This window comes from Polyodon spathula, chromosome 14 (genome assembly GCF_017654505.1).
Source record: "Polyodon spathula isolate WHYD16114869_AA chromosome 14, ASM1765450v1, whole genome shotgun sequence".
NCBI classification, from domain to species: domain Eukaryota; kingdom Metazoa; phylum Chordata; class Actinopteri; order Acipenseriformes; family Polyodontidae; genus Polyodon; species Polyodon spathula.
The window spans coordinates 6,287,232-6,357,363 of NC_054547.1; the positions used below are offsets into that span (position 1 = coordinate 6,287,232).

General features: G+C 40.0%; 6 protein-coding genes and 1 pseudogene across 7 annotated transcripts in view; 5 read left to right on the plus strand and 2 right to left on the minus strand.

Moving 5' to 3' along the window:
- Positions 1–9,245: 9,245 nt before the first annotated feature.
- On the plus strand, positions 9,246–14,279 carry LOC121327075 (annotated as a pseudogene).
- Positions 14,280–15,839: 1,560 nt separating this feature from the next.
- On the plus strand, positions 15,840–24,498 carry rad54l (RAD54 like). The gene is made up of 19 exons (XM_041269905.1): positions 15,840–16,334; positions 16,635–16,762; positions 16,887–16,967; positions 17,289–17,408; positions 17,692–17,752; positions 17,919–18,054; positions 18,294–18,363; positions 18,536–18,824; positions 18,969–19,093; positions 19,375–19,525; positions 19,902–20,028; positions 20,127–20,201; positions 20,476–20,606; positions 20,795–20,905; positions 22,173–22,296; positions 22,472–22,550; positions 22,684–22,863; positions 23,219–23,382; positions 23,746–24,498. The coding sequence occupies exons 2-19, from the start codon at positions 16,760–16,762 to the stop codon at positions 23,945–23,947; spliced, it is 2,229 nt and encodes a 742-aa protein (XP_041125839.1). The 5' UTR covers positions 15,840–16,334; positions 16,635–16,759; the 3' UTR covers positions 23,948–24,498.
- A 229-nt stretch (positions 24,499–24,727) lies between these two features.
- Positions 24,728–30,738, minus strand: lrrc41 (leucine rich repeat containing 41). Of its 2 annotated transcripts, none has more exons than XM_041270599.1 (10): positions 30,496–30,738; positions 29,612–29,698; positions 29,107–29,177; positions 28,074–28,971; positions 27,626–27,852; positions 26,908–27,007; positions 26,548–26,646; positions 26,233–26,355; positions 25,583–25,658; positions 24,728–25,336 (listed from the first exon to the last, which is right to left on the minus strand). In XM_041270599.1, the coding sequence occupies exons 1-10, from the start codon at positions 30,584–30,586 to the stop codon at positions 25,117–25,119; spliced, it is 1,992 nt and encodes a 663-aa protein (XP_041126533.1). In that variant the 5' UTR covers positions 30,587–30,738; the 3' UTR covers positions 24,728–25,116. The 2 variants fall into 2 exon arrangements, with proteins under 2 accessions (XP_041126533.1, XP_041126532.1); XM_041270598.1 differs by having other exon boundaries at positions 24,730–25,336; positions 26,908–27,063; positions 27,622–27,852; positions 30,496–30,737.
- Positions 30,739–30,813: 75 nt separating this feature from the next.
- On the plus strand, positions 30,814–32,965 carry LOC121326939 (cytochrome b-c1 complex subunit 6, mitochondrial). The gene is made up of 4 exons (XM_041270600.1): positions 30,814–30,948; positions 31,896–31,931; positions 32,386–32,547; positions 32,775–32,965. The coding sequence occupies exons 1-4, from the start codon at positions 30,907–30,909 to the stop codon at positions 32,805–32,807; spliced, it is 273 nt and encodes a 90-aa protein (XP_041126534.1). The 5' UTR covers positions 30,814–30,906; the 3' UTR covers positions 32,808–32,965.
- Positions 32,966–34,614: 1,649 nt separating this feature from the next.
- Positions 34,615–39,051, plus strand: nsun4 (NOP2/Sun RNA methyltransferase 4). The gene is made up of 6 exons (XM_041269689.1): positions 34,615–34,707; positions 35,100–35,542; positions 35,898–36,052; positions 36,155–36,315; positions 37,143–37,267; positions 37,922–39,051. The coding sequence occupies exons 1-6, from the start codon at positions 34,615–34,617 to the stop codon at positions 38,196–38,198; spliced, it is 1,254 nt and encodes a 417-aa protein (XP_041125623.1). The 3' UTR covers positions 38,199–39,051.
- A 2,474-nt stretch (positions 39,052–41,525) lies between these two features.
- LOC121326543 (vitamin D3 hydroxylase-associated protein) lies at positions 41,526–50,016 on the plus strand. The gene is made up of 15 exons (XM_041269880.1): positions 41,526–41,747; positions 43,290–43,403; positions 43,851–43,991; positions 44,479–44,612; positions 44,985–45,191; positions 45,594–45,634; positions 46,103–46,227; positions 46,479–46,604; positions 46,731–46,828; positions 47,253–47,352; positions 48,016–48,059; positions 48,143–48,182; positions 48,433–48,541; positions 48,864–49,009; positions 49,535–50,016. Exons 1-15 carry the CDS (start codon positions 41,538–41,540, stop codon positions 49,658–49,660), a joined length of 1,761 nt encoding a protein of 586 aa, XP_041125814.1. The 5' UTR covers positions 41,526–41,537; the 3' UTR covers positions 49,661–50,016.
- A 13,865-nt stretch (positions 50,017–63,881) lies between these two features.
- Positions 63,882–70,132, minus strand: part of dmbx1b (diencephalon/mesencephalon homeobox 1b) — a 10,960-nt gene continuing 4,709 nt past the window's right edge. The window contains exons 2-5 of the mRNA XM_041271228.1: positions 67,998–68,160; positions 67,166–67,361; positions 66,426–66,840; positions 63,882–65,716 (exon numbers count right to left, since the gene is read on the minus strand). Of these exons, the coding sequence (XP_041127162.1) occupies positions 65,304–65,716; positions 66,426–66,840; positions 67,166–67,361; positions 67,998–68,149 (1,176 nt within the window). The 5' untranslated portion in view covers positions 68,150–68,160 and the 3' untranslated portion in view covers positions 63,882–65,303. The remainder of the gene's footprint in view (positions 65,717–66,425; positions 66,841–67,165; positions 67,362–67,997; positions 68,161–70,132) is intronic.

The window sequence follows — 70,132 nt, forward strand, 5'->3', positions numbered from 1 at the left end:
AGATGTAGTGCCTTTTATCTTGTTTCTGTATTCAGCACCATAGACAGCAGCTTAAAATGGTCTTGCTTTAGTATACAGATAGCTAGTAGAAATGTTCATTTGTGGTGTGAGGCAGCAATTCAGCCTATATGCTACTGTCCACAGGATAGTAACCACTACACATATTTAAGCTGTGATCTCAGGTTCTTGAGCGCTAAGACATTAAGCCACTCCACCACTTAGACTGTTCCAGTCTTTCTTTATTTTCAAGTTAGCTCTCCGCTGTATTTGCATGTCTATTTTCAGCCAAATAGGAGCATAAATAAAAGTTGTTACAATGGTACCAAGGGTCGTTTGCATATTATCTTTCCAGCACTGTGACTGATCTTTGTTATATTGTAATGCCTGGCTGGCGATACTGTCAGGGTTTGATATTACCCTGTGGAGTCTGTAGGAGTAATGCTTTATATTAATAGCAGTTAAATACTTCTTTGTCATTGTTGTCTGAAATAATAAGCATTCTATTGTTGAAATTATTGGGGTATAACAGTTTAATGATATTACTGAAAAAAACATATATAATTGATATTGTATATCCTAATTTGCCAATAATTTCAAATAAAGTAATGCATGTCTTCTCTATTAAAAGTTGGACTATCACAGGCTGGGAACTGTTTGGCCATCAGGGCCATGCAGTCCCTGTTTCCTTGTCACTGGATGCTGGTGTTTTCACTCTGACAAGATAGTTATTATGGTGTTAGAACCTAGAATGCTTCATGTCCCAATATTACATAGCTTCAAATAATTCCATAACACAATCACTGATTTTATATGCACATAACATAGACGATATCTGTATTGCTATGGATTTTATTTCTCAGAAGAATGCTTTTAAAATGTATACGTCACATTCTTATTACAAATAAAGATATCATATTTATTATTAAAGAGCTTCAAATGACATGTATTTTCTCCCTTTTTTATGACTCTTGATGGAATTACTCAGATACCGTCTTTAACTCCATGTTTGATTGTTAAGACACTTTGAACTGCATTTGATCGAATACACATCTCAAGATGGTTGCATTTCAAATATTTAGAATGGAGGAAGATTTATGCTGTGAATTGTTCAGAAAAGAATAGAGAAAGATAATACAAATGACTAAATCCACAATAAAACCAGTCATGTTTAAAACTGGAGAACTAAAGCTTTACATGCAGGGGTGAGAGCTCCAAGGAAATGCATTGTATTCCCTGCTTTGCTGCTTCCTCATCTTGTTTCATATGAAAACTGGTACGTCCTTCAGTTTACATCATCTACTCCTACACTTGAACGTCAATGAATGCAGTTAAAGAGGAGCCGATTCCCCCAGCCTCTCCCGCCAGTCCCAGACCAATTCCATCTGCAGCTTTCTCTTGCCAAAGGAAACAAAACACAGGCCTTATTTTTCATTCTTCTCTGAAGGATTCTCTGCAGTGACTCACACAATATCACAGGATTAATGTATATCTTCAGTCCTCTGGGATGGCAGTGACAGTCAAGTATGACGTAACATTCACTGTAGAGGTTGGCATTGCTATACATTTGTCGGCAATGGCATACGGTACAGAAAGTATACAGTTTCACTCCTAGTCCTACCTGCCTCACAACATTACTGACTGGGCTCAAGAGTAACTATAGAATACAAAACCTCACTGCATTAAAGGTAATAATTTATGTTCCTCACTTTTATTTTATTTGTTTTATTGAAATTCATATCACACACACACACACACACACACACACACACACACACACACACACACACACACACACACACACTTCTCCATCTGTATAAGTTAATGGTGTGTTTGCGTGGCGGCACATTTTAAATTAATTGTATGTTAATTGTAGTTCTGCAATGTGCATGGTGGGGTGATATTATGTTTTGGGTTAGCATTACATTTTGAGACACAGATTATTACTTTTTTTTACATCCAATAACTGAATAATATATGTCTGCCACTAAAAAAAAAAACTCTTTAGTTTTAATAAAACATAACCATTTTTATCAAATCAATTTTTCTTCCTTAAATTCAAAAAATGAAAAGTAAAAAAAAGTAACTGATGGCACTTCTGGGACTAACAAGATGAAATAACGCATTAGTGGTACATGTACGTTAACTATCACCCAAGGCTATTATTGGAGGGCTCTTAGAAATGCAATCTGTTTTGTAGAATTGCAGGTGAAATGAGTGGCTAGAGATTTAAGTGCAGTGTCTGTGGCTCATTATTAAAATACAACCTTGTGTCAGAGACCCCATTTGTCTGATAAGGCCAGCTGCGTGGGCTGAGCTTAAGCAGTTTGTAGCTGGGTAAGTGCTTTTCTTGATCTTGTCTCTTGCTAATTGGAGTCAGTGAAGATACTCAAGCCACTTGTATGTAACCATGATCTGTGGATATGGTTGTCAAAGCCGTTTGGATGAGGACTCGTAAAGTAAATCTGTCGAGTTTATTAAAATCCTGGCGAGTGGGAGATTTGGATTTCATTTGATCTCATTCTCTGATGTTGTCGTTATTCAACTTTTTAATAAGAATGATATTTATTACCTATTTCTAGAACAGGTTATTCTATTTTTGTGCTTACTTGTTTGTATGGTGTGTAGAGGTTTCAGGAGGAGCAAAGGTTATATTAAGCGATGTGTATATTTTATGCTATGTATCAGATTGTATTGCAATATTGATTCATATTGTAGTTTTCTATTAAAATCCAGCAGAGTGCTGAATACAAGCTAACAATGAGCTACTAGAAAGCCAGCTCGGCAGTCACTGTCCTCTCGTGATCCAAAAGCATTTACTATTGTAAAGTGTAGCAGCCTACCCTATATTCCAGCTAATAGTACAATATAAGACAGAAGCATACACAAGCACACATATTATAGTTAGCAACAGGTTGTAAAACATACCAATAAAGATTTTGCTGTGTCTAAAGATCTATACTTTTCATTTGGGCAGTGAGTCATGCTGCTGGTAGAAATAGAGATAGAGAGTCTGCTGGTCTGTGGGGATGAGAAACAATATCTGAGCCCTGAGAAGTGGCAGTATAATGGATGGAGGCCTTGTAATGAAGGTAAATTGGACCTTTCCGCTAACAAACAATATTCCTTTTCCTCTTGTTTCCCTTAATAATGAGTCTTGTTATTGGATATTATACTGCGCTGCCGGCTCCACCACAAGATCTCACAGCTAGACGTACAATTCCTTGCTTTGAATTAGTGTAGAGAGGCTTATAAAAAAAAGAATGATGTGGCAATATTATTCGTGTTTACTTTACCTGAATTTTTAAAAGAATGTGTCATTCTAATATAACTCTGAAATGTAGTGCTGTTCCAGCAAGTTACCTCAAAATGCTGTTAAACAGATTTTCAGTGAAATATACCATTGAGATACCATAGTGTATTGGTTACCACCATTGTAACACCATGTACAACTATAGATATTGAAACTTTATGGTAACTGCCCCAGTATGTATTATTTCTACATACTGTATATTACAAACACTATTTTATTAAAATAATGGCATAGCAGCTAATTTACTGTAGGACCACCTTAGTGCCAAACAAATGGTAGCATTACAAAAAACAAGACTAAAGTAGGACACCGACAAGGACAGATGGCCTCCCCATTTGATTGTTGTCACATCAGAAGGACATTTGAAGGATAATATCTTACACTGTCAATTGCCATCTGCGAGGTACATGTGTCATGCTGACTCTTTATGATCTGCTGTTTGCAGAACAGTAACTGGAAAACACACAGGGTTTGGAAATGACTGTAGCTGCAATCATTGTATCGTCTGCAAGACTGCTGGCTTCATGAGTCAGCTTGTTCCCAGCAGCGATCAAAAATACAACTGTCTGGATTGGGACTCATTTCCTGTGAATGTATCAGAGCTTGTGTTAGATTAAGAATATATAATTGTTGCTTGCACTAGACATTACACAGTGGTTTGAGACAATAAACCACTGCTACATACCAGTCTCATGGTAAATGCCATTGAAATGTCAAAATATAACAACCACTCTGTTTTAACATCTAATAGATTGCACCAGGCGACCCTTTGTATGAGAACCACCGAGGTGTCGCCATTGCCAATAAGATTAATTGGTTGATGTGTGTTTCATTGTGAGCCTGTGTTAGGCATGTTTGAGTGTGGAATTCTGGTTAACTAGTAATCACACCCAATCTATAGCGTACAGTTGATTTTTTTGGATATTTCTTACAATGGTTTAATTTATTATTTTTAGCTATTGCGTTCTCAAAGTGTGTTGAAAAACACTTTAAAACTCTGCCAATATATTCTTATGTTTCATCAAGCTAAAAAATATATAAAAAAAACACCCACAGCATCACGTCAGATGGAAAGACAAATTGTGTTCCTGTACACATAGCTGGATAGAAAACTAGATGGTGAGTTGCCAATATAGATGTGTACTGTCTATGTTGTGTTCACAAAATATATCTAAACCATACTGACCTTCAGGTAAAGGCCTGGAGACTGAAGTGAATCTCCTTGAAAGATTATTTCCACTGTAGTTTGCATTTTTAAATAAGATTTTATTTTTTATTAATGAAAACAGAGAGCTGTTCACTGCGATGGACTGTCAGCTCCAGACAACCAATAAGAGAAAGACAGAGAGCCTGGGAGAGAGGGAGAGAGACGGGGACCCACTGACCATCTTGGCATTCTCCACTGTCTGCCCAGGTTCACTGCTGTATCCCTACCCACAATGGGGTCTGACTGACTTGAGGCTCTACAGCTCTTATGCAATTGCACACCCTTTTCCACTGGCACGTACAAGCCTTGAGGGCAATGAGGGGCTTGGGTTCTGCAGTGGAAAAACAACCAGGTTCCTCCTAAGCCGATGCGGCTCAGTTGTACAGCCCAGTGACAGCTGAGTTAAACCCCTGTGGAACTGAGCAGAAAGCAGAGACAATTAGCAAAGTGTCATATATGACCCCAGTGGTATAGGTGATCGGGAGTCATGTTACAATGGCCTGCTCCTACCGTCGCTTGCTTTAAATCAACCCTCAAGACCCACTTGTTCCCTCTTGCTTTTTTTTTTTACACATCCACAATGTTTTAGAATTATTTTCACATCTTAGCTTTGTATTTAATGCATTATGCATTGTTTCTCACTGTATTTAATGTATTATGCATTGTTTTTCACTGTATTTAATGCATTATGCTTTTTTTATTGTATCTTGTGAAGCGCTTTATGATGGTGGTCCACTATGAAAGGCATTGTATAAAATAAAGATTGATTGATTGACTGATTGATTATCCCCCCGGAAACGATGTCTGGCCATGGGGATACTGCATACTGGAGGTGTTCTTATGAGTCATGGTGAACAACCATTGAATGAGTTCTGGCTGGCAATTGCTTGTATACATATTTTCATTAAATGTTTGTAGATCTGGATTAAAAGTTGACTAAAACCCCCTCTTTTCAGTATATTGAATCTGGCTGCATGCAAAGTAACTAATGCAACACTCTCTCAGGCTTTCCATTGTCACTCCCTCCAGCACGCAAGGGTTCTAAATATAGAATTCTCCAAACCAAACCTGGAGTTGCTGTAATTATGTATGGGGGAAGCTGTCCATCTGCTCTGCTATAGGGCAGTCCCTAATTGTATGTACCTGCGCTCACTGGCTGCTGGAGCATGCCGACCAGTATTAGTGAATGAGGGGGAGATATCAGGTTACTCCTCAGGTTGGTCAGTTATCTCCTAGTAAACTGGCCACCCTCAACCAACGAAACAGTTTGACTTTATGTTAATTAAACATGCTGGGCAGATTGTAATGCACACTAGAAGAGATTCAATTGCCTGTTTAGCTGGGGTAAAAATGTTTTGGAAAATTAAAGGTAATGCAACAAGTGAATGTGAGTCATTTGTGAGTTCACAAATAACTTCTACAACATGCTTAACTGTTGTTGATTAATAGCTGGCCAAAACTGTTTGTGAAAATGTGCGTGGAAAAAAATGTTTTAACGAAAGTACCTTCGTTTTTAAACATGAGTAAATGGGCAAGCATGTCCTATAATTAAAAAGTGTTGCTTGTTTGTTTAACCACACTTTGTGGATGTCTTGCATATTTACCTAACATTTCTTATCTGGAATTTTACAGTTCATCTTGTTTTAACCATGCCCTAACATACACATCTGTGACTTACCATATATTGCAGTCAGCTTTAAGGAAATATGTAGTATTTGATTGACTTCATCACATTTGTTTTTATTATTGTTCCAGGAAATTTCAGATGTTTTTTTTTTTTTTTTAATAAGTGCGAACGTGGGCATCTGGTGAGTGAGATTAACCCCCGCATCTTGTGACACTGGATAGCAGCTTACAAAACACATCACACAGAATGATTTACTAGACAATCGCTTGGGGAAAAAAAAGAGTCCTGGGGCACAACAATTAGACTGTTTATATGCTGTGACTCTGTGCTGTTCACATTTCAAACGCTTCTCTGTGTTTATGATGTGCCCAACATACAGTAGTCACCAGTGCCACTAGAACAGCTCCACAGAAAATAGATGCATCTATTCGCAAAACATTAACTTTTGGCTTTACCCAAAGATCTTCTCTGCCTAATGTAATTTCCCTTTCTCTCTATTTTCATCTATTTCTCTATTGGTCTTTCTTAAAGTTACTTTTATAACAATCTGCAAAAATGTAGCTACCCTTTCCACCCCTTCCCATCTTCCACACAATAGTGCACCTCTACCCCATATTGACCAGTGCTACAGACACATAGCTCTCTCAGGGATGTCCTGTTAGATGGGTTTCAAGTATAACTAATGGGACTCTCCCTGCCCACCCTGCCCCGCCCCGCCCCGCCCCGCCCCGCCCCTGGACTATTGATAACAGTCATAATCAGTTTGTTTGGAAATCTTGAAATTAGAACTTTACTGTACATGTGATAAACTATGATGTGAAGGGGGGGGAAAGATTTAATTTCTAAGATTTTCAATGATCTAAAAGTTACTAGAGTACAGGTGTATGTAAATGTTTTTGATTATATATATATATAATTATATATATATATATATATATATATATATATATATATATATATATATATATATATATATATTATATAAATATGAAAAAATATAGAGTCACTTTCATTTTAGCCTGTTGTTTAGAGGAAGAAAAAAAAACTGTATGTATCAGCAAATCAAAGGCAGTTTTCATAGACTGTGGTGTTAAAAGGGAAATGTGTCCCAGCAGACAAGCCCATTATACAAGAGAAGCAGTGGAAAAGCTGGAGAGATTGTCGGCAATTTGATATTTGCGTCCTAATGATGAACGCCTGCCGCCAGCTCATCAGACCCCGCCATTTACTTTCCTCTCCCACGGTGAAAATCGCAGTTCTCCGATCCATTACCGGCACTAGCTCTGTGCTCTAGTCTACAGCAACGTTTCCCAAGGTGGGGGTCGCGTCGCGGCAAGGTTCTGATGGGTCGCCAAACAATCTAAAAAATATGAAAAAAAAATGTAGTGCACATTGTTAAGATTTTGTTTCACCATACAACTTTTTATGCTTATGTTACAAATAAATATAATTCACATAAAAATCATTAAAACATCAAAAAACTCACTATTACCGTCTTATATTAACTTTGTTTTTTTGTTTTTTTTACATTGGTGACCAGGATAATTCGCGTCCTCATGTGTCATTTGTTGTGAAGTAATGGCTCACGAAAGCAAAGGCATTGAAATCTTGAGACACAGCATCCAGATTGCGTTGGGAAACGACACGCGTTTTTCTAGAAGAAATTTGACCAATTAGCTAAACTGCAAGACGTTCTTTAAAAAATGTCTCAGAGAAGAATGAGATGAATGTATCCTCCCTGGTTACAATGCATGTTGAAAAAAACTGCACAACTGTTTGCAATGCTTGACGTTGAATTGAAAATTAAAACTGTTATTTATTATGTTGCTGCACAATTTTAAATTTATATTGTAACGTGGAGGTAAAGGAAGCAATCCAGACAAGTATTCTAACTCAAATGCACGTTTATTTTACAAGAAGGAGCAGTTAAATACTGTGGCCAGTCGTCAGCCGAGGCAATTGGGGCATGGCTTCACCAATAATTCCCAAAACATTTTGCATATTCTTATTCGTATTATTTAATTGAGAAATATAAACACATTTAAGAATATTAAATGCATTTAAGTCCACATAAGCGCTAGTGATATTTATTTAAAAGTCTCAACTCTCTTTCACTAGTAGCCAAAGCGCAACGCCAGAAAGCAAACAGGTAATGCTTCTTCACTGCCGCGTGACTCGAGTCACAAACCTTGAGTGCCTCACAAATCTGCTTGTTACCATGACAACTCACCAGGCTGAAGCCATGCGCTGCTATGGTAACCACAGCTTGATGAGGCACCTACTGGATTTGGAGCAGTTAAAATTTGTGCGATTTTAATGTGTTCAGTAATGGCTTTAGTTGAATCTGATATTATATGTGACCTAAGGAAAATACGTTTTATAGTAAGAGCCCAAGAAGATAGACATTCAATTGATAAGGAGGGTAGAATAACACCAGCACACAGAGACACAAAACAAACTAGCGTACACTGTACTTATCTTACAACTGATATCCGAATTCTTTAAAAATCTAAACTCGAATTTACATTTGGATGTGATGTATCTAAATACCGGTAACCTTTATCCAAGACCCAGTCCTACTTGCCTTCAGCTCTGAGAAACAACTTTCCATTCAAGTTTTATAATTCACTTGTCTCCTAGTATTCTAGAACTCGTAGCTGTAGGTAATTTAAGTGGTCAAGACTTACTGTTAATGCTCCATAAGTGTGTTTTCTCAGTACGATAAAACATTAACTGGGCACCCTTAATTAAACAATAACACTCAAGCGTTTCTGAATTTTACTGTCAGCAGACAAACAGTTTGGATGTGCCTCCATTCATTAGTGTGCTTTTATAGTCCTGAAATCACACAGAGGTTTTAAATGTTCTTTATATTTTAAACATCTCGTCAACTAAAATCTTGTGAAATTACATCTTTTTGAATCTGTATTTACCTATCCCCCTCTTACTTTTTGTACATCTTTGGCTATACTCTCTCCTGTGAGGAATAGATCATGAATCGCAAGCAGACCGGACACAGGGCAGTTTGATTCATTCATTGTTATGGGGGGGTGGATAAACTGGCACAGGTGAGAATTTCTCCTTATCCATTTAGGCTCAGCATGCTGCCCAGAACAGAGGCCGCTGAGATCCAGTGTTGTGCCACAGTCGAGTGGCTGAACTCTGCCGGCCAGGCCACCAAGCGACAGGCCATCCGCCGCGCTCTCGTGACTCTTGGCCGCAATGAGCTTCGAGAGATGATCTTGTGTGTGCACGATGGTAAAGTGCACCAGAGCTTCCTTCAGCGGGAATTCCAGCTCTTCACCCGGTTTGCTCGGGATGACAGGAGCACCATCAAGCTGGTCCCTAACAACATCCAGGTCCTGATCTCGGACTGCCCCCCAGACCGGCTCAACATCTTCCTCAAGACCCTGTCCATCAAGCACCAGGCCTTTAAGCAGGGTGGGAAGCCCCTGGGGGACCGGGCTAGGATGCTTGCTGGCCTTCCTCGCAGCTTTGAAACAATCAGCCCCTTGCATCTGAAGGATGTTCAGAAAGCAAACGAGCTGCGAGGGAAGGTGAACGCAGACTCCCCAACTAAACCCAAAGGGATGAAGGAGAGAGCTGACAACCGAGCAGGAAGCCTCCAGGTGAAGAGGCAAAAGACAGACTCTTCTGAAAACTGCCCTGTGAGTATGCAAGAACTGCTGGGATTTCCATAAGAAAGGGGGAAAGAGAAAATAAAACATAACACTTTCACATATTTAAATTTACAATTGCTTTAAACTAAAGCTGGTCATGTATAACCACCCACTGCTGCATGAGCATTGCTATTTTGTTTTTAGGAAACATGTGCACCCCAGCTCTGGCTCTTCATTCTTTCATGGTAGGTATTTAAAATGATTAGATTCTTAACATGCAAGATTGTATTCTTCTGATTGCATAAACAGGATGCTGGTAAGTTTCAGGTCAGAAGTCTGTGCGTTTCTGATGTGTCAGTGATTTTATTGCTTCTGCTGTTTTTAGGTGAAGTCACTCCATCCTGCCAAGAAGCTGGCACTGACGTTGCCGGTGGGCAGGAAGTTGTCGACGGAGCAGTCTCTTGTTCTCAGTGCAGTCCTCGGTGGGGGAAAAATGTCTTTTTCACAGGCAGCGCCGGTAAAGATATGTTTTTGTTTTTATACTAATGCATGGTAGACTGAAACACAAAGCAAAGTTTCTCCCTGCCAGTGACCAGTAATTAAATTTAGTTTTTGACTTAATATTGCTTTGACAACTAAATCTAAGGAAAGGCTTCCTTTTATATTGCTCAGGTACTGGGAAGTCTTTTCTATTGAAGAGGATTGTGGGATCCCTGCCCCCCAAAAGCACCTATGCCACAGCCAGCACTGGGGTGGCTGCCTGCCACATTGGCGGCATCACACTCCATGCGTTTGCAGGCAAGCTGGTCATCAGTATGATTCAATTCAAATCTGTGTTTTGCTGATGTTGCACTATAGTAAAGAAATCATGTTTGCTGATTTTGCTCGGGCAACAGTAAAATCAAGCTTTTGGCAAAATATGATTTTATGCTAAGACACATGCATATGAAGTTGTGTATTTAATTTAAATAATTGCTTATGTAACAAGATGCTTGGCTGAAAGAGATTTCCCTCCCGTCTAGGTATCGGCTCAGGCTCGGCGCCCCTGGAGCAGTGTCTGGAGCTGGCTCAGCATCTGGGAGTCCTTTGACGTGTCATTGACGAGGTCTCCATGGTAGAGGGGGAGTTCTTTGACAAGTTGTCAGGTATTTTGTCAGGTAGGGATAATACTGTTACAAACAAATTTAACTGCTTTCTGGAAAAACACATGTTGTATTGCAACTGGTATCCTCAAAATGCTGCATCAAATTTCTTGTAGTTTTAGCTCTTATCACAACTGGCACTGGGATTAATCCCAAACAGAACTAATTTTGTGCAATTGATGGACATGATATAGTAGCAAACTCCTTAACTATTCATGGAACAGGACAAGAATTCTCTTGGCCATGAAGACATGTACTTGTATTACATCTCAAAGGGCTTCCCTAGAAAAAGACACTTGTACCCTACCTTTTGTGAGTAAGGCTTTATGAATTTCTCTGTTCAACAGGTCAATCAGGAGGTCGAGTGAGCCATTTGGAGGGATCCAGCTGATTGTGTGTGGAGATTTCCTGCAGCTTCCTCCAGTCACAAATGGCAATGAGAAGACTAAATTCTGCTTTCAGGTGAGGGACGGGGGAGGAAATGATCCATGCCATTGGTAGCCCAGGAATGCCTGTGATGTAGAACAGAGTATAATAAAGTACTGTAGTATGTTTAAACAGTTATGGCTTCTTCCACCAGTAATTCTCATTTCTTGCATCTTGCTCATTTTGTACAAAAGCACACTTTGCTTGCAAATTCCTTACTTGTTGTAGAGTCAGGGCTAGAAAAGCTCTAGGCTTTCTCACAGGTATTTGGAATGAGTGCTTTAGTTAATTCAGGTTTAAAAGTTGGCCAATCCAAATAGGAACTGCACCAGGTTCAGCTAATTAGCAAAGCACTTTATCTTTTTCTTCCCCTCCTGTTTCAGGCGAGGAGCTGGAGGAAGTGTATCCACGTGAACATGGAGCTGACTGAGGTCCAGAGACAGACAGACAAGACGTTCATCTCTCTCCTGCAAGCAGTGCGGCTGGGCAGGTGTGGCTGGTGGAAATATGTTTTCAGTACTAACTTGATGTAGTTTGTGATATGGGTAGGGGGAGAGCTACTGTTGGGATCTGTTTTATAAACAGGCTTGTTTTATTTTATTTATTTATTATCTTGACATATAAACTGGTAGCTATTGCAGGGTATTAATTTCTGCCACATGGGGGGGGTAGATTCTGTTTGTTTTTTATTAAGACTTTTACCAGCTTGTGATTTCACACTTCTAAAACTGGAGAGGATCGAGCCTATAGAAGAATCAAGGATTATGAAGTGACTTCATGTTTATCTATCCAGTTTGCATTGAATCGGTCATCAATATGGACTATTAGCAACCCCAAGGCCTATCAAAGTTCAATGTATTATGATTGACTGTCACTGGCGTGATGTTGACCTGTACATGCAACAGCTGTACCAGTTTCGTTGAATGGCCCTCCCAGTCACTGCATTTATACCATAAGTCATCCCCCGCCCCCCACCAGAGTCACTGAAGAGGATACAGCACAGCTGATGAGAACAACCTACCACAAAATTGAGAAGGATGGTATCCTAGCAACCAGGCTGTGCATACATAAAGACGATGTGGAACTGACCAATGAGAAAAAGCTCCAGCAGTTGCCAGGTAGGACAACTCTTGCTGTACTTCCTAGCTTTAAGTGTTTTCACGACTAGATAATTCCCAAGCGTTTGGGTATTGGCTGACCTGAGTGTTGGTTGGGGTGCCTGGATGTATATTTTATAAAAATACAGGGACTGACCACCTGAATGGTTCTCTTCAAAATGTCAGGTGAAAGCCGCATATGAGGCCCTGGACAGTGACCTACAGCTGGTGAAGATGATTGATGCCCAGAGTCCCGTGGGGCGGGTGTTGCAGCTGAAGATGGGAGCTCAGGTGAGTCTTCGTTGGGGATGGAGGTGGCAGTGGATAGATGGTGTGTCAAAATTAATGATTTTAATTTATTTAAAAGACAGGATGTGTGTTCTTACATTTTTTTTTTCTTCAAGAAATGATCCAAGGCAACTATGGGGTATTGCAGTTCACAACTATAGTTAAGCATTCTTCAACCTTTTAACTGGAATATCTACACTAGAATGTTAACAAAGTCATTCCCAATGTATTATATTAAACTGATGTATACACATGTAATATGGTGACCAGATCCCAGAGGGTGGCAGTCCAGGTTGTCGGAATGAAATGTGTTTTCTTTCGTAGGTGATCCTAACAAAGAATCTGGATGTGCAGAAGGGCCTGGTGAACGGGGCACGAGGCGTGGTGACCGGGTTTGAGACTGGGAACAAAGGTAGTATGTGTGGATTTTTTCTTTTAAGGATTCACTAATTGCAAAAGTAGAGCAAGAATGATGTTCAACAGATAGGAGCAGGGTAAACAAATTAAAAGGTACTTGGTGGTTGAAGATTAGGAGACCAACATCCATCCAGGTCTCAACAGTTATTAATCCTGGCTGTGGTAAAACCAATTTTACTTTGCAAATCTGTGTCTGCATCTTTTCAAGCCACTGTAATTGTCTTTTATTGACTGGGGAGGGGACAGTACAGATGCAGTAACCACCTTATTTTGTGCAGTAAATGGAAAGTGGGCCTATTTATCTGACCTCTGGACCCTCTCTGCTCTCTCTAGGCTTCCCTCTGGTGCCGTTCCTCTGTGGGGTCACAGAGGTCATGAAGATGCAGCACTGGCTGTTCAAAGCTGGCAGTGGAATCTACCTGAGCCAGCAGCAGTTGCCCCTCAAACTGGCCTGGGCCATCTCTATCCACAAGATCCAGGTAAGGATAGGAGTGAACAAGGGAACAGAGTGCTGGGATTGTGCTATATCCTAGAGATTGTGCTCCCCTAACTTCAAAAACACTTCTATCCCTTATCTGTTCATTGCCATTTTAAAGCTGCTATAGTGTGCATCTGTGGCACTGGCTTGTGCAGATTACATTTAACAATAATAACTGGCTGCTGATTTCAAGACTTTAACCAAAATAACACCTTGGTAGGGATCTGAGCCAGGATGCAGCTGTATGTGGGACAGTGGGTCCAGGTCTGTAGTGGGATTGTACCACGTGACTTCAAATGGTCTGACTGTGCTTTTTCTCTGGTGATAGGGCATGTCACTGGACTGTGTGGAGATCTCGCTGTCCCATGTGTTTGAGAGCGGCCAGGTGTACGTAGCTCTCTCTCTAGCACGCAGTTTGCAGGGGCTCCGGGTCATGGACTTCGACCCCAAGGTTGTGAGAGCCAACACTGAGGTGCTGCAGTTCTACAGCAAGCTGAGGAAGGAGCGCCTCTTTCTGCAGGTGAGCTGCTTTCATCATGCACAGCAGTGCAGGGTGTGATGCTGCCAGTAGGAGGCGCAATAGAGCTAAAAATCATACCTAACATCTCTGTCCTTCTCATTTCAGGCCTCTGGAAATGTACTTGGGGAGTGGGAACAAGGAAAATGAGCTTCTTTAGAGATGACTGGACTGCCTACCTTCCCTAAACTTTGAACAAGGAAATGTACAGAAATGCACTTCTTTAAAATAAATTATTTATTTAAGTTATGTGTTGCAGTATATTTGCATTGTAATTTGTTCTGCAAAAATTAAGTTTTTTCCATGTGCCAGTGTAAGATTACACATCACAAATATTAAACATAATGACTCCTCTCCTCCCCCCTGCTTTACATATATTAAAGAATTTAAGGGAGGGGACCTGACTTCCTAGGTTAACAATTTAATAAGCCTGCACTCCCTGTCATTTTTATATAACAAACACTTATTTGGAGTTCAGAAAAAAAGAATAGTCTGATCCAAATGTATTTTGTCCACTTTACTCCCCACTCTCTGCCCAGCTCTACTCCTTGGTTACTGTGGTGGAAACTTGGCTTTACTTGTTTTACATTATATAGCTTAGGATGAAAACCACTTTGTGGTGTTTAGCATAATGTAACCATGTGGCTTTGACTTTACTACTTGTAACTCTGAGATCTTTTGCCATCTTGTGAGAAGATGTTGTAATGACAAAGTACCAGTATATTACTGTAAATTTGATCTGCCAATTAGAACACACTTTTTGCAAATTTCATTAAAAAGGGGGAGGTGGGACATGCCTCCATATGGGATTTTGAATTTCTACCATAGCTGTAACCTTAGAACTCGAACAGTCCTGGTTTGTTTGTCTTTGCTACTACATAATGTAATTGGGGCCAAGCCATCTGGGGTGATTTTAGACAGAGCAAATGACCCATAGGGCCAGAAATGGAGATCACCGCAAATAATGTGATGACGTGAAGAAGGGACTGCAAGTTTACAGTGGAATTTGTCATTACAAAAAAACATTTACAAACACATGTATATGCTTTTATCTAATTCATCTCAACCTGGAGAGACATGCCATGTTTCTTTTAGGCATCATCATTGTGTGTATTATAGTAATGGATAAGATACACTTATTATTCAATATTTATATTAATCCCAATAAAATTCAGATGCGTTAATCACAGTGGTCCTCAAAGTAATTTGGGCACGGGCATCAATTGATCTTATTTGGCTGTTTCCGGGCACGCTGACTATTGCATAAGTTCTTACCTTACAGTGCCTTCTCGCGATATATTATTAGTGAGGTTATTCTTGGCTCACTCTAATAAAGCCAAGTCTCAGGCAGTAATTGTGCGTGCTGCGTTTATTCATTAAATAATTTACATAAAATACGCAATGCAGATATTTTTTTTAAATAGCATGTTTACACAGATAACCGTGAATAAACTAAAATAAAAAGGTGTAGATAGCGTCTCGCTTTGTTTCAATTTGACAAATTTGTCAACACTACTGTTTTAAAGATCGCTCATATCCAGCACAATTATTCGGAGAAAGTGGATTCATAACTAAATATACAACGGTGTTTCCCTTGTCTGGTGAAATTAAAAAAAAAAAAATAAATACAGAGATAGAAAATTAAATTCCAAATACTGAAATGTATTATTTTTCTTAATAACAGTCGTCGAAATTCAGTGCTTACCTGGCATTTTAACACCCTGCCTCAGCTCACGAATGATTGGACAGCTGGAGAATCAATCATCATTGTCTAAGTTAAAGAATAAGCGTCTGGGTATTTAATAACACCAACAAAACGATCCGTGTTTTAATACAGCATCCCAGCTCTTTTTTTTTCAATACGTACTTTATCTCATTGCATACACTTTGAAAAACGCGTTTTGCTGAAGTTTGTCCCAATACTAATTCCGTTGTGAGTGTGTCAGTAGCGCGCGGTATATTCAATAATAACACTGGCTAGCTATAGAGGGTGTTTGGAGGATTACTTGCATTACAAGTATATTTCCCTACAATAAAAAACTGTACCGAGAGAAGGAGATTAATTACAGACATACATGGATTGGAATTATACTATAACGAGATACTAAAACAGCGAGGCTGAACAGAAACAACGGACAAATTGCCGGAGTGTAAACTTTGGGAGATTTGGCACAACTGAGAAATACCATTGCTGTATTTTAGTATGTAAGTACGGAGATCCCAGTTTCAGTGACTATGTTAAACACATTAATTTATCGATTGTACTGCACTGCAGTTGATTATTATAGGAAGCACACATAGCACTGTGTCCTTGAATATATATGGTTTAGATCGCTAGAGAAGTTACATGTACTATCTATAGGTAATGTATATAAACCATCAGCTATTTCAATAAGATGTTATGTGCATCAGACATAAGAAACGGTACTGTTCGTTTAACCTAATGAAAGGGCGTCAGGAAAATGTCTGAAATTATATTTTTATTTTTTACCCTCTTACCACAAGTGCTCCTGCTGACTTCCAGCCTTAAAAAAAAAACAAAACAAAACAAAACAAAAAACAGATGCTGAGATTCAGGAACTGACAGGCATCCAGATCTGAGGATATTAACATTGAGATTCAAGGAAAACATGGTAAGTGAATAATTCCACTAGGCCATATTTGGAGTTGTCAAATCAGTGCCTGTATATTGCTCTGTGTGTGAGAGAGAGTTTTTTTTAATTCCTCGCTCTCCTTTGCTCTTTTTGGTCTGCACAGAGGAGAAGCCTTGCCCCCAGCCAACTTGTGAAGAGAAAACAGGGAGACTCCTCAGGCGATGAAGACTGGCATCCAGAGGCTGTGAGTAATTAACATCTGAACGTGCACAGCAATTGCTAGTGGAGAATAAAGCTAAAATTAAGAATTGAGCTGAGAACTGCTGGGCACAATTGAGGAATGGAGAATATACAGCTGATGGAAGCCCGGTTATCCCTGTTATTACTGTCTGGCGGCTGGCTAGTCTCATTGTTGGACCAGTGGATTGGGAGTGTTTTAATGCTTGGAGACAGTTCAGGAGTATTGAGAATAGAACAGTTTATCCAAATAACTGCAGTATGTATTGATCAAATAGCACTTTCTGCACCAACTGTTTTTTTTGTTTTTTTTTAAACTTCATTTCAGATCCCAAAACGTCGAAAAGGCGGATCAGAGAATGAAAGCAGAGAAAGCTATGTGTCCTCCTATCGTAAACCATTAACCCAGCTCACCAATCGACCAGTTTGCCTTGACAGCAGCAAGCATGTAAGTATACTTTTGGATAACGCCAGTTGCTTTATAATGCTATTGTATTAATGTATTACTTCAATTTAAATATTTATTTTGCCAGTTAAGGTCATTGTAAAAAAAAATAATAATTATAGTTAAAGCACACAAACAACATATTGTTGAGCAGCAAACTAAGTACTAAGTCTCAGATCCTGGTCATGTTTTAAGGGTGAATGCTGCATTACTGATCTAAATGGTGCTTTTTGGTGGTGCAATGTATTGTCATATTCATCGTATTGTTTTTCTGTTTTCTCTCTAGGAAGCTTTTATTCGCAGTATTCTGTCAAAGCCATTTAAAGTCCCCATTCCAAATTACTCTGGTAAGTAGCTTTTATTAAGCACCCAACCAAATTACACCAAAGAACCAGAATATGTATCTCCTAAGTGACTAAGAAGTCTGCTGTAGTGTTATTTCAGCAGAAATTTTGCACTATTTGTGAGGGCACAGAACTGCTCATTGTGTAACTTCATGTCTCTTGTATGCAGGTTCCCTGGGTTTGAAGGCACTGGGTTTGAAGCGTTCAGGAGTCAGGAAAGCGTTGCATGACCCATTTGAAGAAGGGGCCCTGGTACTATACGAGCCTCCTGCACTAGGTGCCCATGACTTGATTAAGGCAGACAAGTGAGTAAGCAGTAGAATTGATCATATCTGGAATATGTTGACTAATAATTAATCCCAGTGATTACAAAACTCATCATGTGAATGTGGAGGCTTAATAGTTATGTTAAAAATTGTAAGTGGAAAAACTAGGCTTTTCTGTTCTAGCTGTATCTATGTTGTTAATTCATCTGTTGGCATCATAACTTCATACCAAAAGGACCAGGTTAATCTCAATCATTTCTTATTTGTGTTTTTATTAGAGATAAGCTGCCAGTACACGTGGTTGTGGATCCTGTACTGTGTAAGGTCTTGAGGCCCCATCAGAGAGAGGTATTGCTGCAAAACAAACCTATTTCTTAATGACTACCTTTTTTGAAACAATACAACTTGGTGCAATATGTGTAAATGGCAGATTTATAACATTTTCTTGTTATTGTTTGGGGATGAAGATGAAAATAAGAGTTGCCACAGTGCTACTGAGTTCGTCCTCTGTGTTTTCCAGGGTGTGAAGTTCCTGTGGGACTGTGTGACAGGCAGGAGGATTCCTCAGAGCTATGGCTGTATCATGGCAGATGAGATGGGACTGGGAAAGACTCTGCAGTGCATCACGCTTATGTGGACCCTGCTGAGGCAGAGCCCCGATGCCAAGCCTGAGATTGACAAGGCCATTGTGGTGGCGCCCTCCAGTCTTGTCAGGAATTGGTATAACGAGGTGGGGAAGTGGCTCGGTGGGAGAATTCAGCCCCTAGCAATCGATGGGGGATCCAAGGATGAGATTGACAAGAAACTGGGTAAGAGACAAAGTTGTGAGAAATACTATATACAGTATACTGATAAGCAAAAGTGGTGCACCAAGTTTGTTAAAGAAGTCCCATAGTTGGGCTTATTTTAACTTAGAGAAAGACAAATGTTGTGTTTGTTCTCTCCTTGTGCAGTGAGTTTCATGTCTCAGCATGGGCTGAGGGTGCCGTCGCCCATCCTGATCATCTCCTACGAGACCTTCCGGCTGCACACTGCTGTCCTGCACAAGGGGACTGTCGGGCTGGTCATCTGTGATGAGGTACTGGAGACTTATACATACTGTTTTGTCTGTTAGTGAAACTTATTATATATTGTATCAATATTCAAGGGCTGGCCCAAAAAATTATCAGCACCTTCCATATGTAGCACACAATGCAGATATGACAGACTTTGGTAGAAGACTGCTAATAGATTTTTTTTTTTTGTATCTAAAATTTCGTAGATTATGTTTTTGCAAGGAACGGTCTTGTAATATTTTGTCCATCCCCAGAATATATTTGTGTCCCCCATCCTTATTGCTAATTTCTCTTTACTGACCAGGGTCACCGTCTGAAGAACTCTGAGAACCAGACGTACCAGGCCCTGAATGCCATGAGTGCCCAACGTCGTGTTCTCATCTCGGGCACACCTGTCCAGAACGACTTGCTTGAGTACTTTAGCCTGGTGCACTTTGTCAACACTGGCATTCTCGGTGAGGAAGCATTCTTGCACATCGCATAAATAAAGGGACCCCTTGTTAAAGAAGAATACTACTCTGTAGAACACACTGTTATGGTTTGACTGCATGCATATTGTATACAAATCAAATTTAACTACACATTCCTTCACCTTTTCATACACAAATATACACATAAAATAGATTTGTTGCATACTGAAAATATAGTAAGGACAGTAGGTTCTGCTCATCACGTTCCCACTTCTAGGTTATTCTTAAAGAACAGCAGGTGTATTCTCTGTTCAGTTTTCAACATGGTTTAGAGCTGGTTTGGTTTTGTGTATCTAAACACTCCGTTACAAATGTTAACGTCAGATGCAACGTGTTTGGCCTTTTTTTAAATTTTTTTTAGGAACGTCACAGGAATTTAAGAAGCGTTTTGAAATTCCCATTCTGAAGGGACGCGATGCTGATGCCAGTGATCAGGAGAGGCAGCGTGGAGAGGAGAAACTACAAGAGCTCATCTCTATTGTCAACAGGTTGGTGTGCTATGAACTGTTTTGTCAAATGTCTTATTGCAACCATACATCAGTTTCATTTTTTTTTTTTTTTTTTTTTTTTAATGCAACCATTTTAGGTGTTTAATCCGAAGGACATCAGACATTCTCTCCAAGTACCTTCCTGTGAAGATCGAGCAGGTTGTCTGCTGCAGGTACTATTTAGGAAAAGCTTCCAAATAAAATGTAGTGTATACTCCCGTGGAAGGATTAATGTACTTCCAGCATAATAAATATCACTTGAGCAACATTCAGTGTATATATGTAAGCTATCATAGTTGTGTAACCCCAAAATTAATGAATATTAAATTAACAGTAGCTAATATATAAAGTACCAAAATAGGTTCAGTTTTCCTACCGGTCTTGAATTGAGAATGACTGACTATGCTTCAAATCCAACTGAAGCATGTTTTTTTTTTTCCTTCCCAGGCTGACCCCCCTGCAGACTGAGCTCTATAAACGCTTCCTTAAGCAGGCCAAGCCAGCAGAGGAGCTGCTGCAAGGCAAGATCAGCGTGTCGTCTCTGTCCTCCATAACATCTTTGAAGAAGCTCTGTAACCGTGAGTAACCCTGCTACTCGACCACAGGCTTTGTTGGGACCCAAACTTATAGTCCCTTGAAACAAAATGTAAAAAATTAAAGATGCTTATCTTTAGGACAGTCCCGATTAGATGATTGGGACTGTGACTCTATGATATGTGCAATGTTTTTCCTTAACTTGAAATGCTTTTCATTCAACTGTGCTCAGACCCAGCTCTGATCTATGACAAGTGTGTGGATGGGGAGGAAGGCTTTGAGGGAGCACTGGAGCTATTTCCACCTGGATACTGCACCAAATCTGTGGAACCACAACTGTCAGGTAACTGACCACATGGATTTGTTTTATACCATTCCATTATTATACCGTCCCAAATACGGGCCACGGCAAGGTTTCTGATGGGTCACCAAACAGTCTAAAACATGTGGTGTTCAGTGCACTGTTAAGATATACAACTTTTTATGCTTATGTTACAAATAAATATAATTTGCATACAAATCTATTAAAACATCAAAAAAACTTGCTATTACCATCTTATATTAACTTTAGTTTTTTTTTTTACATTCGTGACGAGGATGATCTCCGTCCTCATGTGTCATTTGTTGTCAAGTACTCGCTCATGAAAGCTAAGGCATTAGCTTCTTGAGACACGGCATCCAGATTGCGTTGGGAAAGTTTTTCAAGAAGAAAGCTGATCAATTAGCTAAACAGCAAGACATTCTTAAAAAATCAGTCACTGTTTCAGAGAAGAATGGGATGAATATATCCTACCTGGTTACAATGCATGTTTCAAAAACAAAAAACTGCACAACTGACTGTTGTCGGTATGTTTGCAGTGCTTGAATTGAAAATTAAAACTGGTATTCATTATGTTGCTGCACAATTTTAAATTGATATTGTAACATGGAGGTAAAGGAAGCAATCCAGGCAAGTATTCTGGTCTAAAATGCACAGTTTGTTAATTTACAAGTTCGATAAAATAAATGCCATAAACAATAACTAACAGGATAAATAAGAGGGTTTAATAAACAGTCAGGTAACACACACAAAGCTAACAGTCTCCGCGTGTCTGACTCGTTAATTAAAATAAATAAATAAACAGGTTTTCTCCCACAGCTTATATAGTGTAATGTAGTTACAGATAAATTAAACGTGGCTTTTTGATCGGTTAAAGTATTTCAGTTAAAATACAGTATAGTAAATCATTTTGGGTCGTGGCTTCATTATTCCTGTGTTCATTTCGGTTGCCAATCAAAGTTTGCGAAACTCTTAGATGAAACTTGTCATTAGGTAACAACCCTATGCCACTGATGGCCTCAATGAGCCGCACACTCACTTGTGAACTGGTAGAGCTGTTTGCCATTATTGAAGCCTGTTGTGTACTGCAAATGAGAACGCAAAGATGTTGTTATTCCTGGAACTTTTAAAAAAATTTTTTAGCAGAAACCCACTTCCTTGCAAGAAGTCCTGAAAGATGGCTGTGTTTATACATTGGTAAAAGGAACAGCCTGATGTGTGCTTACAGAAATTCCATAGAGATTCGGTAGCTGATCAGTGACCATATTGTTTTTATTCTTTTCTTTTCCAGGAAAGATGCTTGTTCTAGACTACATTCTAGCCATGACCAGGAGCACAACCAGTGATAAGGTAGTTTTGGTGTCCAACTACACCCAAACGCTAGACCTGTTTGAGAAGCTCTGCAGGACTCGCAGGTGAGGGATTTGACTTGTCTTGGGTAAACTTGGCACCATTAAAACTAAAACCATTTTTTATTTTCGTAATTTTATAACCAAATAATAATCTCCAACAGTTGCTGCTTTTTCTCGAAGAGAGGCAGCATCTATTGAATATTTGTACTATTTTATTTTTTTTTGTTTGTATTCATAGGTACCTGTATGTTCGACTTGATGGCACCATGTCTATTAAGAAGAGAGCAAAGGTTGTGGAGAGGTTTAACAGCCCTTCGGTGAGTACAGTCTGTTTCTTATTCTGCTATTTATAGGTCAGTTTAACAAACAACAAATCTGACTGTTGGAGTTCAGCGTAAACCTGCCTGTTATAGATTTTGTTCTCTGTTCCATCACTTTCTGTCTCTTTAGAGCCCAGATTTTATCTTCATGCTGAGTAGCAAGGCTGGTGGTTGTGGCTTAAACCTTATTGGTGCTAACCGTCTGGTAATGTTTGACCCCGACTGGAATCCAGCCAATGACGAGCAAGCAATGGCTCGAGTGTGGAGAGATGGGCAGAAAAAGACATGTTACATCTACAGACTGCTTTCGGTAAGGACTGGGATAAGTAGGGTGTTAGAAAAAAAACTTATTTACAAGACAGATAAATTAGGACAGTTTGTGACCCAATGGCGGGGGCGGGGGGGTGACTTCTCCTATTATCCTGCACACCTCTATACCGTTGTTGTTTGGGATTGCCCGGAAGTGCAACGACCCACCTCTCGATGAAAAGCACACCACCCTAAATCTAATTTAATAGAAATGTTTGTCTTTCCTGGAGATGTGATGTAATGGACCAATTTGATAGTCTTAAGTTATTTTTAAAACTAAAAGGTTTAGGAAAAGTAGTCACTATGAGCTTCTGGCATACTTCCCAATTTTTTAAATGTCTTTCACTGGTGTGCAGACCGGGACTATCGAGGAGAAGATCCTCCAGCGGCAGGCCCACAAGAAGGCTCTGAGCAGCTGTGTGGTGGATGAGGAACAGGATGTGGAACGCCACTTCTCCCTGGGAGAGCTCAGAGAGCTTTTCTCACTCACAGAGGACACCGTCAGCGACACTCACGCCAGGTAGGAGCCTTAAAGATCACTCATACAGAACAACCACATGCTGGTGTTAAACATTCTGATGCCCAAGTAGTACATGATGTAGAGTACAAGTGAATCCACATTCAAATACATATAATAAACCAGTTGTAGTCCTTTCCAATCCTGGATTGATTTACCATTTCATGTATAATAATGAACGGCTTTAGAGTTTTTATAATTGGGAGTTTGTTGGAACAAAGACCTGGACTGGAAATGCAGAGGCTACCTATCCCTTAAATATATTTTTGCTTGTAAAAACATCAGGCCATATTTTCTATTAATGCCACTTATGTATGATCAGTTGTGACTGTGTTAATAAACTCGCTGGAATTCTCTGCCCTTCAGATTCCGTTGCAGCCGTTGCGTGAACGGGCGTCAGGTCCGCCCTCCCCCAGAGGGCGCGGACTGCACGTGTGATCTGTCTCAATGGCAACACTGTGCCGACAAGCGAGGGCTGAGGGACCCAGTGCTACAAGCATCCTGGGAAGCAGCTGTCACTTTTGTATTTCACCAGCGCTCGCATGAGGATCAAAGAGGGCTGGTATGAGAAAAGCACACCCTACCAAAGTGAAAAGGTGTATCACTGCAATGTTCTGGAGAATCTAGAGTGCTATCAGAGGTGCACAGGATCACCTGAGTTTAAAATAGTATTGTGGATGGGACTGTGAAGTGACAGTGTAAGACTGCAAAAACCTTCAGAATTAAGAAAACCTGGGGAGGTGATGACGACCTCTGTATTCTCCCCAAATCATGCACGCTTGGTAAAGCAAAGATTGCCTAGCTGTTCCCACACCAGTTTCATTACGTCATAGTTACAAGTAAAGTTTTATTTTCTAGCAATGGGAGACTAACCCAAAATAATGAACGAAATATTCCAGGTTTAAAATGTCTTCTTAAGATACAGATTTTTATTTTGTGTGAATAATTTTTTTGGGGGTGGGGGGGGTTTGAGAATTAAGTCTTGGACAGATCTAAGATTGTTGTGTTCGCAAAGTGTTTTTGTTCAAAAACACATTTATTTATGTTGTAAATATCTGTATACATGCTTTTGAAATCTATTGATATCGTAATAAAAACAGTATGAAACAAATGTGACAAAGCATCACTTGGTAGTAGTTCTTGGTTAAAAAATGTAGGGATTTATATTAATAGAATTTTAGAATTGTCCATATTCCACACTGCAATGATGAAACTAAACATTCCCTACATGCCTGCTGCGGGTAAAAATTTGAAGCCATGACCTGGCACTGTACTTAACGTATGTAGCTTGTTATGTTAAAGCTTTCTTAATTTAACGTGTTAAAAAAAAAAAAAAAAACAGAATCACAAGTTTTGTTTTTAGTCATTTTAATATTACAAAATGTATACAAATTGGTGACAATTTTGATATACAGGTGACCCCAGAGACAAGTATCTGATATCCACAGAGCTAGGACAGCACAACATTGGCCAAATTATATTGTTTGAGGATTCTTCAAAAGGAGCGTGATTGAACAACCATCTCCTGTCTATCCACTCTTGTACTATTCTTTATTGAGACAGCCTAGCCCCTGAGGGGCTATATAACACTACCAAACTCATTCTCTTAAGGTTCAAAGACTTGAATGAATAGTGCTTTAACCAGGCACAGTATTTCAAAAGATGCGCTTTTTCTTTTTTTTTTTTTTTTTTTTTTTTTTTTTAAATTGGATCTGAAAATACTCACAGCCCCACTGATCACATGACACTAGCATAGTCTGCAAAGGCAGCCCGGGAGTTCCACATGTCGCCCACCACCTGACACCGTCTCCTGAGCAGCTCCATTGCCTGCTGGGCAGTCCCGGGGTCTCGGTCAAGTGGGTTTTGCCGCAAGTCCAGCAAGAGTCGAGAAGAGGGGGGGTGCTGTTCCAGCAACCTCCCAAACTCCAGCAGCCCATCAGGAAGGATGCAGTTGGCACTGAAAGGAATTAACCAAAACACAAATCATAGAAGATATTGTATTGTTAGCCTATTTTGCTGAAAGGTCAAATGTATAACAATATTTAATAAACTGCCAGTTATGTTTTGGTTATTGTTAGCATTTATTAGTCAACTAAAACAAATGTAATCACCACATTTTAAAGCATTTACAGAATAAGCATTTGTAAAACTGTTTATTTTAAGTAAGTGTAAAATGTATCAATGAAATATGTAAAGACAATACCTGATGTTTAAGTGCTCTATTTGGGATGTAGGATTCCCAGAAAAGAGTTCTGCTAGCGTAACCAGACCCTTATTACCTGGTTAAAAAAAGAAAAAAAAGAAAACTTTCAAAGTTCAGATATTGTACTCAAACAAAAACTCTCTCTGTGATCATAACAAGACCTTTAGCTAGCCGTCTGTAGGAAGGGCTACCGGTTTAGCCACCGATTTCCAGAGGTTTCATTTCCCCTCCTAACCTGGTTAGGGGTTTTATTTTGTTTATCCTTTCCTGTGCTAACGGACCATGCTTGCATCAATGCCAGCGAGCGCAGGTGGGCCGAATGGCCCTTTTTCATTCTAGAATTTCTTAGCTTCTTATAAAAGCTGCTGTTTCGTTTGTGTGATGCTGTTGGTGGATTGTCTGAAAAGGCTTTAGGGTTAATAAGTAAGGTTATATTTAATGAAGCCTGGACAAATGTTGATTGATTTGGTTAAAAGGAAAATTTAGACCTTGATATTGGTTCTTGAATTGGCAACACACTGCAGATATCAGCACGCAAGATAAAATTAACTTGCACTCAAAATCACAAGCTGTTACAAATACTGGAAATAATCATCAACAATGTGTAAACAGTATCAGCAGAAACTTTAAATGAAAACACTGTAGCTCACCAAGACGGTTTTTTGGAAGATGGAGGAACTTGAGAGTTTTGCTTCCCTTGACAGCGTCGACCAATTTGCCCAAAAACTCTACTTTGTTTTTCTCGAACAGTCGGCAGTCAGTGAAGTCCACACCTGAAATCATATAAAACACCCCACTAACATTTGGCTGTTATTTGTATAACTATTTTAGTTTTTGGTTTATGTAATTATGTACATGCATGCATACTCCATTATTACTCCCTACATATTAATTTTCAATACTAGGTTATACTACTCATAACTTCACTAGACCTTGCATTCTTTCCTTAATTTTGTGGACATTACCCTGCAGGGAAGAATTCTTCAGAAAGCAAATAACTTCTTTTTGGCAAGCAGACAGGTTTGCCCCTTTCAGCGTTAACCAGCACAAGTTAGGATTAGACTCTAAGGAAGCAAACAACATATACAAAAAATTGTTTTATATATTAGTAATAGGAACAATAAAACATACATGACCACACTGTAACACAAATGGAGTTGCTGATTCAGTACCACTAGATTGGTTCTGTATATTTAATCACAACAGTTTTCTCCAGTTTGTGTTTTACTGTGCTTATTTTAATTTCAACTGTATTGTAACACCTTCACAGAAGGGTCAGTTTCATTGTTAAATGGTGCCTAATGCATGATTCCATCAGTATTTACCTATGAGGGTGAGCAGCAATGTGCCAAACCCTTGGTTTGATGTCCAGCTCAGATGAAGATGCTGCAGGCTCTGTGCAATGCGCAGCACACTCAGGAAGACCTGCAGTTGGATGGGGTCATTTGGGAAAACCACTTGTAATTTGGTCAGAGAGTTATCTGTGAAGCAAATATACAGGATAAAAAAAAAAAGACAAAAGATCTGTACGCAGGGCTACCATCACTTCCCCTTCAGTAGCAGTGTAGCATGCTTTGAGATGCATCAGTGTGTGGAAAGCACTAGGACAAAAACTAAAGATTTGTTTATAAATAAAACCTGTCATAAGGCATTTACTCTTGGTTCTGGACAGCAGTGGACTACTACAGAAGTACAAAGGTGCCAGCTCTCCCACTTTAATACCCTATAAAAACAGCATTGTCAGTACAATCCTGCTTTCAGCGTGTTGAACATGCATGATTTAGGTATTGTGAATAGGGTATAAGTGCATTCCTCCTCTAGAATAGGTTTTACTGATAAGGGAACTCTAAAGTTTTTTATTTAGGGTGTGGAAAGCTAAAGACTATTTCTACAGGTGCTATTATGAATCATTATAATCATCATCAAACTTGAATAAAATGATTAGTTACTTTGATGTTTTAACTTTTAATCTAGGAGTGTTTCCGAAGTTATGGGTGCATTAGTATCGTTAGCGATTTCCCGGTTATAGAGATTATTACCTACGGGTATAGGTTGAGGAGGAGACAGTCTGTCCTCCTCCTCCACGTCGAAGTTAAGACTAAGAGTTTCCAGCTTAGGGCAGGTAGACAGCAAATTAACCATAAAGGCAGTGATAGGCATCGGGCAGAACACACTGTCAATAGACAACGCAGAGATGGAGCCTTCGGGATGCTGGCACAAGGACCTCAAGGCAGCCACCACCTTCAGAAGATCAGACTTCTCACTGAACCCTGCAGAGAAATTGGAAAGATAGTGGGACCACTAGGTAGACAAAACTGAAACAGAAGATGCCACTAGTAGTAACACACTCACGTTTCTAGAGCCCCATACGTTTGCAATGTACTCCGAACAAAATTCTGCATAGGCCCTTTTGGAGAAGATCTTAGATCTTGGTTTTGAATTAGGACACATTTTGCCAGTGGAAACCAAGCTTTACATGGTGAATACTTACTATTACCAAATAAGTCCAAGGAGCAAAGACTGACCCAGGATGGAAGCAAGGCTTGCAGCTCCGGAATTATTGTCGAAGACAAGTCCACCTCCAATGCAGTGATGCTTCTGAAGAGGATCCTTTCCCCACCTAAAGCCTGTGAGGACTGAGGGGTGGCAGTGTGGGCGGGTGTGCCTTCAGTGCTTGGTTCCAGGGTATTGAAACATTCCCCTGCTTCCACCCCCTGCTCTAATCGTGGCCATTTGACATTAGTGGTGCAAAACTTATTATCTGACAGCCTTTTGCCGCTGTTGGCTGCCCCTTTTCCCTCTTGCAGAGGAAGTGCTTTGAGAATCCTACTGCTGTTTTTGCCAGAGTCTTTAGTTGTAGCCACAGTCTCCCGCTCTTGCTGGGCACGGCATCTGCGTTGCTGTCCATTAGCCTGTAGCTTGACATCGGATTCCCGGTCACAACAGAAACAAACTCCCAGATCATCTCGCATCTCCAGGTCCAGCTGGCCAGCGCTCATTCGGAGGACCCGAATCAGAATGAAGGGTATGGCTTTGTCGCAATTGATGATGGTGAGTGTGTGGACAGAGCCATGGTGGATGAGGCGGTGGAGAAGCAATGTTATGGACTTCATGGAAGCCTCGTGGGGACGCTGACTGAAGTGATGGAGCTTCAGTTGTGTGACAGTGCCCTGTAGGATCTCCAGGATAGGACGGAGCTCATCTGTGGCCAGCCTGACTGCCCCATAAGGATGAGAAGATAGGGTCAGACGCTGGACATAGCGCGCCCCCAGGGTCAGGGCAGAGAACCGAGGGTCCTGCAGCCGTGGGTTGTCCTCTGCCAGCGATTTTCTAAGAAGGACGCAATGGAAAAGATACTCGAGGAACTTCTGCCTCCAATCTTTCACTGGCTAAGATAAAAAAAAAAATATATAATAATGATGATTTATTATAAATTATGAAGCATGCAAGTATAAATGTAGAAGTCCCCACTATATCCCTATTCCTGATTCCAAGGACATTCACCCCTTGGGATGAAAACTGACCTTGCTTCCTAAGGGCTTATATTTTACCACTTCCATCCATATTCTTAACCAGACAGAAGCCGTGGACAAGCCTAAAGACAACCAAAACATACATTAAAAAGGTATTGGCCGCCATCGTAGGCAGTCTAAGACCCAGTTTACACTAATTATTAGCAATAATAATCACAATAACAGGCATTGAAATATTACAGTGTGGGTCTCACCCTCATGTGGTGCATCAACAATCTTAATATTTGTGGATGACAGCAGTATTTGTTGTGTGTGTAAAAGCAAGCAGCTACAACAATCGGCATTTTAACGTAAAGACGTGCACTTCTGTAGCTGTGTATATCATTGCATGCAAAATAAACAGTGGTGGCTGAATATGTCAAGTTGCTGCATTATTGATCATTACTGAGATCCACAATCCTGCAGTTTTTACATTTATCGCTTAGTTACTAAATAACAGGAAGAAAAAGTGATTGTGACAAATTTAGAATGATTATGGGGCGTGACAACAACTCACCTTTCCGGACTGCAACCTCCTCGATTCTTTCCAAGTAGAAAATGTTCAAGAAAGGCAAGAGTTCTTCTATCAATGAAGCTGGTAAATCTAAAAGGACAGATTGATAACTGTGAATACCTGGCTGTGGGTGCAAGACTGTATTGAAATACAATAGTCAAACTACATAAAGATGTTTTTTTTTTGTTTTTTTGTTTTTTTGGTAACAAGCTCATTTGGCATTTCTACTTCCTTACGGTTCTGCAGTAATGGCAAGGAGAACTTTTTCTTGTTTTCATGAGGTCAGACAGTTCACTTTCCAATAGCTTCCATGCATGTGGGCATTGTGCCTTATTGAAATGTATTAACCTGAGCCGAGATAGCACCGTGACCCGGACATAACTACAGCAAAATTCATTTCTGCTCTGACAGTTGTTACAAACAATAAAATATCACACCAAAGCACAAAGATAGAACAGACTGGATGTGTTAAAGAGCAGACAGCATGACAGAAAATTTTATATATATATATATATATATATATATATATATATATATATATATATATATCAGTATTCACAGTATGTTATAAAATAAGAAAAATAATTACCGAGCGAAAATAAGTGAGGCTCGCTGCCAACGGACTTATTCCAATTGTTTCTTTATCACAAACCTTACTTTACAACTTTAAATAAGGGACTGTTTCAGTAGCTTCTATTTGGTACAGTAACTGTACTTTAAAAACGTCTCTACAGCTAGAATAGTATCTAATTTCACGTATTCCCCTTGTTCTCCTTCTGAAATCTTGACGACCCGAGCAAAATGAGTTGGTGGAAGGTAAGTGTTCAGAACCTCCTGTGAACCTTGAATAAAACAAAGCAAAATAATACATACCGCAAAACACTTACCCCAAACTTGCTGTTCAAGTCTGCCCATATCTTTGCATACTGATTTTGCACACAGTTTTACGAGGGACTGTGGTTTGTCTTCGTTAGTCATTATTTGCCCGCAGATTTTTTTAAACCCCTTTTCACTTACTTTGTTATATGCTGATGACTGGGGAAAATGTTAACATTTCCGATGGTTTCATAAGATAAACACATTCAAAAACATTGAGGGCAGTGTAATCATCCCAAACATGGCCACCGGAAGGGACGAAAGAAGACGCCGACGAGATGTGGAAAGGCTCTAAATTCTTACGCGATGCAATATCCGTTTTGTGACCTGAAGGTCCTCAAGAACCAAGAAGAGCTCAGAGAGAAAGGACGGAGTCGGTCTGTGATTCACTTAAACACAGTCAGATATCCAGCTGCGGAGTCATGAGGGAGGACAAAATGCTTACAAACGGAGAGCCCGAGGAGGTGTTGAATTTAAATATATTACACAAAAGGGTCGGGAATTAAAATACTAAACGAATCGATCTGTGTGTGAGCAAACCGGCGTGTCGATTTAGGCCATAGGATGATCTCGACACGTCTGTCAAAATAAACGAAAATGTAGCATAATTAACTGAAATCTGGGAAATGTGTCTGTAATAATATATTGTACAGATTAAATACAGCGGTGTGTCTTCTAAAATTAATATTTCACGCTATATGTAACCTTGACTGTTTAAAATAACAATGGCACGAGACTTGATTAAAGATATTCAAAATAAATAGTCTGAAGTGAATGTTAAGCGTCCTAAATTTAGACCGCTCTTATCTGGGATATTACTGTTTAGCAGATATATAGGGAATGTATTCAGGGATCTTAACCTTCTAATGTATGCTTGCAGGTCGTGTACGTCAAACCGTTTTAAGCGTTGTGTATCATTGGTTAAAACACTAATGCTGGTTCCAGTACTGACAAATGTGCATCATTGCCCATATCGTATATCAAGAACATTTAATGAAAATAGTTTGTTTTAAAACAGTTTGTTTCATCGATATCAGATTAAAGCAAGCCCAAAACGTTCTGAGAATGTTCTAGAAGTTTAATCCGCAACAAGTCTTGGGTTTGCCAGTAACACACTTTACATTCACATGGAACGCCCACTTACGGGATAGTCGTTCTCTAGTTTATCGTGCTTTTTAAAAAAAATCTATTTGAGAATGGAAATACTGTACTATTAAACATGCTTTTAACAAAGGACTAAAGATCAAGTTAGCAAGTGCAGGGAAGCTTACAGAACATCCACTGTGAAGACTGATCAGCTTCTTGACAGCAGCATGGCCACATTGGAGCAAAATATGTAATAGTGTTACAGTAGTGTATTTGCTTTGCCATTTTTTATTTGATCTTCTATAAAATGTGTTCTTCTATCCAGGCTGAGGAGGAAGAAGAGGAGGAGGAGGATATGGTGGTGAGTATCTAACCCTTGAACATTACAGACAATAATCTTTGGATGGCAGGACAGGATGGCAGAAAGTCCAAAATCTTTGGGGCACAGACTCCAAATCTGATGAGATTCGATTTAACTGTGCAAAGAATGGCAGAATGCTTTGCCGCACATTGTGCGCAACTATTCTGCAGACCTGGGTGTTTATTTTATCTTGAAGGGAGTTTAAGTTTCTTGCTTAACATTAAAATGTCAGCCACATTCTATAAGGTTTTTGTCCCATTAGTGTCGTCCAAGTATAAATACATTTACAGAACATTCTATATTCTTTCCTATTGTCATCAATGTGACATGAACTGCAAGGACCTGCCACTCTACATTGATGTTATGTTGCTAGATTTGTAGACAGCCAGGGGCTGGTGTCTCGGGAGCCTGTGTTGGTGCTGTATCTATCCCCCATGTGTTTTGTTCCCCACAGGACCCCTTAGAGACAATCCGGAGTAAATGTGAGCTAACTGAGCACTGCGTGCATTTACGGGAGAAGCTTGAAACATGTGAGGCACGAGTGAGCTCCCGGTCAAACACTGCAGAGGAATGTACAGAGGAGCTGTTTGACTTCCTCCACGCCAGGGACCACTGTGTAAGTTCAGCAGAGAGGCCAAGGAGTGGTGGGTCTGTGGGAGCGTTGGGATGTCGACTTTTCCTTCATAGCGCTACATGTGGAAATGTCATTTGGAGGTGAATGTTGGTGTGATTGTTAGGAAATTAAAGGGTGTAGATTTAGAACACTTGGCATTATTTTTGTTTCTCTGTTACAATACATTTAATCCATCATTTTTAAGATTGTGTTCTCTTTGTTGCTTCTAGGTGGCACACAAGGTCTTCAGCAAGATTAAGTGAAGAGAACAGACATCTTGCCTCAGACCTCATTCCCATTGTTGGGAGCCCTGTGGCTGTGAATTCTGTGTTTTAAAATAAAATATTAATTGTGGTGCGGGAGAGTTCTTCTCCAGATTTGTTTGTCCTCAGTAAATAAATAAACAATATGAAAAATTGCAGCAAACCTTTTTCCATGCCTGTATCTGAATTAAAAAAAAAACAAAAAGGTGAAAAGTTGGTGTGTAGTTACAGCTGTTCTTGTTGAAACATAGTAGCATTTCTATATACTTCATTCATTTTACTCCTGAGCTTTTTATCAGGAATATTGATTGGAACACATTTACCCAGCATTACACATTTTATTTGATTTCCTTTCACGCAGAAATATAAGCAAGTTATTTGCTTTAAGCAGCAGTGGATCAAAATATTGATGTAGTTCAAATGATAAAACTACACTGGCGTATAACATTATGTAGTTTGATTGAATAGACAGTTTTATAATGTTATTTATATTGTTGAGTGTGGTGTCCATGTTACCATTTTACCTTGTTTTTTTTCTATTGGTTATGCCAACAAATTACTTGAAAGCCAAAGTTGTCAGTCTAAAGAAAAAGTTATTGGGAGGCTTCTTGATAGAATTTAAATATCCTAGTACTTAAATAGATTTCTGTACCAGTGTCAGCATTGCCATTTTTACCTGAAGATTGGATGCAAGAAACTGCAGCAGCCCCCATAAAAGTATTCTTTAAGGGTACTGCACTATGCAAAGGGATTACAAAGCAAGAATCGGAGATAATTGCAGCTAATTTGCCTGGTCCAAGGTAGAAAAGAATAATGGCACTGCATGAAGTGAAGTTTGAAATGATCTCTGTCTGTCTGGCTAGGAAATAATAAGGGACTAATAAATAGCTGCAAACAAACATGGAGCAGAGGGGGGCTCTAAATGGTTCTGACTTCAGAGACAACCTGAGTTTGAAATATACAACCTAATGGTGTGAAATGTGTACTGAAGCTATTCATTTAGAAATGTGATTTCAATTTGACCCTTAGAGGATACAAGTTTAATGTGAAAAGGCATTCACTGATGTGTTAATAAGCCTGTGTGTTTGCAAATCCTTCTTTCAGTCAGTGTTTGCTCTTTAGAAATGTACACACAGGTGCTGTCTGACATGCCCAGTCATTTCAAACTAATGTAGTACAGTACCCATACTGACGCCAGCTATGTACGACCTCAGATGTTATATGAGTGTTAAACAAGGCTTTAAAAAGTAACGTTCTTACTTCGTTTTAGCATTAACAATATTATCACTGGTCCCTTTTGTTTTATGTTGAAGATCTTTTGGGTTTTGACTTGTATTTTATACTTCAGTTTGGAATGTGCACATGTTTAGAAAACAGTGCTGCAGTGAAAGGTTGATACTGCTTCCTGGTACTTAATCAGTTTTTGCGTTGCAATCAGCCCATGTGATCTACGGCAAAAAAAAAAAAAAAAGCTTTCGATCCCAGGATTAACGTAAATAAAGCTTAGAGGGGTAAGCACATGTTTTTAAACATTAACTAGCACCGATTTTAACAGTTACAAATTTTACTGACCCAAGATGCATGTATATAAACACATTGCTAAACTGCTACTAGAATTAGCTCTGAAAATGTATCCGTAATTACTTTAGAACGCTGATGTCTACTACTGTTACAAATATCACGCCTATACCGTTTTTTTTTTTGTTTGTTTTTTTTTTTTGTGTTCCATGATAACACTGCCCCGGAACTCGAGAAGTGTTATCAGTATCCATGTGTCAGGTGGGCTTTATTTTTTTGCAACTCCAATATGGCAGCGCTCGTGGACACGAGATGTGTGTTTCTGAAATTCAAGGTCTTTCCACATCTGATACCCCGCAGATTCCGAGTTAAAAAGAAATGGGTATGGTCTCTGTTAGAACAGCATAGCCTGCTGCGTAACCGCGTTGCTCCATTTAGTGCTGTCTGTAAATACATCCATGGAAATATTCAGAGTATTTGGCGTGGGGATGAGTGGAATGAGATATTTCGGTCGTTAATTTATTATTTGAATCCCGAATTACTTCCCCGTACCTCCAGCTCTTGCCGGTAGTAGCCCAAGCCTGTCTGTGTAATTTAATGACACAATTGTGTGCCTGTGCCTGTTGCCTGTATGCAATCTGGAATACCATCCATGAATTCATACAGTACGAATCTGAACACGTTTAGTTTAATATAAATCAGAACTCAACTTTGATACATTTACAGTTGTATTCAGATCACATTAACAATGTTACAACCTCTACACCTCTCCAGGCTGCCACTCTTCCCAGGATCACCTCCACCAAGCTGGCTTTGCAGAACTTCGACGTGAATTACGGCACGCAGTTTGGGGAGCGCTGGCCTTCGATCCGGGTCAGCCTTCTGTCAGAGCAGAAGTACGGCGCACTGATCAACAACTTCTCCTCGGCAGAGGAATTGATAAAGGGGCTGGAGCTCCAGGGGGCCAGGGACTTTGTATACGAGGCTCAGGCTAGAACCTGGAGTCCAGGATCAGTGTCAGGCAAGCCTCTGGGAGACGAGAAGTTAGAATGGAGCAGCTCATTGGCAGCTGGACAGTCAGGCAATGAGGTTCCATTGTCCAGTCAGGTGGGTGAGGGCGTGGAGATGGCAGCTGCCACTGAACCACCTAGTCTGAGCCCAAATATAAAGTGCTTCACGTTTCCGAAAGGAGACATCACTGCCTTCAGTCCTGCCAGGTGAGTGAAGAGAGCAACACTATTCATTTATTTTACATTCATCTCCCTTTTGTTTTGGCTTATTTATTCACTGATAAGTTGTGTATAAAAGGCTGACACAGATAACATAATGTAATGTGGACTCGTACTGCAGGGTAGTTTGACAGGGCTTCCCCAGCTCCCCACAGTCACTTCCTTGCTATACTGTACTATAATCCACAGTTCTAAAAGTAGGCATTGTTAGTTTTGGTAACATGTTTTTTTGGGTGATTTGATGTTTTCTGTTTTAGAAAATGATGCTTTAAAATGAACCAAAACCACATGCCATTGATTGCATTTCTTTGTCTGATTTGTGTAAATGTTACTGTGGTTTCAGGCTGGATGGCTCTGGGCTTCTTGGATACTATCTGCTGGACGCTGCCTCGGTTTTGCCAGTCCTGGCTCTGGATGTCCAGCCAGGTCACACAGTTCTTGACCTCTGTGCAGCACCGGGTGGGAAGACCCTGGCCATCATCCAGACCCAGGCCTGTTGTAAGTGTCTTTAAGGAACTGTGTCTTCCCTTAAGCCTTATATATAGACGCGCATGTGGTGTATCTTTACTCCTCTTGCTGTTTCTACATGGGTTTAAACAGGGCGGCTTGCAGCGAACGACTCCTCTGTGTCTCGCACTGGTCGGCTTCGAAGGATCCTGCAGAGCTACATTCCCAGGGAGCACAGCACAGAGGACAGGGTTCGCATCACTTCCTTTGATGGCAGGAGGTGGGGTGAGCTGGAGAGTAACACGTTTGACAGAGTGAGTAATGATTAAGACTACAATGATTACATTGTTTTAATATATATCTAGTTCCAAAACAAAGGCTCCCAAGGGAAAAAAAACCTCCCCTTTTCAAAGTGTTTTTATTCATCTTTGATTCTAATGGGATTTTGTTTTTACTTTTTAAATTAAGTCAAATGGCAACATATTTAACATTGTTTTTTTTAAATGGAAGGATACAGTTAAAAAAACATCAAACCACACACTTGTCTCTCACATGATAGTTCATTTACTTGTTATAAATTGACCGAAATAGTACTCTCACCATTATATTATGATTTACAATTCAAGGCTTAACTGTTAGCCAACTTCCCAATATCGTCAACAAATAGAAGAAAAGTGTTAATAGTCTCATTTTTAAAAATGAATGGCCATGGCAACTACTTTGCAGGGCACAAAGAGCTACACTGAAATAATTAAAAAACGATTTTGTCAGTTGTGTAGAATAATGACTTAATATTATTGCTCTGAAAAACTTGGCAGTGGTATGCCGAGGAAATGTTCATATTGGATAAATTGGATCCTTTCTAATCAGATTACAGGGTAAGGATCAAAACCGGCACACTACATACTTCTCTCTCTGCATCGCTGGTTCATTTAGTTATAACATGGACCAAAACAATAATCTCTCACTTGCACTTTTGACCTTCCAAAGTGGATGACTTGTGTTACTACTGCGACACGTAGGGCATTATGGGTAACTATAAATCCAATGCAGAACATCGACCCTGTTTAACCACAGGTGTATTAAATGTGTAGCATTTTGTGAAGGTAAGATAAACTGGTAAAACTCCCTGCTTCCACAGGTGCTGGTGGACGTCCCCTGTACCACAGATAGGCACTCACTGCTGGAGGAAGAAAATAACATCTTCACACGCTCACGGAGCAAAGAGAGACAGACGCTGCCCCTGCTGCAGTCTCAGCTCCTGCTGTAAGTGAAGAAGTGTTATTTGTTCCTTATGTGGTTCTCATTTGGGTAAGTTGGAAGAAGTAGATCATCTACAGACGTGAGTTACTGTACAGGAACAGCTCTATCAGCTCAGCTCTATGAATCTGTTTGGCTTGTAAGATGTTCTTCTGTCTGTGCAATAACGGAAGTACACAGTCATTTCTTTAAAATAACTTTACCTAGTAAAAAGCACAAATGTGTAGAGTGCAGGGTGAAACATACCTGCATGGTTTGAATCCTACAGGCACTGAGTTGGCTTGGCTGGGGGTCCACAGGGAGTGCTGCAATGGTCTTTGCACTCCTGCAGGTTAAGGAGAAAGGTCTGGGGACAGTTTATCTCATTGCGGTTCAGTCACCCCCACTAGGACTTGGCAGAGACTGGGCCTCTAGGCTTCAAAAACTTGGCAACATCTGTTGATAAGGCAGTTGGCCTGACAGCAGGAACATGGGTCACCCATTGATCTTCAGTCCTTCTGATTAGTGAATAGGTTGAGTGAGGAGACACTGGCATTTGAGATGGGTAAGAAAAAGGACCGTACATAGTGGAAGTGCTTCCGATGGCACACCACAGCTGCAGCTCCTTGGGTACCATGTATGTACTGTGAGAACTCCACATGACTGCTTTGTCTCCTTCAGGGCAGGGATCAAGGCTGCGCTGCCAGGAGGAGTGGTGCTCTACTCCACCTGCACACTGTCCCAGCTGCAGAACGAGTATGTGGTGGAGAGAGCTGTGCAGGCGGCCCAGGAGGAGCTGGGAGTGACTGTGCACATCGAGGACCTGTCCCCCCTCACACAGCTCTTCAGAGACACCTTTCACTTCGCCCAGGGCATGCGGCTGGGGGAGCTGGTTTTGCCACACCTCACCTCCAACTTTGGACCCACTTACTTCTGCAAGCTGCGCCGCATTAATTAGGGATAGGACATGGCTAGACCATGTAGCAAGGCTGAAGCTTAGATTGAAGTAACAATAGTGGATGTGGCCCTTTTATGAACTGGTTGGTTACTCACTGTTTAGCTTCAAATGTGCGATTGTTTAAGCAGGGCACAAGATCCAAGGGTCATTTGCACCAAATCACCCAGTGACATACATGCACGACTTGCATTTACAGGAAATGAATTTTATTAAAAATCAGGTCAGTACTTTAGGGGGTTGATCATTTTGTTAAGCCAGGCTAGAAACTGCAAATCCAACTGACTCACTGTGACCCTGAGCAAGTCACTTAACCTCCTTGTCCTCTGTCTTTCGGGTGAGAAGTTGTTGCAAGAGACTCTGCTACTGATGCATAGTTCACACACCTTAGTCTCTGTAAGTCGCCTTGGATAAAGGCATCTGCTAAATAAACAAATAAAAAAAGAAAATGGAGGGTTTGACATGAAATCAATGAATACCAAGGAGAAATTGCTGTAAAAAAGAGGTGAATAATGTATGTGCTGCTAGATAATGTTTCATCACGTGCACTGTACTGAAAGTTTATCCACAAGCCTGCTGTTCTGCCACTGTTGCTGACAGATCAGTTTCAAGTGCTCAATATTTGAAGAATGACTTTCCAGAAATGCTTGCATGGATTTGGGACTGGAGATGGTCTGGGCTACTGGGACCAAGAGCCTTGATGGTGCTACCCAAGTATTAAAACACTTACTGTAAATTAATATCGACATGTATTGTATGCAATTTGGAGGAAAAATATTGAATGAAATGTTTATGAACACCACTGTCCCGGCTTGTCACAAAGACGGCTGTGTGGGTGACATCAGACCAGAAGCAGGAAGAGACAGACACTGCAGGTACGGTGCAAAACGGCGCGTGCTTGTGCCAGTTTATTGCAAAATAAAAGATTGAACAAAACAGAAAACACTGACTTAACAAACAAAACCGGCACGTTGGACAAAGTAAATAGACAAACAAAGTGGACGAAACAAACACGTATCGTGCACGAAATGAGTAGCGTTATTTTTTTTATCTCTCCACACCCGTTCTCCACTTACGAACACACAACCCTGAGTGAGTGAAAACATGCTGCTTTTATGCAGCTGTACCGAGACTCGATTGCTAATCAATCATTCAATTGGAGTCTTGGTATAACTGCACGTGAATTAATCTAGTGCATTTTCCTGTGCTCACATATTACGTTTTACCTGCACGTAAAGTGCTGTGCAATCCTTGTGCCTAAATACAAATATACATTTTAAACCCATATTATATCCCATGGACTAACTACAACACACCAACATTAACACAGTACATACAACATATAACACAAAAATATGCACAGGGTGGGGCACACTGCCTGATGTAACTTAAAAAAAAAAGATGGTAAGTAGATTCAAGAAAATGCAGAGTCCTTCAATCAGTTGTTAGATTTATTGAAATATGCAGGGAGTCTGGTCCCAGGTACAGGACAAACAGAATACTCATCCTTAGAATTTTTGTATGACATTAAATACCCTTCTGTATAGATGGTCCACCTCCTCTTTCTCTGACACTTAACCAATAGCAAAGGTACAACACATTATTCTGTTACCATATACTATAAGTATTTAATTTAGTGTGTATGTGTGTGTGTAGTCTAGTGTGATGACCTCTGAACTCAGTGCATTCTTCAGACCCCTGGCGCCCCAAAAGGTCCATACATCTAGTTTTTGTCATCTTCCTTGTTCATATTTTTCCATTTTGCTTGAGACCCTTTGAGTCCAGTGGCGTTATCTCTTATTCTCCCTGCGAACCTTTGGGTCCAACGGCAGTACCTGGGAGCCTTTTAGCCCCTTTATGCTTTGCATTCTAAAAGTCTTAGAGCCTGGCCCCTTCTGGTCCACAGCATTGTTATCTTGTTAGCTTGCAGTCAATGCTGGGCAAGAGGCTTGTAGACGCAAGGTCTCTAGCAATTGTTAACAGTACATGCAATTTGAACCAAACAGTCTTTTATCTGCAATATTAGTCTATTTTCAGAAAAGAACACCAGTATAGCTCTGCCAGTCCACATGCGTAGCAAACTGCTAATCAATTCTCGATCCATGTTTTCCAACACTGCCACACGGCCATACACACCTTATTACAAGGGGATGGTGTTCAGCTCTAGGAAAAATAACTAACTATTAGCATTGGTAAAATTTTCATTGCTTTTCACCTTGATAATCTTTGAAAGTACTACATTGTGGAGCATCTCTATTGATCCATGTTGGTCACACATTTTAAAAGATTTCCTAGTGCTTTATTTGCTGGAAATAGCGTGTTCCTTAAAAGTTAAAGCCCAGCTATATGCCCTTTTCTTGAGACAATACTAAACCTTCTACATAACCGCAAAAACAGTAGAACCTTCTCAAAGAAATGCAATGAGGTTCCATATAAGAGCTGCCCAAACCAATTATTTAGAAAGAGCTCTCCACGGGTTATGGCCATTGGTGTTGATCGGGCTAATGTATCATTCCAAGTGAAACAACGGAAGAAACAGCTGCTTGGGTTTGTGTGGATTGTTGTTCTTTGCAGAGTCTAAGAAAAGCAGCCGTTTCTTCACTTGTTTCACTGAATGGTGAATTAGCGGATCAACACCAATGACCCACATTTGATTCCCGTGGAGAGCACGATCCGCACACTAGTGCAACCCCATTCTAGATTCATAGTAATGTACATTCACAAATGTTTCAGTGAGGAAAGAAAATATTACAAATTAACTAACAGTAAGTCACATCAAACAAAAACTAAAAACATGTTTTCTAAAGTAAGCATAACCGTATGGATGTTATTTTAAACTTGACATTTGAGATTAATATTACCACTTATGAATGGGGTCAAGAAGAGCTACTTACTTGTAATGACCGCTGGGTAACGAATCTGACGGCAAAAAGCTCTTCAAGTCGAACTTACCATGCAATGCTTAAGCAAAGCAATGTTGGGCTTGGTTAGTATTTGGATGGGAGACCCCCTGGGAATACTGAGTGCTGTAGGCTGCATGTTAAGCTCATATGAATATATATATATATGTGTGTATATCACTTATGAAATGTTACACATTTTATTAAGTTAATATAAAATAAACAATAGTGCATAATAATCATCATCATCCTCAGAGGCGCGTTTGAATACATGTGTCGAATACGTAAAACCTTTAAAATTTGTTCCGGGCTTTCTGAAGCCGAGTGTGCACAATCGTTTATTGTACAGTGAGCATATGGTATAACCCAAAGAACCCTAGGGATTTAACTGTAGGCGTGTATCTTGCGCTGTCACTACCAGCAGCGGCAGGAGAGGCGAGCAATGGAGAAGGTGACTTGCAGGGAATTCCTGGTGGCGCAGTCCGGCTGGGGTGCTATTCTAGCGGCAACTGCATGCGGCACTGGCGCTGTTTTTTGCTTTGTGAAATGGAAGCATTCAAGGAAGATCCATACAAAGATCCAAAAGGCAGTAGCAAAGCGGGAACAGTCCAAACTCTGTGTAGAAAATGCCCTGCTGCAGTTCAGAAAACAGGTTAGTGATTCTTGCGCTTTGCTTTGACGGTCGCTAGTAGCAGACGATGTATAGCAAGTTGAATTGTGCACGACCTTTAAACAGTTTGACAAAGAAACTAACTTATTTTCATAAACAAATACAAACCAGCCAATTAAATTATATATATATATATATATATATATATATATATATATATATATATATATATATATATATATATATATATATAATTGCGTGGTTGGTTTGTATTTGTTTATGAAAATAAGTTAGTTTCTTTGTCAAACTGTTTAAAGGTCGTGCACAATAAACACCATTGTGGAGTTTGGACGGCTGATCTTTTGACTCTTTGACTTCACCACGCACGAAGACCTAAATCGTAGCTATTTGTGCTATCAAGTGCTGTTATAAGTGCAGGCGGTACAGCTATTCCAGTGCCTCTCTATTATTTAGATCAATCTGGTGGCATGCTTCGAAGTTCTGTTCCTCGTTATATTGAAGAATAACTCTTCACGTACAAATTGATGTTTTTTATTTCAGCGTAACTGAAATAAATATTTAGATATTTAGGCGGTTGAAAATGCGCCGGTCACCCGTGACAACCTGCCCTATACTGGGGTTGGTTGTCACACGATATGGGGTTGGTTGTCACAGCGTATGTTCTTGCTTTTACAGTAGACAACAATGCAACATTTTTAGCCAGTATCTGGTTCTATTTAACATAGCCACCAGTTCAAACAAACTCCAATACTACTGAGAGTTATAACATAAATAACAACATAACTTTGGGTATGAAAAAAATGAAGTATGTGCTAACCTTTAGGTTAGATGGAGTTGATCTCAAATTACAAGATGGTTGCGTTCCAGACAATAGAACACACATTTCAGTGTTAGCATTACCTGCCTGCGCCATCTAATTTCATAGCTATGAGTACTGTAACAACCAACCCCGGTCTCATCTACATATAAAAATGAGCAGGAACCTAACACACCGGCATAGCTAATTTGGAAATGTTCTCCAAATAAAGAAATTAAATAGTGAGTTGTTTTTCCAAACCGGGTGTGGATTAGGAATTAATTAAAGGTGGGTGTACACTGTCAGGTTGTTTTTGAAAAACAGTCAATCTGGCCAACTGCCCACCAGATGGCGCCTGAAACTAAGCAGAAAAATAGCCACTTGTGGATCGCAAGGGGCGTTATCAATCAAGTGCCCCTTTTCACTTTCGCTGTTTTGTATGAAAACGACACATTGACGCCTCAAGTCAAAGACATCTGAAATGTTGATAGATCTGAAACAGTGCGTTTGTTGGAGATTTGCAAAGGAAAATGTCTGACAAACAACTTTTCAGGGTGGGAAGAAATAATGGTCACTTCTTTGCTGGCCTCATTACACAAATCTCAGACTTCCTCTGTCTGAGACATTCTCAAAGTTTACATGGCTTTTAAACATGCCAGGTATCCAGAAACAGTGATTTTTGATGTCTTGCACACTGTACTTGAAAAACACAAGGCAGTTACTTAGCGTTTCAACCTGGTTATTTTGTTTTGTTTTTCTTTTCACAGCACCCCGAGGCTAAAAGTGCCCCTGTCCTGTCTCTGTCCCTCACAGACCTGAGCAAGCAGCTGAAAGAGGGCTCGCTGACCCCAGCGACTGTGCTTCACACCTACATGGAGAAGGTGGGGGATGGTCTGCATATGAATTGCAGGTTACAGTGATTTTTTTTTTTTTTTTTTTTTTTTTTTTTAACTGGTTACTTTGTAAAAGATTCCAAAACAGAACACTGGGGCTCTCAGGTCTGTGTCCCCTAGGTCTGTTCATCGTCACAGTGAAACGATGGGATTCCCCATACCTGCTTTCATTCCAGCAGTGAAATGTGCCTCGCACCCACAGAATGTACAGCAAAATAAATGTTTTTTGGAATTTAAATAAAAGGCAGCGCTGATGTTAATTAAATAATTCCCTGGTCTTCCAAGAATCCCTCGAAACAATTTAAAGCACAGGCAGTTATGATGGTGAAGGGGACCGTTTCTCATTACAGACAGGGCCAAGACCACTCAATACAGATACTGCTTCTCAAGGAAGCCTGCTGTTTACCCTCCTGAACATTCACTGTGTGCTCGCAGGCCCTGGAGGTGACCAAAGAGTTGAACTGCGTGACGGAGTTCCTGCTGGAGAGCCGAGACCAGCTGCAGGAGGTGGAGAAGTATAGAGAAGGTCTTCTCTACGGGATTCCTATCAGCATCAAGGATAACGTGGCATGCCAGGTACTGCACAACTTGTGCTATTTTACTTCTTCACAAATCCAATGCTTTAAATACAGGGTACCACAGTATTGCCTTGGGTCAGTTGCATCGCTATCCTTAAAAATCCCAATCATAAAATATATGTTCTTCATAAGTCTACACTTTTGCAACTCTTTTCAGATCGGATGGGCCATACATATTCCACTGTTGGCAAATTGTGCACTCCATAGTACCCCCCCACCCCCCTGCCCCCTCGTAACAAATGAGACCCAATATGCGTAAACACCTGACCCCCAAAAGTAGGAGACTCTTTGTGTCATTTTGAACTGCCTGTTATATTTCTCCTCTTTGTTTCTGGAGAAATATGCTTTTGAGCGGCTTGTAAGGCTGTTTTTAATGTTGATTTGCTTTCCCCTACATCTGGTACGAGAGCCAGTATAAGCCATTTCAAGTACGTTCCCAAACAGCTGTCAGATAGGAACACCACCTGAGATCCCTGTTTTCCCAGGGTCACGACACCAGCTGTGGCGTATCAATCAAGCTGGACTGTCCAGAGAAAGAGGACTCTGTGCTTGTCCAAGTTCTGAAGAGGCAGGGCGCCATCCCCTTTGTGAAAACCAACATACCCCAGGGGCTGCTCAAGTAAGTAACACACTGGCTGTTCCATGTTTATCATTATTAAAGATTCCAGTCCACCCTGCCGGGATTGATATTGGGATCAATATACTTTAAAATTACCAGGCTGTTACATGTATGTGCTTTTACTCTTACTAAATATTTTAGTAAGTCCTGCAACAATGTCCAACACAGCGGGCATTCCTTGTCAAATAGTTGACTGGAGAACTACTAAAGATTCAGAAGCACAACAGATTATTGCTGTTATGTTTCTTCTGCATGAAGATTTGATTTATTTATTTTTTTCCTGAACTGAAAAAGTTGTAGTACGTTTTGTCATTTATTAGCTCCGCTGTCACTTACTACTGGTATTTATATTTAGTTTTGTATTGTTCCCAGCTATGACTGCTGCAACCCGATCTTCGGGCAGAGCCTGAACCCCCACAACCAAAAGAAGACTCCAGGGGGGTCCTCGGGCGGGGAGGGGGCACTGATTGGAGGCGGGGGCTCACTCCTGGGAATCGGGACTGATATTGGGGGCAGCATACGCATCCCTGCATCATTCTGTGGGATTTGCGGCCTCAAGCCAACAGGAGGGCGCCTCAGGTCCGCATCTCCTTAGAGCTTGTTGTAATTTGACTAGAGTGAGACTGTGTGTGTGCTTGGGACTCCTGCTCAAAAAAACTCCCAGAGTGCTCCATGAGCAAGGTATACCTCACCTGTGTTATTTAATCTGATCTTCATTCTACTCTATATGCATTGTGTTTGAGTGCATGATAACTGCTCACCTTTCAGACTAATATTCTAGTAAATATGTCACATTCTTTCTGAGAATGATTTAAACTTTGCGTGGCTGCAGGTATAGTAAATGGATATCTCGTATACTGTATATCAGTACAAACACAGTTGGTGTCATATGTAAACGTAGCCATTAAAATAAAACTGTCTTTGCCAGCTACACTTTGCCTTGGTCCAGAGTTTAGTTGTTTTTTTTATTTTTTATTATAGTAATCATGGCTTGGCTGGCTGCCTCCCTGGACAGAAATCAGGTATGCTTTCACCTGAAAATAGTTCCAGAAATCGATATGACCACTGGGTTTTAGTTAATGAATAGTAGAATACATTACACAAACGTGAATTTACTAGCTTAGGTTAGAAAACAAGATCACGCACACCGCTGTCCCAGTTACTTTTTACAAAAAAAAAAAAAAATCAACCTCTTGCAAACCCAGCTTTTTTTTACATAACTTGTTGGTTTTGTGCAGCCTTGGGAAAAGAAACACATGAAAGAATAGTGTTCGATTTAATAACATGCATCCGTGCCACGGCTGTAAATACAAATGTCAGAGTTGTGAAAACAAAATAGAGAGGCCACCATCACATGTAAAAAATAAAGCCTGACAGATGTACATACCCAGAGCAGTGACTCTGGAAATGCAGAGGGCTTCACAGTCTGTTTCTTGGTCAATGCTTTCCTCTTGCTCCCTGGTATAACGTCGCCTCTGGGTATGTTGCAGTGACGACGTCAGTGGGCCCAATGGCACGGGATGTGGACAGCCTGGCTCTCTTCATGAGGGCTGTGCTCTCTGAAGACATGTTCCTCCTGGACCCCTGCGTGCCTCCCATCCCCTTCAACAATGAGGTATGGGCGCAGTCTGGCATCGACGCCCGCTAAGCACAGCTTCAAAATGAGCACATGAAGAACTCTGCATAGAACAGATGTGTGATTGCATGGCATTTCAGTGATGGCTATTAACTGCTCATAACACAGAAGCTCCCCTCAGCAGATAAAGGCCTTGAAACTGAAGTATGCATCAGCAAAGCAGGTAATACACTTGTACCTCCACAGGAGGGCAGTCTAACAGGGCTTTCTCTCTATCCCCCTCCTTGCAGGTGTACTCCAGTTCCAAGACACTGAGGATTGGCTACTATGACACTGATGGCTATTTGGAACCTTCCCCAAGCATGAGACGGGCTGTCCTGGAAACCAAAGCGCTTCTTGAGAAAGCCGGACATACTGTGAGTTCAGCCTGCATGTCCTCTGGTTCTTAAAAGAAGTTGGAAATACCAAGCGTCTATGTTTGGGTGAAGATATAGTGTCATTTTTTTAATCAGAGATTGATTATATTTTTTTTTTTTTCCCAGCTAGTACCCTTCACCCTCCCTCGCATCGTTTATGCCTTGCCGGAGCTGATAGTGAAGGGGATCCTGGCCGACGGGGGCGCCACGCTCCTCCACTTCCTGTAAGCAAAGGCTTCTCCCTGCGAGAGCTGGGTTTTAACACCATGCTGTTACTGACCTGCTGACCTACCTGTATGTGTTAAAATGATTTTTTTTCTCATGGATAACAGATTCCTTTGCCAGGTGTCCCTATATCTATAAGTAATGCACTGTAGGTTTAGTCTTTAGAGGTCAATGGCTGTTTGTTCATCACTGACGAGATGACAATGTGTCTAAAGAAGAAGCCATTTCAGCTGTAGCTTCAGATTAATACAGTGTCCATCCTTGGTTTGAGTGTGATATGCAAAGGCAGAATTTTATCCTATTGCTGAGGCTGCCTGTCTTACACACAACAACAGGCTCCTAGGAAACACGGGATGGCTCTTGCCACTGATCAGAACAACCTGTGACAGTCCTGTTTTATTCATTATATTTTTCTTCTTGCAGGAGAGAAGAGATGATTGATCCTTCCTTGAAACCTCAGCTCATCACTTATAGAATACCCCGAATAGTTAAGAAGATCATATCCTTAATCCTGAAGCCTCTGGTAAGTACTGGGAAGTGTTTTTGGCTGCTCTGTATTATAAGACATTATATATTATATATAAGATATATATATATATATATATATATATATATATATATATATATATATATATATATATATATATATATATATATATATAATATATATATATATATATATATATATATATATATATATATGTATATATGTGTGTGTGTGTGTGTGTATATATATATATATATATATATATATATATATATATATATATATATATATATATAATTGTTTTGTTAGGTACTTAAGTACAAACCATTAAGAATGACGTCCCATTATTCTTGGTTGGCACAAAAACAAGTTGCCTGTATACAATTGTACTTTGAGTAGAGCTGGGATGAACATTTATGTTGGCTTTTGTAGTGAAAAATGTTTTTGGTCCAAAGTTCATTACCCTGCTCCCAATTTGTCATTTATTAACTGTAAGTAAATCACTCATACTGTACTAAATATTAATAGTGACTCCTTTTACTGAAAAATAAGGTTACATTATATTCATTTTAGCAAAACAGCATATTTAAATATTCATCTGAATTTTGAACATTAAATATTTGCTGTTTATTTGTGAAGACAGTTTTTGTTGTTGTATTAATCTGAATCATTTTCCATGGTTATTGTGTTCCCCCACAGTTTCCCCGCATCTCCACAACTTATGAAGCACTGAATGGGGTGAGGTAAGTTTGCACCGTTTTGATTTGGAAATCCAATGAACACAATGAGGTGTCCATTTTTGATTTCTCTATTTATTTCATTCTAGCTCCGTCCAGGATCTTTGGAAGCAACACACAGAGGTGGCGGTAAGTGAGTAGTTAAACTACACCACGATCAATTGCAGTTTTTCATTAGGCTGTATTTAAAATAATAATAACTTAAGTTATATTACTTTCAAAGTTGCTAGAAATAAATGTTTAGTTTTATAGTCGGGTGGTTGTTTGGCAACATCCTGTATGTTTATAAATGTCTTGCAATGTGTCCTGAGAATCACATGTGTGCTGTAAAGCAGGGCTGCTGAATACTTGTCCGTTGTAAATGTGTCTTTGTTCTCAGGATTATTGCAAGGAGTATATTACACAGTGGAAGAGTCTGGGTTTGGATGTGATGCTGTGTCCAGCTCTTGGCCCTGCCTTTGAGTTTGGATATCCTGGGAAACTGTCAGGTAGAGTAGATGGTTGAACAATACCAGCTGTTGCCTGTTGTTTCTTAAAGCATGTACCGGTGGGAGCTAGCTGGCCTGGTTCATTCACTTTGATACCTTGTGACCATTGATCAAACTGAACATTTTTAGGATGGTAGCAATGTTTGCCAGAACTGTGTCCCAGCTGGATGCAATGGGATGGGTTAATAATTGTAAATCAACTGTAGTGTGCATGTTGGTTTTATTGCTGCATGTTATCGAGGCTTGAAAGTGCTGTGTTAATTGTTAGCCTTGACCAGATAAGGTGCTGACTTTACCCGTATTTTCTTTTTCTTCTACCCAGTTGCAGCATCATATACCATCCTGTACAACCTGCTCAACTTCCCGGCAGGGGTGGTGCCTGTATCCAAAGTAACTGAGCAGGATGAGGAGGAGCTAAAGCACTACAAAGGTTACTATGGTGACCCTTGGGACAAGCTATTTAAAGAAGTAAGTGCTGTGGGACTTATACTAGTGTTTCCATTCTGGAGGCCTGGGTTTGATTCCTGCTTGGACCGTTGGTGTATTACTTTGGTATAGCTTCCAGTGGGCAGAAGTTTACACAAGAAAATACCGATACAGCTTATTTTGGTAGCCTTGGAATGGGAATGAATAGTAGCGAGGGCTATTTGTAAAGCTTGTTTTGAGAACCCTGCCCTGTGTCTGGCTGCATGCATGGTTTTTAGTCAGACTCGCTTTTCATGAGCAGGTAAATCCCAAACATTATCTGTATGTTCAATCATAATTCTGTAAAGTGTGCCTTTGGCCTTTTTTTTGCCATGTGTATCCCTGGGTGGCTGCTTTTTGCTGTGTTTCCTTCTCCTGGATGTGACTGCAAATACAAATCACAGATCTATCCCATTGGAAATCTTGCATTCAGTTGAGTCTGTAGTTTTGGTTGTGATGTTGCCGGAGTTGCCTAGGTGTTCTCAGGTCCCTGTAGCTGTAGTAGAATGGCTGTCTTTGTCTCCACAGGCTGTGACTGGTTGCCAGGGGCTCCCTGTTGCTGTGCAGTGCGTGGCCCTTCCGTGGCAGGAGGAGCTGTGCCTGCGCTTCATGAAGGAGGTGGAGAGTCTCACTCAAGGGACAAGGAAGAACTAAGCAGGCAGCTCAAAACCTTTTCTATATTAAGGTCCCTGCCAGCTAGCACTTACCTGGCTTTTAATTCATTCCTCAACTGCGTCATAGTCGTTCGACCTTAATCAATAGTTTATTTTCTATTGATCTTATCAATCTAATAATTACTGCACTTTTTCCAATCGCTAATTGTTTAGCCAACTTTTTTAGCTTTCCTTATGAATAAACCAAACTGTTGGTCTTGTAGTTTTAAGCGTATAAATCAAGGAGGGCTTTCTACTGACACTGAGGTAATCAATTGTCTCTCTGTTAATACTAGTGGCATGTATTCTATCTAAACATTAATGTAGAGTGTAATGTGTGTATTTGGAATGAATAAATGGTAGCACTGTTAAAATTTCAAACATGGTCTTGTCTCATCCTTGTTGCGTAACAAAATAGTTAATTCCATGTTTGAAATAATTTATCAGAATGTTTCTTTGTCTTTTTGTAATTTGTTTTCTTTATGCAACAAATATTGTGTTAATGAATATAATGTTTATTTGAATACAGGATTGTTTGGTAGCTGTAATTGTAAAACACTTTTAGTTTTACATGACATTGCTCTTTTTGGTGTAAAACTAGATTTAAAAAAAAATATTGAAAACTCCAAGAAGACACCTAATTAATATTGACAATGATGAAGGAGCAGGAGCCATGTGCATGCTTCAGATCCTGATTGTGATGAGTTTCCCAGGTCCATAGGCAGAGCTGGGTTAGTTTGTGCTTTCTGTCCAGTAAGGCAGTAAGATTGCCAGGCTGGGCCCTCTCATTAGCATCAGAGGGCACAGGGGCTGGCCGTTAATCTTCAGTCCTGAAAAAAAATGGGTAAAATGTTATATTAATATATATTAACATATATATATATATGCTTGCTACTATTCGATTTTGATTTTTTTACCAAAATGACGATTAATATCCACGGTTACCAACATTCTAATTGAAGCTATACCTTGTAAAGATAAAAATCCTACACAAATTTAATAAATTGTCTCAAATAAACCGTGGAAAACACAGCATATAAAAGTGTATTACACAGACTTTTATAGCATAAATATACAAGTAAAAATAATATGCACAGAACAAAACATTACATAGTTGAACAGATCTAACTTGCACTTATTCTTCAGCACAGCTGAAGTCAGTGGAAGGTAAGGCAGACAGGCCTGCGTCATCCTGCCGCGGAGACGTCAGTCGGGATTGTGCACAACATTCATTAAGTGCTTTCCTCTTGCGGCCCATTTTCAAACCAAACTACTAGCTGTCACCATATACCTAGCAAAAGCCTACTTACACCTTAACCCGCTAATTTCAGAAGTAGGCGCTTTGAATGACAGATGCTTGAGCTGGCAAATGAAAGTGCACAGTTGGTACAGGTCTTGATGATTGACAGTCATTTAAACGAATGAGAGTGTTTTGGTGCTGCTTCAGTCAGTGAGATCTGTCGGAACTGGGGGAAATGACAGTGACAGTGAAACTATGCTAACAGATCACTGAGATGACTGACAGCGACCCCTAGCCATTCAGAGTGGAACAGAGATGGGACAGACAGTATATACAAAAACTAAACCAACTGTAGATGATTTCTAAATTCTTATTTTTGGCACAAAAAAAAATAGTGAGTGGTTTTACCGACATTTATCCTATATCATTTATTTCAGTCAGACTCACTTTTTGGGAATTCAACGTTTAACGAGCTTTATCGATTAAAATCAAAAAGTAGCAAGCATATTTTATCAAAGCAATACCCAAAATGCTTGCCTACTTGACTTTCTTAAATCTTGTTTAATACATGCTGTTTTACTATTGACTACTACAGTCCAAAGTTTGTGAACAGCTGCAAAAGAATAAAAACATGTTTTATCCTAATGCCACTTGCTGAAGCAATATATAGACATTAGTGTATATATATAGACATATTGTGGCATAAACATTAGAAGGTGATTCTAGTCTAAAGCATAGACTCCCCTGTCAGTAAGCTGGGGAATAGCATCATTCCATCGGCACAGCCTTGCTTCTAATACAGTATGAACATTAAGGACACGGAAGATATTAAAATGTGATGCTTTCTGTTTTTATTTTATTCCACAGATGAGTGCAGATCATTTTCTATGTGATTGTGAGTGATTACTGTATTATCTGTTGTAATAGAACGAATATTTCGGAATGTTAGGGGAATTAATGATACATAAAACTATTTTTGCATTGACTGGTTCCATCAGCAGGGCTAGTTTGCTATGCCTGCATCTTGTGATTACCCCAACATATTGTAAATATACATTTCCAATGGGTTTTACATACATTTACATTTTTTAACACTCCTGAGATGGAAGACCATTAGGGAGAAGTTTTTTATTTATTAAATTATGAAACAATTGTCATCAGCTAGTCTATGAGCGAGGTATGTTCTGTAATATTTGCTTGAGGCATTAACTAAGGGAATGAGAGGCAGTGTGGCACAGTGCTTATGGCTGCGGAGACTGGGAGACAGCGTGGTTGAGTGGTTTTCAGTCCTTGGTCAACTAGGCCACCCTTAAAAACATGTTGGTTTGCTATAACCTGGACAGGTTAGGAAATGACTTTGTGTGTGTGCGTGTGTGTGTGTGCACGTGTGTGTGTGTGTATATATATATAGAGAGAGAGAGAGAGAGTGTTTTTTTTCTGCTGGACAAAATACAAAACGTTTGTGTTAAACTGCTCTGAAAACAAAAAAAAGTGCTTCAAACTTGTAATCTGCGAGACAAAGAGGTTTGTGAAAAATGGCAGGATTTCGCTTAAGAGAAAGTTTATTGCAACGAGTCGACTACAAGAGCATCTGTGGTGTTGCTGTCGATTCAAAGAACCTGTCCTCTGAATAGCAGACCTTGCTAAGTTCTGTCTTTACACTCCCACAGTGCACTGCAACTACCACGAACATGTCAAGAGCGCTGGCACAGTCCAGGCCAATGACTTTTTTTTATTTCTCAGTCCTTCACTGCTGCAACAGTGCATCTTGTATTGAGCATTGAAGCACTGTGTCAGCTCTCAAACACTCTGTGTATAAAACACACACTACAACAAACCATTCTCGGATCTCTGTATAGAACAACAAGCACTACAACAGTCCATTCTCAGCTCTCTGTATAAAACAATGAGCACTACAACACTCCATTCTCAGCTCTCTGTATAAAACAATGAGCACTACAACACTCCATTCTCAGCTCTCTGTATAAAACAATGAGCACTACAACACTCCATTCTCAGCTCTCTGTATAAAACAATGAGCACTACAACACTCCATTCTCAGCTCTCTGTATAGAACAATGAGCACTACAACAGTCCATTCTCGGATCTCTGTATAAAACAATGAGCACTACAACACTCCATTCTCAGCTCTCTGTATAAAACAATGAGCACTACAACACTCCATTCTCAGCTCTCTGCATAAAACAATGAGCACTACAACCCTCCATTCTCAGCTCTGTATAAAACAATGAGCACTACAACACTCCATTCTCAGCTCTGTATAAAACAATGAGCACTACAACACTCCATTCTCAGCTCTGTATAAAACAATGAGCACTACAACACTCCATTCTCAGCTCTGTATAAAACAATGAGCGCTACAAATCTTGATTCCGAGTTCTTAAGCACAGTGCTGTAGCACAAAACAGTACATATTTTTCTTGCTCAGCCCACTGCAAGCATAGGTAACAGAACACCTTCCAAGCAAATAAAATTAATGCTATGTATAACCAGCAGAGGGTGCCAGTGTGCTTTTATTTACAGGAACCTGACCAACAAATTTCAGTGGCTGGGAGTCGTCCCAGCTAGTGTGTGGCACAGCCTAGGCCTGGACTGAATGCTGGTGAGTCAGAAATAAGTCTAGTAGATGTGCATATTTCACATCATAAAACAGGAGGGTAAGGTATGGTTGAAGATTATTGGAATGTTTTTTTTTTTTTTTTTTTTTTTCTGGACATGTTTCCTCTGACTGTACTGTCTTGTTAACTTACCATTTGTGACCAGTTCCATGTAAGGACCAGCTCTCCTTTAAGAGCAATCTGGTATGGGCAGGAACTAATGGAACCATAATGAGATTCCAAATCTGTAAATATAAACTCAGTATTTACCCTCCTAAATCAATAACAGAATAGGGTGCTGTGATAAACTGCTGACTTGCAGCCCCTCCTCCATCTCCTGCCGTGATAGCTTGGTGTTTTATCCATGCTGTGCTTTATTAACCTCTCATAAGCCTGATATGCAGGGGGTGGGGGGTATACTAACTTCTCCTTCCTCCAGCCCATTAACTTCTCGCAGCACCACGATCCGAGACGGAGCCCTTCCAATTTAATAACATCTTGCTGGGAGCAGAGGCGAATTAAGCAGCTCTTGTTAATGGGGTTGAGGGAAGATTTTTGTGTTTAAATAACACTTAGTGGGGGGGTCGTATTGTGTAATCGGGACTCTAGTCTTAAATAACAGTGAAGGTTAAAAAAAAAAAAAAAAAAAAAAAAAGTGTAATTCCAGATCCTTGCTTTTTAAGTAGGTTGACACATGTTATGATAATAGTAACTAACCAAGTAAACTGTTTAGTGCACCCTGCAGGTTAGAGTCAATCAAGCAGTTTACTTGGGTAGTTTGTGCTTTTCCCTAGCAGCATTGCCCCCTATAGAGATGTAGTATAGCAGGCTCTATACTTCTAGTCCCAGGGAGGCTGAAAGGGTCCGTGCAGTACTGCAGTGGCAGGTCCAAGCAGTGGGATGCAGAAGCTGAAAAGGGTTTATTTGATAATCAGTCCAATGTTAGGTGGACTTCTGAACCATAGAGGATCTCTCTGTGGGAAGCTCTCTCCGCGGCACAGCGTGAAATTACAGCCCAGTGGGGAGCCCAGCCCCCCAGCTATACACAGACGAGGAGGGAAAGCTGCCCTCAGCAACCACAGCAACCCCCATTATTGCTAATAGCACTGAACACAGGGTTCACTTCCTGCACAATACGGGTGACACTCTGACATTATACACACTGTGTGTATAGAAGGCAGCTCCGTAATAAAGGATGGAGACCCACACTGATGTTACACACTGACTAACCAAGTAGATTTATAAAGTATTGGATACTGCCTTCACTACTAAACATTTTTCTTTTTCAATTTAGTTTAATTGATATTTTATTTCTCAGTTTTATTGGTGTCATTTTCTTTTGTAATACAGTATGTGTTTGTTTTTAAAATTCATTTAGACGGTAAGACAAGTCATACACATACAGATAGTAATAATAAAGATTATGGTGACTGTGACATGACCAAAATACACATAGTAATAGCGCTTGTTTAAAGTCTGTGCTGCAAATCTGTGTTTGCATAGAAAAAAAAAACACGTTATAATAACTGTAGCATATATACAGGAATTATTAAAGTGTTCTTCAGAATGTTCTGCTTCTTATGGGTCCTGATGTGCAGCTCGGGTGTTCTCTGAATAGCAAATGATCTAGATAGAAAAACTTCAATTCCCAACCTGCCCTTGGAACATCGGACCTGTCCCCTGCTCAAGTCTGTGACTGTAGATAATACCATCTTGGATTCAGATCTCTCCACGTTTAAGAAGCTGGATGGTAGGTGGAGTTGATGTCTCACACTCTCTTCTGAGTTTGAACTCAAACAATGGCCCAGCATGCAGTAAGAGGGCATTGTCCTTTCTGGGATGCAGCATTTTAGATTCAAGTTTCTGTCTACTCTGGAGACGTGCAAGATTCCAATTTTAAACAAGAGTAGTTGTGTCCAATTCCAATACAAAAAAAATAAAAAAATACAAAACAAATCTGACCTTTAACATTAGCATTAGCGTTGTGTAGATATCTAAGGTAGGATTGTATATTATATGTGGGTTTCATGTCTGGGAATAGTCTCCCTGTCAAGGGTCAGGGGAAACCCACATACTCAACAGGAATCATTTTATTTGCTTCACTTGAATTACAGTGTCCATCTAAACGTTAATCTGAAAAGAAGATGTGTGGACAAAATTAATTTCATTATACTGTACATTTATTGCACTGTATGGGTATGAAAAATGTAAACTTGTCAGTACTTGTTTATTAAATTCAGGTAAAATAAGAAAGTGTCTTCCATGTTTTAGTAGAAACTCAACCTTGGCTGTGCATTTGTAGTTTCTATTAACAACACAACTACATAATCACAGTGCAATTACAAAAACTGTTTCCAGCATGGTTTCTTTTTTTTAATTGCAAACTATCAGCTACTCATGTAGTTAGAATGTAACCAATCTGACCTGAAATAAAGAGTCACCTTGACCAGTGTTAAAATGAACCCTCCACACAAATACAGTAACACTGGGGCAGGATCAGAGCTTGAAGAGAAAAGAAGTAAAGAAAAGAGTCACTGAATATACAGTTATAGAGGGTGGTGGCAGCTATAAGGGAAGAAGTTGGAAAAGCTATAGGTGTCTGGACCTGTTTTTTTTTTATCTTTCGTTCTTTCTTTTTTACTGTAACAAAGTAAACATTTACCTGTCGACAATCAAATTAGACTGACGGTATAAAGTTTCAAGTCTACATTGGCAGTGTTAAAAACTATAAAAGAACAAAAAAGCTATTCCAAACACTTGCCTGAAAATTAAATTATCAGTGGGTCTTCCCCTGATCCCTTTTGTGTGTGTGTGTGTGTGTGTCTGTGTGTGTGTGTGTGTGTGTGTGTGTGTGTGTGTGTGAATGTGTGTGTGTGTGTGTGTGTGTGTCTGTGTCTGTGTTTGTGTGTCTGTGTCTGTGTGTGTCTGTGTCTGTGTGTGTGTGTGTGTGTGTGTGTGCATGTGTGTGTGTGTGTGTGTGTCTGTGTCTGTGTTTGTGTGTGTGTGTCTGTGTGTGTGTGTGTCTGTGTGTGTGTGTGTGTGTGTGTGTGTGTGTGTGTGTGTGTGTGTGTGTGTGTGTCTGTGTCTGTTTGTGTGTCTGTGTCTGTGTCTGTGTGTGTGTCTGTGTCTGTGTCTGTGTGTGGTGTCTGTGTGTGTCTGTGTGTGTGTGTGTGTCTGTGTGTGTTAAATGGCTATCTTGTTTAATCTAGTAGGGGTTTCCCGGAGCCCTTTGATGTCTATCCGGGCAATGCATTATTAGAGGGATTTTCCGAGGTGACAGCTCGGAGAATACGCTGCAGAATTGCGATGCCAGTGGCCTAAAAGAATGCTGGAAACAGGATTAGGATCATATTCTGGCAGCGGCTGTCACTTTCTCAATGGGCTAAGGTTTCTTATAGTGGCAGCTTTCATTCTGTGCACGGCTAAAACCTTTAGTAGAACCATAAAGGGGGAAAAAAACAGAAAAGCGCTGATTGAATGGCACTCTGGGATTGTGTTCTCTGCTTGCTCAGGGTGGCTTGTACGGGGTGGATGGGCAGGGTTCAAAATTAAAGAGGTAGCTGGCCTTTTCGTTTTAGCCAAAACATTTATTTTTTGTGATATAAAGCCAGATCTCTTTCAAAATCTATAGGGTGTCCATGTTGCAAAAGTTACCTTAACAGAAGAAGGACACCAGAGAAGAGTGGTGTAGTATATATGCACACATTTTATCTGTGACAAAATCAATATGTTAAAAAAATACACTCCCCTTTTTTCACTTACAATGCCCTATTGCTTCAAGTAGTAGCAGACAGGAACGTGCCTGTCTTTTCTCAGAATGATACAGTGATGAATTGGTTTTAAAGGGGATTCTAGTTTTTGTCCCTACAGGTCAAACTACTGTGCAATATAAATAAAATAGCAATAACTATGAAACAATGGAGCAGACAGGCAACCTTTCTTTTATTGAAAGTTACTCTGGTGAAAATGATTGCCGGACCTGGCAGCTTTAATAAACAAGACTGCATCGTGTAGTTTCCAGTTTTAAACCGAGAGAATGTTTGATGATTTGGACATTACACATAAAACAAACAAGCAAGCTTTTAGAACAACTTTCTCAGGTGAAACTATACCCTGTGACTTTAGAAAACCCTTCTAAAACAAAGCTGATTAACCTAAATGAGCCCCTTAAACCATCCCAACGCTTTCATACCAGAGCTGTATTCTGCCACCTAGTGTGCTGATTAACAAGTTGATCATTTTTTTTCGATGTGGTTTGGGACTGGTAAATCCCTCCTGGTTCTCATTATTATGGAATACACACAGGTTCCCATGGGCTCTTATTGTGAACCAGAACCAAAGCAGCAATTGTCATCAATGGAAAGTGGATTAGGGATGTGGCCTTGCCCTGCTGTGTGCTTTGACCTTGTGAAGATGAAATGTGTACTTGAGATCAGGACATCACTGGCAATGCTAGGTCTCAAATCCCCTGTCCCGGTCAATAGAAACAGCAGATGTACGATTTGGCGGTTCACATGGAATTAGTTCTACTTTTAACTCTGACTACAAATAATAAGCAGTTTGGGCATTACTGAATAAATGATAATAATAAGTATATATTTGTGTTACCTAACAAAACATAATTAAAACTATGTAGTGCCCCAAATTCAGTTCTGCTCTAACATGTCTCTGATATTCATGTTGGTAGGCAGGTTTGATGAGAAATGGGAGGTAATATTATGATGGTTACAAACAACAATGACGACCTGTTTGAAGTGTGGCTGCTGTATCTCATCTAAAGTGAAAGTTGCAGGTTAATCTGGGATGTTAGGATAGTTGTGTGCGATACATCAATTACTGTTCAGTGGCCAGAATTGTATCTTACTTGTAAACATATGGTTATTTGCTGTCTCTCCGAGGGTTAGAATACAGTGATGATGTTACTGTACATATTTAAACAGAGCATTTTAAAGAATTAAGAACTATGGAGTTTTGTAGCATTTGTAAATGGATTTCAGAAATATCAAAAAACATAATAATCTTATATATATATATATATATATATATATATATATATATATATATATATATATACACACACACACACACACATATATATATATATATATATATATATATATATATATATACACACATATATATATATATATATATAAATATATATAAGGTTTTAAACTTTAATTGTGCCATTATGTAAAAAAAATTGTCTTTTAAATAACTATAAAGCATGGGTGGTCATGCTACCCCCCCATCCCGGCCCACCTATAAATATTGAGTTTATAGATTAACTGCTTCTGGAGGTTCAATTAGGTGCATATCATTTTTTCTTGGTGCTCATGGAATAGTATTGTTCGGAATAAAAGCTCAGGAGTTAAGGGTGTTTGTAATAAGGTGTATGACCTCTATCTGCATGCTTGAGGGATGCACTTTGTCATGCTACACCAGTCAAGCACTCGACCTTACCGCATGTAAATCCATTGCTATGACTCTGTACCCTACAGGCGAGTGGGGAGTGTGTGTTTGCAAACCGGCTGTGACAGTCTCTGTAAACCACCAGCCTGCTGTTTAGTGGCGTTCACAGCATTACAGGGATTAAAGAGCCCTTGCACCAGGACCGCCTGCCTCTCTGAGAAACAGACATTATTTACAGTAGGGGAAAAAACAGAGGGGCAGATTCAATTAGAATGCTTTCTAAAAACAGCCGTCGCTCTGAACGGCCGTCAGAAATACGAGACTCTGTGACAGTGGTATGAGCGCACGGCAACAAATTGCCTGCGGAATGTAAATGGGGGAGAACCCTTTTTATTTCACTGGGGCTTATACATTTTGACAAACCATGCTGTTTAAGATATAATAGCGGTATAATCACTGCCCCCGGCTGCCATTCTTCAACATAATAGGCTACTTATTCATCGGGGATAGTTTACATCTCTACACGGTTTTTATTTCATAAGATTACCTCCCTTACCTTCGCTCCCTTTCTCTCCCCCATACTCCTCCTCTCCTTAATGTGCACAGCTCTCTTTTTCTCTATTTTTTGGCATCCTGCTCTGTTTTTTCCCCCTTTGTCTATATGACAGAAAGCTTAGGATGAGACAAGCAATTAAAATAAGTGGCTGATGAGGTTTCCAAACAATGATGTGGTAAAAGAAATCAGAGGCCCTAGCTAAATGAATTTACACTGCACTAGTGCTTTTGTTTTTGAATCATGTCTGATTAATTATTTAACTTTCTTTCTACCAAAACAAAAATTGGTAACACTGAGGCCACACTGCCTCCAAGTCCTCAAACTTTTAGGCCACACTGCCTCCTAGGCCTCAGTTCTAACTCCTGGGCTGCAGTGGATCCCAGCCCTCAGCTTGCACAATTCCTATAGAGACGATGTAGTTTCTGTTCCACCCCCAATATGTGCTACCTTTTGGAGCACTGGTGAATCAATATAGGTTTTGTCTCCTAGACCAGTTTAACAGGCCTTGTTTAATTTGAGAGATTAATCCCTCCACAGCCTAAACTGCCTCTGGCAGACAGTTTGGGACAGTTCAGGCTTTTCAACTCACAACCCAATGCATTTTGGTATGTTTTACCTGTCTCAACTGACAGACTGATGATGGGCTTGCTTGGACTGGACAAAACCATTATTCTGAATGCAAGTCAGCAACTAATGCGATATTGAAACCCTGTCTTAAATCAGATAGAGGGTGACGCTGTCATACATAGCTCCATCTTTCCCTGTGCAATACTTTCCCTTCTCCTTTGAGCGCCAAAACACTCCATTCTCAGCTTTCCAGCACTATCACCCTGCACCTTAATAACACTAAAACACACCACTACATTAATCGTGCACATTCCTGAGCACAATATCACTGCATTCTCAGCTATTCACATATCAATGCAAAACAATGTTTGTTTGTTTGTGATAAAGCTATATAATGCTGGAATTACAGCCCAGCATGCATATACTAAATCCCTTCTTTTTAAAACAGTGGGATGAAGCAGACTGCATCAGCAGGCTTCAGTATGGTTACTGAGCTTTGTGCTGCATAAATGCAGCTTTTTTTTCAAACAGCCTCTGAGTATAATCCTGATATGCACCATCTGCATCTTTATTGTATTTTGTTTAAGCGCATTTGCTGCATATTTATCTCTTAAATGTAACCCAATTTGGCTATAAGGGTGTAGGGCAGTGTGTTGTCATAGGGAAGAGACAAAAGATGATTTGAACAAAGTAAACTGTGCTCTCTTGAAGAGTAATCCAGGCTGCACAGAACATTTTAAATTATAAATCTCTCTTGGCTAATTTTCATTTTGAGTCTCAGTAAAATTAAAATGAAATAAAAACATCTTGTGTTATTTGAGAGAACTCAATATTTCAGTAACAGCATTGAGGCCCACTCAGGACCATTGCAGATTTCCTGAAAAAGTACAGGGCCGTGAAAGTGTTTACATTTTTATTGACGTTATTTACTCTTTAAGTATTATTAACACTAACACCAACTGATGAAAATCACATTGCTTTTTAAACTATAGTAAACATTTTCTTCCTGCTCTAACCCTGTCTCTTTCTACAACCATATCAACGTTGTTTAGTTGTATAAGGGCCTGCTTCAGAAATGTAGGCCTTAACCCTTTGCTGCTCAATATATTTGATACTGAGAACATAGGCATTAAATATATATGAGAAAATACTCATGGCAGTTTATTCATCATCTAAAAAAGAGAACTACAGCTTTAAGAACACCCCTCCCCCACCACCTCTCTCCAACACCTTGCTTGATTTATTTGTACTGGTGACAGTGTCTATTGTCTGTGAGTGACCTTTTTCTATGGTCTGTTAAGAACAGACAGCCATACAGCACAGAGGTAGGACACAGGTAATTTGTTCAATCTGTGCCTCATTATGTTAACATGGAAGAGAGGTCATTTTAATCACATGGCTACACCTGAAGGGACAAATAAGATAGAGAGTGAGAATTGTGTAAAGCAGTGTTTGCGTTGTGTGAAAGTTTCAAGACACCCCTTTTAGCCTCTGAGTTCAAGTTCAGTGCAAGTCATCAGGGACTGCATGTGAGCAGAGCCTGAGAGTTCACTTTTCAGATTCTTCACAAACATTAACAAACACATTAAATAACCAGCACTAGCCTGAATACTGTCTTCTCAGCTCTCCGGCACGATAGGAGCTGTAGTCTAAATTGTGAGCTGTCCAGCACTGTCATCTTGCACCTTGATAATGAGAACAGTCTGTAATTGGAAACGTGTCACTCTGAGAAGTAATTAGCTTCTTAAAACAAGTTTTTTACAAACCAACTCTGAGTCAACAGAGCTCAAGCAGTAAGGAGCAGCTTGACCCCTGCAGGTGCGCATTATTCCTCAGGTAAGTGATGTACACTATGCTTCCATTGAGTTACTAGCGTTAGCTCTTGTTTGCTTGTAATGTATGTACAGTATATGCAATGTGATGTCATGCTTAAATGACTGTTCGAATTACTTACTTAATTTGATTAATCGTGAATTTTTTATTCACTGATGATTGCTATTCTTTTCCATCAATCTGCGCAAATATTTCAAGGGGTTGAACATTTTATAAAGTTGGTGCATTTTTGATCACTTATTTGATCATTTAGGCATCATTTGGGCTCTTTTTTCAGATGATTAGTGAACTCATTTATCCTTAAATATTGTACTGTTTTGGGTTTTTTTTGTAATTTTGTTGCAGTTTCAAACTCCCAGAATTATTGCCTCTATATTGAGTTAATAAATATCCTTAAAAACGTGCCTTTGAGCTATATTGTGTTAATACTTTGAACGATTCAAGTAACTATCTAAAGCTTAATTGACAAGATTGATAAGTGATTCATATGCTCTAGTGTGATGGTATGTAACCTTGTAAGAATAGCCTTTTCTTTTCAGGTACCTGAGCTAGCTCCCATTGCTATAGCCCCTTGTATTTACAGTAAATACGGGTAGTGGAAATGGGATTACAGAGGACTGCAGGGTTGCTGGGAAGGTAATAAGTTTGTAGCATTCAGGAAGATGGTGTTAAAAATGTGGATTTGCATGCATTCAACAGCATAAGACTGTTGATTATTTTAAACCTTGATTTCATTGCATTAGCAGCCAGGTAAGGTGGATTGTGTTTGTCACTTGAGGAGGGCCCTCTGAAGCTGTTTTTACAACATGGTTTCGAGGATCACAATGGTGCCTGGCTCCAGTGACTATCCGGGGTCACTGTGCTCAGTGAAGAAAGGGAGATGAGAGAATAACTGGGGTGTTAGCAGTGAATACAGGCTTACAAAAGTGTCCAGTAATACAATCAGGTTAAATAAAATGACAGCAGTTAGTCTGGTGCACCCTGGCATACACTGTAATATAATACTGGTGCTTTTGTGAGACGTTTACAAAAGCTTACAGACCTTGCTGTTTAAAAGTGAAAGCAATTTGAAATACTGGAGCTAGGTGCTGCTTTGGGTAGGGCGACTGATACCTTTCACTCCAGTACACAGACATGTTACTCAAATGAAAGAAACTTCAGTCCAGTAAGAAGACATTTTTAACAAACTGGATTGAAGTTTCTTTCCTTAGTTTTTGTATTACTATATTGCTGAAGTTTTGGTATATATGTAAAATAGCAATTACTATGTATCAGAGTTTCTGCTGTGCAAAAGTTGTGCAATAAAACAAGCAAATAATAAAACAAGAACCTAGTTGTTCCTTTGATGCTGTGGCATGAAGAGTGGATTCTCTGTTCTGCTGAGTGGCTTGTATTTTACATGAGACCAAACAAGCAAATGCATGCTCATGTTTCATTTAAACAGAAGGACAGCACATCTTTGGAAATAACGATGCACACTCAAAGGGCTACTGTGTATAAATATCTTCAAATAATAACTTTATTGAAGATTAATCAACATATCATCACTTTTAAACATATGTAGTCAACTTAGGAAAACCTTAATTGGTCTTTCATAATTTTCCAGTGTCTGCTTCCACTCTAATAGAATGTGCAACCTCCCTTAATAGAATTGTATTTACTGTTATCTAGGAACACAGTCATAATGGAAATCTATGGGAAGACCCAAACCCTATCATTAACAGATGTTTAACTGGTTGACTCAAAGCCAACTCAAGATGACCTAATATAAAGAAAGCTGTTGCCACTTCCGCCCATGTTTCTCAACCTTGCAACTGAGCAAGAGTCATTGTCTTCCCTCATTGTTTAACATTTACAGATAGGTGGGTTTTTTTAAAATATATATATATATATATATATATATATATATATATATATATATATATATATATATATATATATATATATATATAAAATAGTTTACAATTATTTAAAAGAAGAACTCAGATTCCTCAACAAGAAAATGCAGCAAACAGGAGACAGAAATTCTTGGTTAGTAAGGAAGTGCTTTCAGGGGAAGTTCCTGTCCACACAGGAAGTGCTTACATACATGACCCGTTTGTCTGATAATGCACAACTGCTTAATGAAATTCACATTCACATTTTTTAATTTGAGTGTCTAATGTTTCACCCAGAACTTATATCATTTATGTAAAATGCCTTACCTTTAACAAGCACTTCTTAATCATAACCCACTTTAGAAGCAAGCCACAAGAACGCATGATAAAGTAATTCGGAAAAGTAAAGGTGGCAGAACTTATGACTGTTATTTTGACTGTCTATTAGGAAAGCTGTAAGGACATGGTACTGTGGATTATGCTTGACTTTGGAAGCATTTATGAAGGCTACTTGGTTCAAATTTAAATGAAGCATTACCAATTAAGTGGATGAGATCCACTTTAGATTATGAAGGACCTCTTTACCTGTCATTGCCTTAATACTCAACCTAAGTTTTATGTTCTGGGAGTAACAAGGGCACTTAAACCGGTGACAATAAAATACAGAATCCATATCTATGGCTCAGATAGACCACTTACATTTCTAATGATAAATAACATGGATATTACAGACTATTCCTCTTACACTCTGGGCCAGTGGGGGACATAGGTTTTGTTAGTTTGTTTTTCGAAATATTACATTGTTGTTGAAGAATTTGTGTTACTTGTACTTTCATTTTTGTTCTCAAATAATATTGCAATGTTGAAATGAAAAAATAATTCAATATTTTTTTTCACTATATTCTAGAAGGCAACACTGACTTTAACACACTGCCCAGGGACGATAAACAAAGCTATTTACAAAGCTAAGAAATCATTAGCACGAGAGTGTGCACTTTAAACCGAACTGTTCAGTAAAATTAAAAGTATACAGTGTGTGTGTATTAGGTAGTTACAAAGAATAGTTTCCAGTTTAGCTCTCTGCCACCCCCTGTGACTAATGACTGTAAGTACAGCAGTGCAACAGCTGATCTTCAATCCTTCACATTGGTATACAGGGATGGACAGTAGATCATTTTTTACTGGTATATTTTCAGGGTCCCTTTTCTACAGTCCAGAGACAAACTTACTGTATACAGACACTGAACAAAAATGAGGGATTGTGTCTTTAAATTGGAACTGTGGATAAATAAAGTGAATGCTTTTCCTTCATTAGTGTGAGCTCTCTGTGACATAACCACAGCAGAAGCATTAACCTCTGCTCTGTGCAATCGTGGAGTGGATACTAAAAAGGATAAAACTCGGACCACAACAAAACAAGCTCTGCACAGAAGGGGGTGCTATAGCTATAAGGCTGCTCCACATGGGAGGCAGAGATGATGTCACAGAGAGTCGCAGGGCATCCCTTGCCTGGCCCCTCAGTCCGGTCGCGGGCCTGGAGGTCAGTTGGGGAGAGTGTCCAGGCCCAGCGAGGCGGCATGCTGTTTCGCTCGCAGCCGCAGGTTCTCGATGCTGGTGGTCTTGCTGTTCAGGCTGGGAATGCTGCTGGAAGCCTGCAGAATGGGATTGGTCCACACTTGCTGGGCGTGGGACAGGGACTGGTAGTAGGACTGGCAGTGCAGGGATCCCAGTGGCGCCGTCATGTTGACGTTCATGCCCAGGTACGGCACTGGAGGAGGGGTTCCCATGTCGAAGGAGGAGTAGTGCACCAGGTTGTTGGTGGCGGCCATGTGCTGCCGGAACTGCTCCTGGAGACGGAAGAGGCTGAGCGGGGACGAGGAGTACGAGTTGCTCTGAGGCATCCCACTGCTGCCACCACTGGAGGACGGGGTTACCGTGACGCTGATAGGAGAGTCTGTGAAGATGGAGAAAGAAAATGTGCATTCTTGGTATGCAATATAAATAACTTAACGCTTATCTGCCCTCCCAAACATAATGGCACAATGAACCCAGAGCCTGAACAGTTTGAAACCACCATTTGGAACACCTGTATTTGATTTTAATCTGTGTCTGATACTACTTGGTCCTGGATTGTTTGAAACTCAAGTATGTGGTAGATGTAAAGTGGTAGTTCATACTAATAAAGTTTGGAATACATCATTAATTGACAATTGCTTCATTTGAAATCAATAGACACCCTGCTAGGGATGAAAGCCTCATGGATGCAGGGACAGGTGAAGAATTGTTAGCAAATGGATGACACCTGGCCTGGCAGATGAACTCTTGTGGTATCAACAGTAAATACAAACAGTGGCCTTTATAGTGAAAGATTCCTTTCTTTATGAATTAACTGCGAAATTGTTAAGCACTCCATGTTCAGCTCTACATATCTCTACATATTCATTAGCACTAAAACACTCCTTTCTCCACTGTTGGAAACACTTTGTAGTAAAGTGCTGGTCTACTGTGAAAAAAAATGTTTCTAGATGGATTCTTGGATAATCAAATAGCTAATTTGGGCCAATGGCTTGTGTGGTTTAGGATGTCAGGTGACATGAAAAAGGCTGGCATGTTTAGAAGTTGTTATTAGCCACTTTCAAAAGTTTCAAGAGCTGCTTACTGACCTGCTTTGGGACTAAGCCGCTTGCAGGGCGGGGTCTTGTTTCCAGGGGCGGGGCTCTTGTCACATTTTGGCTCCTCCCTCTGTGGTTTGTACTCCTCTTTGTCGTTGTGGTCCTCAGCTGTTGATTCGCTGCCAGACTGCTCGGCCGAAGTGACGTTAACCTCCACACTGAGTTCTGCTGCCAGGGTGTGGAGAGGGCGCTCAGTCTCCGAAGAAGAGGAGGACGAGGAGGAGGAGGAGGAGGAGGAGGAAGAGGGGTGTGTTTGGGACTCTGAGACAGTGGCAGCAGAAGCAGCAGCAAGCTCCTCTTTCCCCTGCGGACTCCCCTCCTCCACCTCCTTCTGCTTCAGCAGCTGCTCCTTCTGAAGGTTGCGTTGCTTCTTGCGGAACTTGGCGCGGCGGTTCTTGAACCAAACCTGGAAGTAATGAAGGCAGAGATTGTGAAAGATAGGGCCCTTCTGACTTTTTAAAAAACACAGATCATTTGAGTGTCCGAGTTGACTAAAAGTTTATATGTCCTTGTTTGTTCTTGTTTGTTGGTTCTTCCCTTTCCTCTCCCAATAATCTCTGTAATATATATATGCTGTTAAAATAAACATCAAAGCAGTGAAACTTAGCAGGTGAGTGGACAATGGTCAACAAGACTTTGCCCATCTTTAGTTCATTTTTTGATTATTATTATCATTGTCTATTCCTTTTTTTAAAAGCAATAATAAGAATGATTTCTCATAGCCTGTGTACCTGCACGCGAGCCTCTGGGAGGTTGGTGCACATGGCCAGGCGCTCCCTCATCACCACGTCAGGGTAATGGGTCTTCTGGAAGGTCTTCTCCAGCGCCTCAAGCTGCTGTGCGGTAAATGCGGTGCGACTGCGGCGCTGCTTCCGGTGCTGGGAGCCGTAGCGAGCCTCCAGGATGATGTCTTGAAATGTACAGCCGTTGGAAGAGAAGAGAAGTGGCCAGTTTAATTAAAGGAAAGGGTCCCCAGAGCTCCTTCATCTCATGCCTCTCTCCACATCATTCTGTAATGTGTCAAGTTTTGCTAAAACTTTAAAAACAGGCTGCTATGAAATATAGAAATGCCACCCAAGCGGCTTTGAATTTGATGCAGATTTCCAGGTTCTGCTGCTGGTGTAACATACAACAATGTCCACAGATTCATAATGAATTCCAATAGAATGTCATAGGAATAACAACTATGCCAATGGAATTATTTTTAAAGTGTTACCTAAATTAGTATACAGGACTTGCAACACTTTCTCGACAATGTGAAAGCAAATTCACTCTTTTGAACAACTAAGATAAATGAAAAACTAAAGGAATTATGTAATCCATTTTAATGCAGTGGGTCCATACTAACGTGAGGCTTAGTTCAGCTAACCTGTAGTATTTAGTATATTAAGATGAGGCTTCATATAATAATTACTTTATTTTGTGAGGTCTGGTTGGAACAAAGGCACAAGGGCCCATGTGGACTGGGGAACCCTGGGGCACCTCCCTTGTTAAACCATTCCTCTGCAGAGGCCGGTTATCCAGACCTCAAGAGATCTTTGTATATGAAGCTGTTCCTTACCAGCCAGTCTCTCTGCCAGGGTGAGGGCATGCACAGAGGGCCTGTAGTCAGGGGTGTGCTGAGCTTGTTGCGCCGCCTGCTGGTGGAGGTTGTACATTGCGCTCAGGGAATTCATGGCATGGAGAGAATAGCCGTTTACTCCATAGTGCTGCATGGTTACCTTGCCTGGAGAAGACAAGTGAAATACAGCATTGTCAGCACACAAGGGTACTTCAAATGATGTCTTCCTGCCAGAGTGTGTTGTATACTGTACAATACAATAAAAAAAAAAATAATTGGAGCTTGAGCATTTTAGGGATCAAGTAGACTCTGCATTTCTTTGTTGTGGTGCAGGTCAACTCAAGGGCGCTGGAACTAGGGGTGCTGGGTGTGCAAAAGCACCCCCTTGCTTTGCATGGCTTCCATCATATACAGGGATAACAGCTTGGCTTAATGGCTTTCAGCACCCCCACTTTAAAAATTGTTCCAGTGCCACTGGGTCAACCAGTTATATAAGGGAGGACAAGCAAGATAACACTACAGGCATTTAGTCTAGAAGCAGTGTACAGCACCCTACTTCAGGAGCGTGTATGCTTCCAAAGACTTGCGACACAAAAAGAAGGAATTCATTAATTATTCAAAAGCACTCTCGTAAGCATTTTTTGTTGTTGAAATTAGAAGGCCATTTATCAAGGAGGCAGCTTCTTTTTAAACAGATAAAATGTGCTTACTGTGGTTAAAACAATCTTTATATTTCATTAAGCAAGCAGGCAAGCCGATCCTCGTCACAATCACTACAGACGCCTTTAAGTTGACAAAATTTGCAAAACAAGAATTCACTCCCATCCCCCAGTTATGGGGTAGTAAATATATATGTTCGTTGGTTTTGTCCTCTTTAAAATGTGTTTGTGGTTTTTGTTTGTTTGTTTGTTTGTTTACTTTAGATAAAACATGCACCTGTATAATATTGTTTTAAAAGTTTACCCTTTATTCGTGCTGACTACAAGCACTTGTAATGGAGAACTCTACTCCCCGCTGTACCCCAGCACCATTTGTTTTGAGTTAAGAACTGTCTAAGATCTGGGAATAAGCAGCCCCAACCATGCCACCCCGAACCACAGCAAACAAACATTACCGGCTGGTTTCATAGACCCTGATTAGTGCTAGTCCTGGACTACCTAATGTTAATTTAAGTAAGATAAACCGAGACTAGTGCTACATGACGTTCGAAATCGGAATCCATAGTGGGTCTACGAAATCGGTCTGTGTGAATTACCCCCAGTAAGACATTAATGATCAGCCTGAGCCAAGTTAAGTACCGCCCGATGGGTCCCGGGGTTGCTGAGTGCCAGACCCGGTGTGATTGTTCTTGTCCGGGCAAACCCCCCAAGGCTGATCTCTCTCACTCTCTAATTGTTTTCATTGAATCAACTAATAACAGATTTATTTGCTCATTTGCTTTGTGTTTGTAGCAAAACGCGCGTAAAGGCAAAGCTGCCTTTGGGGATAGGAGGAAGAAAGCTTCAATCTTCTCTCAGACAAAACCGTTATCCATTAACTTCCAATTATTACTTGGCCCAAGCCATTAATTATAAATCAGCCTTCTAATTGGGATAATTAGCTGTGTTCCAGTTAATGTAGTGTGACTGATGTGTTTTGAGAGAATTAAATCGCTCCATTTGCTCGTGATTGCGGTAACACAAATCCCCCTAAACCTTAACTTATTTGCATTTGTTTTACTGGCGAGTTCCTACATTAATAAAAAGCTGTTTTAAATTATATTAAGATCTGTGTTAAGAGGCTTATCAGCCACGCCAGAATGCCTTGATGGACAAATCAAAGCTGCTATTCACTCCAAAATCTAATTGTTGCTTTTAAGTAAGAAGACCACGAGATCAACGTTCAACACACCTGTTAGTTAGACAGAAACTCAGTACTCTGTACAAAATAAGTCATATGTGTATTTGTTCCTATATCCCCATGCCATGAACAGTTAACAACATACATCTTTTGAAATGATGTGTGTTCATGTCAGAAAGAAAGTCTAATTTTATAAAACTTAAAAACTTAAAAATTTTTAAAAAATAAATAAACAATGTGAAGGCAGATAATTGAACAAGATCACGGTGGTATTGAAAGATCCTCCTAAAACAAAACA

Excerpts from the sequence above, each read along its gene's own strand:
- lrrc41 (XM_041270598.1), bottom strand. The coding sequence starts at position 30,586 with ATGACTAACGAAGACAAACCACAGTCCCTCGTAAAACTGTGTGCAAAA. Across the intron at positions 29,699-30,495 it reads ACTTGAACAGCAAGTTTGGG|ATTTACCAGCTTCATTGATA; the intron begins GTAAGTGTTTTG and ends CTGTCCTTTTAG. Across the intron at positions 25,659-26,232 it reads TCTTCCAAAAAACCGTCTTG|GTAATAAGGGTCTGGTTACG; the intron begins GTGAGCTACAGT and ends TTTTTTAACCAG.
- LOC121326543 (XM_041269880.1), top strand. The coding sequence starts at position 41,538 with ATGGAGAAGGTGACTTGCAGGGAATTCCTGGTGGCGCAGTCCGGCTGG. Across the intron at positions 41,748-43,289 it reads TGCTGCAGTTCAGAAAACAG|CACCCCGAGGCTAAAAGTGC; the intron begins GTTAGTGATTCT and ends TTCTTTTCACAG. Across the intron at positions 46,829-47,252 it reads GCCACGCTCCTCCACTTCCT|GAGAGAAGAGATGATTGATC; the intron begins GTAAGCAAAGGC and ends TTCTTCTTGCAG.
- nsun4 (XM_041269689.1), top strand. The coding sequence starts at position 34,615 with ATGGCAGCGCTCGTGGACACGAGATGTGTGTTTCTGAAATTCAAGGTC. Across the intron at positions 36,053-36,154 it reads CATCCAGACCCAGGCCTGTT|GGCGGCTTGCAGCGAACGAC; the intron begins GTAAGTGTCTTT and ends GGGTTTAAACAG. Across the intron at positions 37,268-37,921 it reads CTGCAGTCTCAGCTCCTGCT|GGCAGGGATCAAGGCTGCGC; the intron begins GTAAGTGAAGAA and ends TGTCTCCTTCAG.
- LOC121326939 (XM_041270600.1), top strand. The coding sequence starts at position 30,907 with ATGAGGGAGGACAAAATGCTTACAAACGGAGAGCCCGAGGAG. Across the intron at positions 30,949-31,895 it reads CAAACGGAGAGCCCGAGGAG|GCTGAGGAGGAAGAAGAGGA; the intron begins GTGTTGAATTTA and ends TCTTCTATCCAG. Across the intron at positions 31,932-32,385 it reads AGGAGGAGGAGGATATGGTG|GACCCCTTAGAGACAATCCG; the intron begins GTGAGTATCTAA and ends TGTTCCCCACAG.
- rad54l (XM_041269905.1), top strand. Across the intron at positions 18,825-18,968 it reads TGAGATTGACAAGAAACTGG|TGAGTTTCATGTCTCAGCAT; the intron begins GTAAGAGACAAA and ends CTCCTTGTGCAG. Across the intron at positions 20,906-22,172 it reads TGTGGAACCACAACTGTCAG|GAAAGATGCTTGTTCTAGAC; the intron begins GTAACTGACCAC and ends TTTCTTTTCCAG.